Consider the following 72,089-nt stretch of genomic DNA (forward strand, 5'->3'; position numbering starts at 1 on the left):
AAAAATACAAGTTAGACGGTTGGAAATAAGTCCGTGGGACTCTGTAATCCTAACGTTTAATATGATTTTCCTTCTTTTCCAGTGACAGGTTGAGACCTATTGCCTGAACATAGGAGAGTTTTGTAGGGAGTCCAAGTAAATGATACGAGAATTGAACCTTAAGAGATCAGTAGCACTGATTTATTGTGCCAAAATTGAGGAAGTCACAACTTTGTCGTGTTATATGTGTCATAGATTTTGCATTCAGATGTGATCTATGCTCAAGATTGGCAGTTGGCAGAAGTAATTCTGTAGATGCAAGTAGGGAACAGTGTTACGTTTTGCAATTCCAATTAGTGCTGCGAGATGCACTTAGATTCTGCTGTTGAGGCAGTTGACTGTCAGGTGTAACACTGTAGGTGTTAGGGGAGTTGTAGCTGTGATATGCAGATGGCAATCTGTATTCACACTCTGAGTTCCAAAAGAGACAGAACTGCAATGTATATATGCAATGTGCCACAAGGTCCAGTTAATATTTAAATGCCGAGCAGTCAGCAGTCTGTATTCACACTGTGGGAGCTGAGAAGGACGCGATGATTCCTTCGTTCGCCGGGTAGTAGGGGGGGACGGGACGGGGGAGTATGTACTAGCCTGTACTATGTCTCCGCTGATCCGGTGTCCTCTTCGCTCCCTCCGTGCAGTCCGCGCTGTCCTCCTCACCGTGGTGCTGGATCTTCTCCTCCGTGCCTTCCTGTGTGGGACCTCGGTCGGCCTTTTCGTGATCCAAGGGTGTCAGGAAGGATGTGGGTTTGTGATGAGGCACAGCTTGTTAATGGTGCCTGAGGTGCTGTCGCCTTCCCTCTTCTCCCTTGGGAACTTGAGCTGTGCTTCTGATGGTGGGAAAGTGCAGCCGCCGGCTTCAAGTAGCTGGAACAACTTCAATTTTGGTGCGATTTCTTCAGGGAAGGTCTCAAAATACTCCTGAGACGTTCCCCAGACGGATTTTGTAGGAGCATTTGGGATTTCCTCATTTAAATTGCTTTGAGGTAGCTTTGATTTGGTTGCCTGTACGGAGCTCAGCTCTTCTGCAACCTACATCAGCCAAGCCCAGGCCACGTCCCCCACTTCTACTTTTTAAACCATTTTCACTATGCAGCATTTTTCCACACCTGCCTGTCTAGTTGATTGGAGGGGTTTTGGTCCTGAGGAAAGGTCTTGGGAGCCTGCCGACAGCATCGTTCTCCCCCCTGTGATTTTTGAGCAGTTTCTCTGTCGGGTTGGCCTAAAGAACAGTGGGGCGTAAGGGGGGTGCTGTCACAGCAGTAACTCACGTGCCTCCTCAGCGTCGTCCTACTCTCCATCGTCAGCGTTCGGCGTCTCCTCCCATCAGGTCGGCTCGCTGAGGTTTGCCTCTTGCCGCTCTCCTCTGCACAGCTGCAACAGCATGGTGTTTTCCCTTTGGCCTTTGGGGGCGTGGCCGGTCTCTGCAGGAATTTAACCCTGCTTTGTCCTGCAGAGATCAGGAGTGGTACCTGGCGACTACCTGCGGCCAAGACTATCCTCGCCACCAGAGGCTCAAGTGAAAACCAGTTAGTTGCTTAGTCACGCCACTCCAGGGTAAGCCTGGCCCCAGGAGCAGTGGGTCCACACCCAGCCGTGTTACCGGAAGTTTCAGCAGTTTTTATTTTAAGGACATTAAGACAACTTTTTCTGTTGAACAACTTCCTTTGTAGAGAAGCTGTCACTTGACATAAATGTGTAATTTTTTCCGTTCTCATGAATCTGCGTCATTTTGTTTTTCTTTCCTGTGCCCCTTCGTTTCTAAAATATGGCACTTTACGCCTTGTGTAAAGTAGTCTTTTTAGCCAACTCGGAGTGGTCTTTAACCCCTTACTGGCCAGGGGCGTATTAGTACGCCCCAGGCCATCACCCCCGGTTCAGCACTGGCTCCGGCGCTGAGCCCGCACTGAACCAGGCACATGTCAGCTGATTCTTACAGCTGACATGTGGCTGCAACAGCCGTTGGTGGAATTGCGATCCACCCGCAGCTGTTAACCACTTAAATGCTGCTGTCAATCTCCGACAGCGGCATTAGCCCCGCCCATCGGTGACCTGTCACTTGATCGCAGGTTACCGATGCGTGGGCATGGCAACCCGGGGTCTGCAACAGACCCCTGTGGTTGTCATGTCTTGCTTGCTATGAGCGCCACCTAGTGGTTGGCGCTCATAGCACATGAGCATTTCTGCTACATAGAGGCAATCTGCTCATCGCCTTTCTGAAGCCGAGCCGATCAGGTAACTGCAGCTTCTGGTCTCCTGTGGAGACTATTGAAGAGGCAGAAAGTGGAAAAAAATGTTTTAAAAAATATGAAAAAGGTAAAACAATCTATAAAAGTTTAATTGCCCTCCTTTCGCCCCATTCAAAATAAAATAATAATAAAGAAAAAACACATACACATATTAGGTATTGCTGCATTCAGAATCGCCCATTCTATCAATATAAAAAAAAGAATTAATCCGATCAGTAAACGGCGTAACGAGAAAATTCTAAACGCCAGAATTATGTTTTTTGGTCGGCACAACATTGAAATAAAATGAAATAACGGGCGATCAGCTCGACACGCAAAAAATAAACCCTCACTTGGCCCCAGATCCCGAAAAATGGAGACTCTACGGGTCTCGGAAAATGGCGCCATTTTTAGCAAACTTTAGGTTCTTTTTTATTTAAGTGGTGAAAAAAAAATCCATACATGTTTGGTGTCTACAAACTCGTAATGACCTGGAGAATCATAATTGCAGGTCAGTTATAGCATTCAGTGAACGTGGTAAAAAAAAAACAACCGTGGAATTGCATTTCTTTTGCAATTTCACCGCGCTTGGAATTTTTGTCCCCATTTTCCAGTACATGATATGGTAAAACCAGTGATGGCGTTTAAAAGTACAACTTGTCCCGCAAAAAATAAGCCCTCACATGGCAATATTGACCTAAAAATAAAAAGGCTATGGGTCTGGGAAGAAGGGGAGCAAAAAATGAAAATGCAAAAATGGAAAATGCTCCGGTCATTAAGGGGTTAAAAAGACCCCCATGTAGAGGAGTTTTGTATCATTACCACTTAGCTAAAGGGACAAGATGAATATATAAGTAAGAGGAGTGGAGTGGCAGATGGAAAAGGGAATAAAACCAATCCCAGATCCAGAAGAACAGCGGCATTTACACCAAATAAATGTTCTAGATTTATGACAAGTGACAGATCCTATTTAATGTGATTGTTTCTGTGACAAAACAGACATTTTCTGCTATTCTATAACTCCTTTCCTTATAAATGTATTGTGGGCTCTAGATGGTACCGTGTCTGCGATCATTGTAATCTCCATTACTGGATAGAATTAGAGAAGAAAGACTAAGGCTCGAAGCTGTGACCAAAAATGATCAAAAGTGACTGCAGATTTTATTTGTATCTTTTTTAGGCAAAAGGAGTTAATAACAGCGATCACCTGACCGGGGTCTTACATCTTCAAGCAACTATTCCCAATCATCTGGGAATCTACAAGAAGAAATGTCTTGTTTGCAGCCACTGATTTCTCTGCCTCCATTCAGTCCACAGTTGTGGATTTGTCCGGCTGAATCTTCCATGAGGCTTTTCCTCCATCACTGACTGCGAGGATCCATCACATAACTGCCATAGATTCAGCTTATGTGCTCAGACATCACTGGGAGCCCCCCAGCAATGTATACATGACATTGCCAGAACAGACCACCCCACTGTATCCAGAGCTGATCCCTCCGTACTAGGACCCTGGAATAGAAGTGGACGGCCCCCACACACAGGGGGCAGCTGTGGACGTGGTCCTGTGCCGGCTTCATTAGGGCAAGGTATATAGAGGATCTCATCTGTACCGAGAAGCCGGACGAGCAGTCCTGCAGCAGAAGTGACCGAACACTGCGAGGGTCAGGACCTAGGACCACCTCTTGGGAGGAGGAGGATGTTTTAATGAAGTATAAAAACTTAGGACACTATAGTCCTGATTGATCAATGCAATTATGCCAGAATTCTGGTGTAAATCACTTTGAAAAGTCACAATTTTTGTGCATTGTTGAGTTGATCAAAAATGTTGTGACGTTTGGTGTTTTCATGTCAGTTTTGCCCAGCTTCACCAAAATGGGCAGAGTTGGGGCAGGATGGAAGTGTGGCACCACAGCTTGTCTAATTCATAGCGAACTGTGGCTTCCCTTACACCAGAAATCTTACTCCAGTCCGTGACTGGAGTAAGATTTGTGGCAAGATGCACACACCACTTGTCAGAAGTGCATAATTCATGCGCCACTTAATGAATCTGGACCGTCTGACTCCAGCACGCTCCCTCATCAAGAGCAGCTTGAATATGGCCAGTCTTAATGAATCCGTGTCCTAAGTGCTTTATTAGTTAAAGAATAACCGTTATTTTAATGTGTAATATTAATTTACAAAACAAAAATTAAAACAAGTAATTTTATAATCTTATCAGAGAAGTCTTCTTTTTCCTGCTGGATTGATCTTTCAGTCTCAATTCGCGGTAACATCTGTAAAATCTGTATTCAGTGAAGACAAACTTTCCTATTAGTGAGATAGATGACAGTTAGTGCTATTAATACTCTTTACAGAAGGAAGGGGAGGAGCTAGCGGAAGGGGGAGGAGCTAGCGGAAGGCACAGACCTTCTGCTGCAAGTTCTCCTGAAGCCACAGTTACTTCTCCATGGAAGATTGCAGCTGGTGTTTATACATAGAATCCTAGAACATTAGAATTGGAGGAACCTCCAGGGTCCTAGTGTCCAACCCCTGCTCAATGCAGGATTCACTAAACCATCTCAGACAAATGTCTGTCCAGCCTCTGTTTGAAGACTTTCATTGAAGGAGAATTCACCACCTCTCGTGGCAGCCTGTTCCATTGAAAAACGCACCAAATCTGCAGCGTGTGCACACAGCCTTGTTGTTCTTTTGGTCACAGGCAGGTCTTTGCACAGTCCTGAATGATAAGTACAGCACATACACGCTAAGGCTATGTGCCCACATAGCAGATTTGATGCAGAGCGTTTTTGCCTCTCTCTGGCAGAAAAAAACATATGCAGATTTACATGCAGATTTACATGCATTTTTTCTGCCAGAGAGAAGTGTTTTTTCAGCATTTTTTCAAGCACTTTTCCAAGTGATTTTGAGCATCACCTGGAAAGTGCTTGACAAGTTGGTCACACAATATAAATCCATGCAACCGGCAACCGGCATGGATTTATATTGTGTGACCAACTTAGATGCTTTAAATGCTGCATCTATAGTAAAAAAAAAAAGAATTAAAAAGTTAAAAATAAAAAAAACCCTGTATACTCACCTCTCCAGTCTCCTCCCGGCAGCGTTCTCTCTCTTCAGCGTCCCGCGGTATACTGGCAGGACCTGCGGTGACGTCATCTAGTCAGCTGATGGTCACGCGACCATCACCTGACCTCTGACGTCAGCGGTCGAGTGACCATCAGCTGACTAGATGACGTCACCGCAGGTCCTGCCAGTACACCGCTGGACGCCGAGGAGAGAGAACGTTGCCGGGAGCAGACCGGAGAGGGGAGTATACAGGGTTTTTTTATTTTTAACTTATTTATTTCTTTTTTTCACCGCTTGGTAGCCGGGATGAAGAGGAGTTGTAGTCTCTTCTTCATCCTGGGTGCCACATGCACCCCAATTACGCTGCAAATTCTCGGCCATTGAATTTAATTGAAACGCAGTAAATCCACATATACCTGCGGGTTTGCTGCTTTTCAATGGCCGCGTAATCGCGGTAGAAATGGTCATGCTGCGTTTTGCAGCGCAATGTGAATTCGGCGCGCTAATTAGCGCATCATGTGCACAGCACATCCCAATTCACATTGCTTGGCATGGCAGACGGTTTTACATGGGCACATAGCCTAAGAGCGGGGAGCGGCTCTAGTGTCACCGGCTGGGATGGCACAATCACTGTCAGCAGGATACAGGGGACATTATCAGAAAGGAGGAGATGAAGTCTCTTCCCTCTCGCCTATCAGAGAATAGATTGCTGTATACGGGGGGCCTTATCCTCCTCTATTACACAGCACTCAGCTCCTAAAGGGAATGATTTGACCATAATACAATATATTTGAGTGGGGCCAGTGCTCCAGTTTTACGTTCATAATGTTGAATGGAGATTGATCAGTGCCAGTGTGTCTGAACAGGGTCCGAGCCCACATCTCCTGAGCTCAGGCTTTACACTGAGCATCACTGTCACGGACGTCAGATTAGAAGGGCATGGAGCACGATGTGGATGGTTGCCTCCGTATCCGCCATTACCTGGACTGCTAGCTTTCCCTGGACACTCTGGATCAGCTCCTCCGTCTTGTCGAGACCTCTAAGGGCCTGTTCACACAAGCAGATAAAATATCATTCAGCGTTTCATCCAGAAAAGTGGGAGAATTCTTTTCTCACTTGTCGTCCATGTGCAGTCCAGATCTAATCTGGCTTTTTAACCATTTACAGTTTCCAGGGCTACAGGATTGCAATGTATCTGTATAAAGCAGATTTTTTTCTGTACCCATAGACTTGAATGGGTGAATCTTGTCTGACGGATGAAACGAGGACATGCTGACATTTTCTTTCTTTATTTTTTGCTCACACACAGATTCGATCAGTGACAAAAAAAAAAAATTCCTCCTCTGCACTTTCCCATTGAATCCCATTGGTTTGAGTGCCGTCCATTTGTTCCACAGACAACTTTCCTACTGAAAATACATTCGTGTGAACGAGTCCTAAGAAAGACATTGGAATTGGTTATTAGATGTTGACTGAAGTTTGGCTCTGAAAATGCAGGGCTCTTAAAGACGTTCTCTAATACTTTAATGCAGATGATTTATGCATAAAATAGGTGGTCTATATCAGATCGTTGTAGGTCCGACTCTTGGCTCCCCACCAATAAGCTGTTTATAGCTCTGGCAACGGCCGGATGTAACTTGTGAACAGAGCGCACCCCAGTGGCCACTGCCTGGTGCTGCAGATCACCTCCGGTACTCCTCAATAGCTGGTCTGCACCCGGCAGCGGCCGCAGTGTACGGAGCGGTTTTGTTCCACTTTGAACATTGCCTGCATCTTGCCAGAGGTGATGACAGCTGATCATCGGGGGGCCGATGGTTGGACCCCCACCTATCTTATATTAATGACCTATCCAGTGGAGTATAAAAGGGTTTGATAACTCCTTTTAAAATCTTGTTTCCATCCCATTGTCTTATACAGCGTGTATCTGTGTTCTTTCTGTAACCAGATGGGCCTGACCTCTGATGGTTCTTCTAGGCTTCTATTACTGCTCTTACAGCCCCAGCATGCATCATTTGTGCTGGAGAGGAATATGAAGACGCAGGAGCAAATAGAAGAACAATTAGGAAAGCTTGGATTATTAGAAGAGCAAAAAATGCTCATAGTGGAGGTGAGACTATTATTTTTTTTTTTTTCTTAACTTTCATTTTTATATTTTTTTATTTTTAGGACATTTGTTTCCTCTCTTCAGAAAATAACAGTAGATAAGATTGATTAAAGCTTCTGGAAAGGTGTTCAATAACGTCTGATCAGGTGGCTGGTTTGTAATGGTTGTCCCATCTTACCAATCCCTCTCTTCTACCATGAATGTGACATTGTGGGATGAATATATATATATGTATATGTGTATGTGTGAAAAGTTGTTTGCCCCTTCCTGATTTCTCATTCTTTTGCATGTTTGTCATACTTAAATATTTCAGATGTCAAAACAAATTTTAATATTAGACAAAGATAACACAAGTAACCACAAAATGCAGTTTTTAAATGAAGATCCTAATTATTAAGGGAAAAAGAAATCCAAACCTACAGGGCCCTGTGTGAAAAAGTGATTGCCCTCTAAACCTAATAACTGGTTGAAGCACCCTCAGCAACAACAACTACAATCAAGTGTTTGGGATAATTGGCAATGAGTCTTTTACAACACTCTGGAGGAATTTTTGCCCACTCATCTTTGCAAAATTGTTGTAATGTAGCCACATTGGAGGGTTTCCGAGCATGAACCTCTTTCTTAAGGTCAGGACTTTGACTAAGCCACTGCAAAGTCTTAATTTTGTTTTCCTTAAGCCATTCAGAGGTGGACTTAATGGTGTGTTTTGGATCATTGTCCTGCTGCATAACCCAAGTGCACTTCAACTTGAGGTCATGAACAGAAGGCCAGACATTCTCTTTCAAGATTTTTTGGTTAACCAGCAGAATTCTTGGTTCCATTTCCACAGCAAGTCTTCCAGGTCCTGAAGCAGCATAACAGTCCCAGACCATCACGCTACCGCCACCATATTTTACTGTTGGTATGATGTTCCTTTTTTAAAATGCAGTGCTACTTCTACGCCAGATGTAATGGGACATACAGCTTCCAAAAAGTTCAACTTTTGTCTTGTCAGTCCACAGAGTATTCTCCCAAAAGTCTTGGCGATCATCAAGATGTTTTCTGACAAAACTGAGATGAGCCTTTGTTCTTATTGCTCAGCAATGGTTTTCGTCTTGGAACTCTGCTATGCGTGTCATTTTTGCCCAGTCTCTTTCTTTTGGTGTAGTCATGAACACTGTCCTTAACTGAGGCAAGTGAGACCTGCAGTTCTCTGGATGTTGTTGTGGGGTCTTTTGTGACCTCTTGGATGAGTCGTTGCTGCGCTCTTGGGGTAATTTTGATCAGCCGGCCACGCCTAGGAAAGTTCACCATTGTTCCATATTTTTGCCTATTGTGGATAATGACTTCCACTGTGATTCGCTGGAGTCCCAAATCTTTAGAAATGGGTTTAGAACTTTTTCCAGACTGATAGATCTCAATTACTTTGTTTCTCATTTGGTCCTGAATTTCTTTGGATCGCAGCATGATGTCTAGCTTTAGAGGATCTTTTGTTCTACTTCACTTTGTCAGGCATGTCCTATTTAAGTGATTTCTTGATTGAGAACACGTGTGGCAGTAAACAGGGCTGTGTGGGGCTACGGAAATTGAACTCAGCTTCCCAAAGATGTGACAAATCACAGTTAATTTATGTTTTAAGGAGGGAGGGGCATCACTTTTTCACACAGGGCCCTTTAGGTTTGGATTTCCTTTTCCCTTAATCATAAAAACCTTCCTTTTAAAAACTGCATTTTGTGTATACTTGTGCTATCTTTGTCTAATAGGAGTCTGCTGCTGACATTGGTATTGGGGTAATGTCCCCCAATTCTGTTACTATCCTCCATCCTGGTATGTATGGTCCCTCCTTCCTGGTATATGTGGCCCCCATCACATCTTGGTATACGTGACCCTCATCCCCATCCTGGAATGCATGGCACCCCTTGAGCCCCCGGTATTCATGGCACCCCTTTGATCAACCATCCTGGTATACATGGCACCCCCTGATCCCCATCCTAGTTTTCATGGCACCCCTTGATCCCCCATCCTGGTATGCATGGCATCCCTTGATCACCCATCCTGGTATGCATGACACCCCTTGATCTCCCATTCTGGTATGTATGGCACCCCGTGATCACACATCCTGGATATATACAGTAACAGACCAAAAGTTTGGACACACCTTCTCATTTAAAGATTTTTCTGTATTTTCAATGACAACGAAAATTGTACATTCACACTGAAGGCATCAAAACTATGAATTAACACATGTGGAATTATATACTTAACAAAAAAGTGTGAAACAACTGAAAATATGTCTTATATTCTAGGTTCTTCAAAGTAGCCACCTTTTGCTTTGATGACCGCTATGCACACTCTTGACATTCTCTTGATGAGCTTCAAGAGGTAGTCACCGGAAATGGTTTTCACTTCACAGGTGTGCCCTGTCAGGTTTAATAAGAGGGATTTCTGGCCTTATAAATGGGGTTGGGACCATCAGTTGGGTTGTGCAGAAGTCTGGTGGATACACAGCTGATAGTCCTACTGAATAGAATTTGTACTATGGCAAGAAAAAAAGCAGAAAAACATGTCCCCAGCATGAGACACCCATTCAGGGCCGGCGTAATGGCAAGCAGACTAGGCATCTGCCTAGGGCCTCCAGCCCGTGGCGTGCCGCTATATGGCCCGTGAGTTCGTCCCCCCGCATTGCGCATTGAACTGTATTGGTAGCGGGGAAATGACTGTGCCTGCAGAGTGGAGCTGCTGAGACGCTCTGCAGAGCATGGAGCAGCTGGAGAACGAGGAGAGGTGAGTATTGTATGTATTTGTTTTTTATACGTGGTGACCATAATACTGCAGAACTGGGGGGCTGCATTATACTGTATGGAGTGGCTGAATTATACTCTATGGTTGGGGCCAAATTATACTTTGAGGACTATGGGTTGCATTATATTATATGTACTATATGTTTGGCTGCATTATACTATAGGGAGGCTGCATTATACTCTATTAAGGACTGAGGAGAATGCATTATACTATATGAAGGACTATGGGGAGTGCATTATACACTATGAAGGACTATGGAGAGTGCATTATACTATAGGGAGGGCTATGGGGAGTTCATTATACTATAGGGAGGATTATAGGGAGTACATTATACTATATGAAGGGCTATAGAGAGTGCATTATACTATAGGGAGGGCTATGGGGAGTGCATTATACTATAGGGAGGGCTATAGGGAGTGCATTATACTATATGGAGGGCTATAGGGAGTGCATTATACTATATGGAGGACTATGAGGTGCATTCCATTATATGGAGGACTATGGGGAGTATATTATACTATATGGAGGGCTATGGGGAGTGTATTATACTATATGGAGGACTATGAGGTGCATTATACTATATGGAGGGCTATGGGGAGTGTATTATACTATATGGAGGACTATGAGGTGCATTATACTATATGGAGGGCTATGGGGAGTGTATTATACTATATGGAGGGCTATGGGGAGTGCATTATACTATATGGAGGGCTATGGGGAGTGTACTATACTATATGGAGGACTATGAGGTGCATTATACTATATGGAGGGCTATGGGGAATGTATTTACTATATTGAGGAAAATGGGCCACATTATACAATATGGAGGGCTGTGGGGCACATTATACAATATGAAAGACTATGGGGAGTGCATTATGCTATATGAAGGACTATGGGGAGTATATTATACTATATGGAGGGCTATGAGGTGCATTATACTATATGGAGGGCTATGAGGTGCATTATACTATATGGAGGACTATGAGGTGCATTATACTATATGGAGAACTATGAGGTGCATTAAACTATATAGAGAGCTATGGGGAGTGTATTATACTATTTGGAGGAATATGGGCCACATTATACAATATGGAGGGCTATGGGGAGTGCATTATACAATATGGAGGACTATGGGGAGTGCATTATACAATATGGAGGGCTGTGGGGCACATTATACAATATGGAGGACTATGGGGAGTATATTATACTATATAGAGGGTTATGGGGAGTGCATTATACAATATGGAGGACTATGGGAAGTATATTATACTATATAGAGGGTTATGGGGAGTGCATTATACTATATGGAGGGCTATCGGGAGTGTATTATACTATATGGAGGACTATGGGGAGTGCATTATACAATATTGAGGGCTATGGGGAGTGCATTATACAATATGGAGGGCTGTGGGGCACATTATACAATATGGAGGACTATGTGGAGTATATTATACTATATAGAGGGTTATGGGGAGTGCATTATACTATATGGAGGGCTATCGGGAGTGTATTATACTATATGGAGGACTGTGGGCCTCATTATACAATATGGGGGGCTGTGGGGCACATTATAAAATATGGAGGACTATGGCATGTATTATACTAAACAAGCAAAATGCTGCCTATTCATCGAGTAATTGGATTGTTTATGCCAGAACAAAAATCCTTGTTCTCAGCAGCACATCGGCCGGTGTAACCTGCAGATGTGCTGCTGATAACATGATGCTGTATGGGGACAGATTGATCTATTAGTGATTGTTCTGTATCCATCATTCTTCCTCAGCTGGTGTAAAGAGGTCGGGAAACAAGCGTTGAACGGCTTCAGTATTGTGGATTGCGCTCGTTTAGCGGCCTGATCTCAGCGCATGTAAATACAAGCTAAATGTTTGTGTGGTGCTGTATGTCAGCATTTGGGACCCCACTTTAAACTTTTCCCCAGGGCCCCACTTTATCTAAAATCGGCCCTGCACCCATTTAAATGGTTCCCGTCCGCTGCACAGACTGGGAGAGAGAGGGGAGACTATTTGTGGCTTATGTAGTGGCGCTCAGTTTTGTGGACATCGGAGGGAAAGTTTTCTTTTAATTTATGAAATTCAATTCATGTCCTAAATTTACAAAAATATTAGTAACAATTCAACTTTATTTTAATGCTTAGGTTATGGGTGAGGATCTTTTGGCAGAAAGAACAGAGGAAGGACAAATGGAGACAAAAACCACTCAGACATTGGCCTCTTACATAATGGCGTCTGACGCCGAGTTCAGAGTCAAATGGTTTCAGAAAGCGACCACTTTCCTAATGAGCAGCGAGTAAAGATGATCAGCTCTCCGCCATCACTGACTGTCTGCAGACTGGAGCTTGTCCATCTCTAATCATTCCTGCTCAATGGGGGCCACAATATTTTCACTTCACAGTAATCACTGACATCTTTTCGGAGTATATTGTATACATAGTGATCTCTATACGGCTGGAGCACTTACAGTAGCCAATCAGATGGCATGCAGGTAGCGTTGTGCGAGATCCAGTATGCCGTCCTGCTTCTATCATTAGAGGGTCCTGCTAGAGAACAGCGGCCACACTATTATACTGTGTCCAGAGTTACAGGACTCTGTCAGATGTGGACTGCTACGTTGCAAAAAATGCTTAATGAGTTATTTTTTTTCAAACTGGATTGATATGCAAAATATTTTTAATAAAATCATTTTCTTATACTTGCAGGGTTTCTGCTTATTCAGTAATGTTGTAGCTGTTTTCTCTCACGCTGTGGATGATTGTAAATGAATACAGTTTCCTACATAATCATTGCAGCGGATCAGTTAAAAACGGGTGCCGTATGTGTTGTACCCAGGGCCGGCATCACCACCCGGGCAAGTGCCTGGGCCCTGAGCGAGCAGGGGGCCCACTCACCCTCTGGGACACCAGCGCGCTATGGGGCCCATGAGTCAGCGGGGCCTGATGCCAGCGAATGGGCACCTGCACTGGGCCTTCCCCAGTGCTTTAAACTGTTTGCAATACTTACCTCTCCCTGTTCCTCTGCTGCTCCTCTGTCTTCTGCGTCTTCTTACTCTGTGACATCTCAGGGCAGAGGGCGCAATGACGTCACTACAGAGCGCCCTCTGCTGAGCAGTCCCAGTGCAGAGAATCAGAAGACGCTGATGAGACAGGCCTGCTTCCAGCAAGGAGCGGTGAGTATTTGATTTTTTTTTTTTATGTTATGAGTATTATATGGGGCTCATTATCTATTGAACAATATATGGGGCCCATTATGTATGGAGTATTATATAGGGCTTATTATCTATTGAACAATATATGGGGCTCATTATGTATGTAGTATTATATGGGGCTCATTATCTATTGAACAATATATGGGGCCCATTATGTATGGAGTATTATATAGGGCCCATTATCTATGGAGCATTATATGGGGCCTATTCTTTATGGAGCAATATATTGGTCCCACTATTTATGGAGCAATATATAGGGCCCATACTGTATGGAGCAATATTTGGGCTCCATTATTCTGTATGGAGCATTATATGGTACCCATTATGTATGGAGCAATATATGGGGCTCATTTTACTTTATGGAGCAATATATGGGATCCATTATACTGAATGGAGCAATATATGGGGATCATACTGTATGGAGCATTATATACGGTCTGTTATTCTGTATGGAGCAATATATGGTGCCCATAGTACTGGATGCAGGACCATGTGCTGCCCATAATACTGGATGGAGGACCATGTGGTGTCCATAATACTGTATGGAGGACCACGTGGTGTCCATAATACTGTATATGGAGGACTACGTGGGGCCCATAATACTGTATAGAGGACTATATTGTCTGGTCTGAACTGTGCGCTGGGAGGACTCGCCGGTTTCTGAGCTGTTGTAGACTTTACAATAGATATCACTCATGTAATGTGAGAAGTGAAATCTTTAGCATTGTACTATACCTATATTTCTGTGCATCATGAATCGTGGTAGGTGTGAAAGGAGCCCACTGAGACTTTTGCCCGGGGCCCATGAAATCCTGGAGCGGCCCTGGTTGTGGCATCTATTTCTTTTTGTACTGTATGCATGAGTTTTAATGGCGAATTTCTTTAAAAAAAACAGTGGGATAAACCGTCATCTGAACTTGTCCCTTAACTTACATTGGTCTGTGAGGTGATCTGAAAGAAGAAAATCCAATGCTGACTTCTAGAACATTTGGGGTAACTTCCCCGCATTGGTCTCTACATAATCTGTGAATTCAGGGAACTGCTAGATCTGCAGCAGATAAAAGAGGGATTATATCAAAATGCCATCATGCAGACCAGCAAGTGACACATCGCTGGCATAAGGTCCTCTGCCCCGACTTGTTGCTTTTAGATTACATAGCATAAACCTGATGACAGTTTCCCTGTAATAAAATCCCAGAGCTTCTCACATGGGAGATACAGCGGGTGGCAGATACTGGCCTGGAATCCTGCAGATACACAGCACTGCCGTCACCTATACACTGCATTGTGAAAGGATTTGGCCCCCTTGAACTTTTCTACCTTTTGCCACATTTCTGGCTTTAAACATAAAGATATAAAATTCTATTTTTTGGGGGAAGAATCAACAACAAGTGGGACACAATCGTGAAGTGGAATGAAATTTATTTGCTATTTTAAACTTTTTTAACAAATTAAAAACTGAAAAGTGGGGCGTGCAATATTATTCGGCCCCCTTGAGTTAATACTTTGTAGCGCCACCTTTTGTTGCGAATATAGCTGCAATCGCTTGGGGTATGTCTTTATCAGTTTTGCACATCAAGTGGCTGAAATTCTTGCCCATACTTCCTTGCAAAACAGCTGGAGCTCAGTGAGGTTGGATGGAGGGCGTTTGTGAACAGCAGTTTTCAGCTCTTTCCAAGATTCTCGTTTGGATTCAGGTCTGGACTTTGACTTGGCCATTCTAACACCTGCATATGTTTATTTTTGAACCATTCCATTGTAGATTTTGCTTTATGTTTGGGATCATTGTCTTGTTGGAAGATAAATTTCCGTCCCAGTCTCAGGTCTTTTGCAGACTCCAACAGGTTTTCTTCCAGAATGGTCCTGTATTTGGCTCCATCCATCTTCCCATCAATTTTAACCATCTTCTCTGTCCCTGCTGAAGAAAAGCAGGCCCAAACCATGATGCTGCCACCACCATGTTCGACAGTGGGGATGGTGTTTTGAGGGTGATGAGCTGTGTTGCTTTTACGCCAAACATATCGTTTTGCATTGTGGCCAAAAAGTTTGATTTTGGTTTCATCTGACCAGAGCACCTTATTCCACATGTTTGGTGTGTCTCCCAGATGGCTTGTGGCAAACTTCAAACGAGACTTTTTATAGATATCTTTGAGAAATGGCTTTCTTCTTGCCATTCTTCCATAAAGCCCAGATTTGTGCAGTGTATAACTGATTGTTGTCCTATGGACAGACTAACCCACCTCAGCTCTAGATCTCTGCAGTTCATCCAGAGTGATCATGGGCCTTTTGGCGGCATCTCTGATCAGTCTTCTCCTTGTTCGAGATGAAAGTTTAGAGCAGTGTTTCCCATACTCCAGTCCTCACAGACCCCACAGGTCATGTTTTCAGGATTTCCATAGTATTGCACAGGTGAGAAAATTCCTGATGCCTTGATGATACTTCCATCACCTATGCAATACTAAGGAAATCCTGAAAACATGACCTGTGGTGGTCCGTGAGGACTGGAGTTTGGGAAACACTGGTTTAGAGGGACGGCCGGGTCTTGGTAGATTAGCATTGGTCTGATACTCCTTCCATTTCAATATGGTCGCTTGCACAGTGCTCCTTGAGATGTTTAAAACTTGGGAAATCTTTTTGTATCCAAATCCGGCTTTGAACTTCGCCACAACAGTATCTCGGACCTGCCTGGTGTGTTCCTTGGTCTTCATGATGCTCTCTGCACTTGAAACAGAACCCTGAGACTATCACACAGCAGGTGCATTTATACAGAGACTTGATTACACACAGGTGGATTCTAGTTATCATTACCAGTCATTTAGGACAACATTGGATCAGTGGATTCTAGTTATCGTTACCAGTCATTTAGGACAACATTGGATCATTCAGAGATCCTCACTGAACTTCTGGAGTGAGTTTGCTGCACTGAAAGTAAAGGGGCCGAATAATATTGCACGCCCCACTTTTCATTTTTTATTTTTAAGTTTAAAATATCCAATAAATTTCATTCCCACTTGTTGATTCTTCCCCAAAAAATGTGAATTTTATATCTTTATGTTTGAAGCCAGAAATGTGGCAAAAGGTGGAAAAGTTCAAGGGGGCCAAATCCTTTCACAATGCACTGTATCTACCACTCGCTGACCTCCCTCTGTGAGAAGCTGATGGTTATTAATGATGGAATACAATGTTTTATTATAGCGGTGAGTGCCGCATTCACTTCTTACACTCATTCATGTGGATTTGTCTGATTAGTGACCTGCACCAGCTTATATCATGGGGCTGCTCAGAGTATAAAAATTTACCAAAAAGGTGTGTTCTGTTTATTTTCTTTTGGTTTCCATTTTTTTTTACTTTTCTTCTTTTTTTTCTTTACGTGGATCTGTAAAAAATAAATAAATAAAAAATAAAATATAGTCAACCTCTGGTATGCTCTACTACCATGAGATCCCCATAATAAAGGCAGAATTTAATAAAGGGTTACACATTTATCCAAGACATTGAAAGTTATGGTTAAAAAGGTAAAAAGACTTTTCTTTTTTTGCAGCAAAATTGGCTACAATTGCCCAGACAGGTTATATTTGCCCACAGCGTCGGACTGGGGAGACTGGGGCCCACCCTACAGCTAGATGCAGATACCTGTTAGCCGTTATCCCCGTTATAGTGGGACCTCGACTGTAAAACACAGGCGGCTCCTGCACATCTACTGTGCGCACAGCACAACTGGGATGGACAATTACGGTAGTTTGCATTAAAGGGCTTCTTTGGTGAAAACAAGTTATCACCGATCCATGGGCTCCTCAGGATTGGTGATAACTTAATGATCGTTTGGGTCCGACCATTGGAAACTGCACTGATCAGAATTGGGAAGTTTTATCCCTGACAGGACACTTTTATCCCCATTTTAAAATGCAGCGGCAGGTGGGATGTCTGACCGCAGATTCATTCATTCTCTTTGGGGCTTCCAGAAAAAAACAAGAGCAGCGCTCGCAGCCATTGAGGAAATCAATGGATCAGTGGTGAAGTCGTACATGCTGCTCCAGTCTAATGGGGAGAAAAGCTCCACATTCTACTAATCGGTGTGGGTCCCAGCAGTCAGACCCCCACCAATCAATACCTTATCACTTATCCTTTGGAAAGGTGATTACTTGTTTTCACAGTAGAATTCCTGTAAGTGCATCTTGTTCCAAGTATTTAATCACAAATCTAAATAAAGATTATTCTCCTAATATCAGAGAGAACAATTGACTGCTGTACACAACACACTCCACTTTTTCAAGACCAATAATACCACATTCAAGGGAGAACTAAAGTGACACTGTGACCAGACCACATATTACCAGCATAAAGCGACCGAATAATCCCACGTAGAAGGGAGAAATACAGCCACACCGTGACCAGACCACATATTACCACCACATAGTGACCGAATAATACCACATATTGTATAAGGGACAAATATTGCCACACCATGATCAGACCAGATTTTAGCAGCATATAGCGACCAAATTATTCCACATAGAAGGGAGAACTACCGTCACACCGTGAGCAGACCACATATGACCACCACATAGTGACCGAACAATACCACATATTGTATAAGGGACAAATATCGCCACACCATGACCAGACCAGATTTTAGCAGCATATAGCGACCAAATTATTCCACATAGAAGGGAGAACTACCGTCACACCGTGAGCAGACCACATATGACCACCACATAGTGACCGAACAATACCTCATACTGTAAAAGGGAGAAATATCGCCACACCATGACCAGACCAGATATTACCAACATATAGCGACCAAATAATTCCACATACAAAGGAGAAATACCACCACACCATGTCCACACCACATAGTGACCAAATAATAACACATACAGGGATAAATACCACACCATGACCGGACCAGATATTACAACATAGTGACCGAATATTACAATACTGATCATTAATGAAATGTCCTCGGATGCACATTCAGTTGAAACCAGTGGGCCCCCTCTACGTACTGCTCAGGGTCCTGCCAAGGACCCTGGCCCACCGGATAATCGTCCAGTGTCCCGGTGCTCCAGTCAGACCCTGTTTGCCCACCAAACTCATCCATTTAAATGTCTGATTTTAGAGTTTGCATTGTGTTCCTTTTCTTTGCTTATAAAAACATAATAATTATAGTCTATGGACCTTTTCTGATGCTGATGGTTCACAAAAGAAATTTGAGACATGTTTGATTGTAATCTGATTTGCAGATAAAACTGGCCATTCAAATGATTGGATTGCCAAAAAAAGATCCATTTGCATCCTTGTTCTGTATGTTTTTCACTGACTAATGTTAGAAGTTTGTAAATCTTCATCACTTTTTTTCTCTCATCAATAGGTGGCAGAAAATGTCATTTTACAACATGAGGAGAGAAAACTTCATTCCATCACTTTACCTGATGGGCCCATGCAGGTTCGGACTGGCCTGGTGTGATAAATTCCCGGTGGGCCCCGATGAGAGAGTGAGAGAATTGGTAACGGGGGCTCTTAAAAAGTGCGGGCCCTTTAAAAGCGCAGCCGAAGGAAATGTAGCGTCGCGTGCGGCGCTCATACTATTCAGTGGTGACAGCGGGTGACGCGCATAGTCACATGACAGGAGGACGTGTTCTTGGTGGGCGGTGACACGCACCGCGCTCTGCTTTCCCGCTGGTGGCTGGCAGTTGTGTGGTGTCAGGTGACACGCTGACGTCACGCTCTCCTCTCCCTGCTCCCCTGCCGGTTTTTGATACGCCGACGCCGCGCTCTGCTCTCCAGTCCCGGCTCCTGCTCCCTTGGAATTGGCCTTGTAACACCGGCTCCCGTCCGGGTATGTAACACCGCACCAGCACCGCGCACCGCCCTCTTCTCTCCTGCTCTCTTGGCCTTTTAAGCCGGCTCCTGGGCTGAGTATGCGGTGACCTGCACTCTGCTCTCTCACCATCACCCTGGAAACAAGGCTGCCGGCCCCGGCTACAGCTCTCCCTGCTTCAACTTCAAGTCAAGTGCAATAGCCACATTTTTCTGGGTGAGTGTTCCCAGCATTGGTCATCATCCATATATGGAGGGGTCGCAGGCTGGTCACATGGGGACATGGATGGAGACATGGGGCTGAAGGGGGGGCTGGATGGACCCGTGGGGACATGTATGGAGACATGGGGCTAAAGGGGGGGGTCTGGCTGGACCCGTGGCGACATGGATGGAGACATGGGGCTGAAGGGGGGGCTGGTTGGACCCGTGGGGACATGGATGGAGACATGGGGCTGAAGGGGGGGCTGGTTGCACCCGTGGGGACATGGATGGAGACATGGGGCTGAAGGGGGGGCTGGCTGGACCCATGGGGACATGGGGCTGAAGGGGGGGCTGGCTGGACCCATGGGGACATGGGGCTGAAGGGGGGGCTGGCTGGACACATGGGGCTGAAGGGGGGGCTGGCTGGACCCATGGGGACATGGGGCTGAAGGGGAGGCTGGCTGGACCCATGGGGACATGGGGCTGAAGGGGGGGCTGGCTGGACCCATGGGGACATGGGGCTGAAGGGGGGGCTGGCTGGACCCATGGGGACATGGGGCTGAAGGGGGGGCTGGCTGGACCCATGGGGACAGACATGGGGCTGAAGGGGGGGCTGGCTGGACCCATGGGGACATGGATGGAGACATGGGGCTGAAGGGGGGGCTGGCTGGACCCATGGGGACATGGATGGAGACATGGGGCTGAAGGGGGGGCTGGCTGGACACATGGGGACATGGATGGAGACATGGGGCTGAAGGGGGGGCTGGCTGGACCCATGGGGACATGGATGGAGACATGGGGCTGAAGGGGGGGCTGGCTGGAACCATGGGGACATGGATGGAGACATGGGGCTGAAGGGGGGGCTGGCTGGACCCATGGGGACATGGATGGAGACATGGGGCTGAAGGGGGGGCTGGCTGGACCCATGGGGACATGGATGGAGACATGGGGCTGAAGGGGGGGCTGGCTGGACCCATGGGGACATGGATGGAGACATGGGGCTGAAGGGGGGGCTGGCTGGACCCATGGGGACATGGATGGAGACATGGGGCTGAAGGGGGGGCTGGCTGGACCCATGGGGACATGGATGGAGACATGGGGCTGAAGGGGGGGCTGGCTGGACCCATGGGGACATGGATGGAGACATGGGGCTGAAGGGGGGGCTGGCTGGACCCATGGGGACATGGATGGAGACATGGGGCTGAAGGGGGGGCTGGCTGGACCCATGGGGCCATGGATGGAGACATGGGGCTGAAGGGGGGGCTGGCTGGACCCATGGGGCCATGGATGGAGACATGGGGCTGAAGGGGGGGCTGGCTGGACCCATGGGGCCATGGATGGAGACATGGGGCTGAAGGGGGGGCTGGCTGGACCCATGGGGCCATGGATGGAGACATGGGGCTGAAGGGGGGGCTGGCTGGACCCATGGGGCCATGGATGGAGACATGGGGCTGAAGGGGGGGCTGGCTGGACCCATGGGGCCATGGATGGAGACATGGGGCTGAAGGGGGGGCTGGCTGGACCCATGGGGCCATGGATGGAGACATGGGGCTGAAGGGGGGGCTGGCTGGACCCATGGGGCCATGGATGGAGACATGGGGCTGAAGGGGGGGCTGGCTGGACCCATGGGGCCATGGATGGAGACATGGGGCTGAAGGGGGGGCTGGCTGGACCCGTGGGGCCATGGATGGAGACATGGGGCTGAAGGGGGGGCTGGCTGGACCCGTGGGGCCATGGATGGAGACATGGGGCTGAAGGGGGGGCTGGCTGGACCCGTGGGGCCATGGATGGAGACATGGGGCTGAAGGGGGGGCTGGCTGGACCCGTGGGGACATGGATGGAGACATGGGGCTGAAGGGGGGGCTGGCTGGACGCGTGGGGACATGGATGGAGACATGGGGCTGAAGGGGGGGCTGGCTGGACGCGTGGGGACATGGATGGAGGCACGGGGCTGAAGGGGGGGCTGGCTGGACGCATGGGGGGACTTATGGATGGAGGCACGGGGCTGAAGAGGGGGCTGGCTGGACGCATGGGGAGACACATGGAGGTGAAGGTGGCCAAGTTGGGGACCTGGATGGACACATGGAGGTGAAGGGCGGCAAGCTGGACACATGGGGACCTGGATAGATATATGGGGTGGGGTGGGATGCATATATGGGGGGGACAGGGTGGACACATGGAGGCCCGGATGGATATATGGGAGGGGCAGGCTGGACACATGGAGACCAGAATGGATATATGGGTGGGGGGGGGTCAGGATGGATAGATGGGTGGCCTCGCTGGACAAGGGACTTTATTACTGTTTAGTGGCCAGATTGAGGAACTTTATTAGTTTATGATGGCGAGTGGGGAACATTATTACTTTAAAGTCCAATTAGGGACATTATTACTTCTGTAATATAATTTACTTTTTAGGAAACTGTTTTCCATAAGAGGGGACAAAAGGGGGGTCCTGTTACTGTGCAGGGCGCCACTATGTCGCTTTATTTCTTCAACTGGTGTAGTGTAGAAGCCTGGGGAAAAGTGGGAATGTGCTCTAAAAGAGATCAGTTATTGATAACTGTGTGTTATTTTCTGCAGAGATGATTCCTCGCTGGAAGAAGTGATGGCGGACTGTGCCAGATGAAGAAAAGCGAAGATGAAGAACTTCACCTAGAGACATCACTGGTGAGTCAGTGTATTACTGTACACTTACACTATATAGTATATTCAGAGCTCCTGTGTATGTCACTGGTGACCAGTGTATTACCTATACACTATATACAGAGCTCCTGTGTATAATGTCATCGGTAATCACTGTATTACCTGTACACTATATACAGAGCTCCTGTGTATAATGTCACCGGTGATCACTGTATTACCTGTACACTATATACAGAGCTCCTGTGTATAATGTCACCGGTGATCACTGTATTACCTGTACACTGACACTATATACAGAGCTCATATGTATAGTGACAGTGTTGTTAGTATTGTGGTTTGTATTCCTGATCAGTATTGTAGTATTTGGTCACTATGTGGTGGTAATATGTGGTCTGGTCATGGTGTGGCGATATTTGTCCCTTTTGTATGTGGTATTATTGGTGTTGTTACAGTGGATTATGTTGTGTATGGCGGTCATTTGTTCTCGCTGAGATTAACTAGGAAAAGATTTTTTTCCATGAGGCCACGGCTTCACTATCAGTATTTGGTCAGTATTGTTTCTCAGTAGTGAGAGGCAAAAGCAGGAGTGGGTGATAAATCCAGAATTGGTGACTTGTTTCTATTATTCTCTTTCTCTGATTGTTCCTCACCTGGTTTTGGCTCCCACTCCTGAGAATAATCCTGACTGAATACTGATAGTGGGGCTGTGGCCTTAGAGATGAAATACTTGGAGCAGAGCGTCAGAGATGCACTTACAGGGGTTCTCCGGTGAAAACAAGTCATCATCTCTCCACAGGATAAGTGATAACTTATTGATTGGTGGAGGTCTGACTACTGGGACCTGCACCGATCGGCAGAATGTGGAGCTTTTCTCCCCATTAGACTGGAGCTCATGTGCGACTCGACCACTGATCCATTCATTCCCTCAGAGGCTGCGAGCGCTGCTCTTGTTTTTTTCTGGAAGCCCCAAAGAGAATGAATGAATCTGCGGTCAGACATCCCACCTGCCGCTGCATTTTAAAATGGGGATAAAAGTGTCCTGTCAGGGATAAAACTTCCCAATTCTGATCAGTGCAGTTTCCAATGGTCGGACCCAAACGATCATTAAGTTATCACCAATCCTGAGGAGCCCATGGATCGGTGATAACTTGTTTTCACCAAAGAAGCCCTTTTTTGGAAGCCCCCAAGAGAACGAATGAGGCTGTGGTCATACGTCCCACCTGTCGCTGCATTGTAAAATGGGGATAAGTGTCCTGTCAGGGATAAAACTTCCCCATTCTTCCAATCAATAAGTGATCACCTATCCTGTGTAGCCCATGAATCTGTGATCACTTGTTTTAACCACAGAAGCTCTTTCATGCAAACTCCAGAAATTGTCCATCCCTGTTCTAGTCTGTGCACAGTAGATGTGAGGAGCCGCCGGTCACTGCTCCACTATAACAGGGAGAGCAGAGAAAAGACATCTGCATATTGCTGTAGGTGGCCCCTAGAGTCAATGTCCCCTGTGGCCCCAGACGCCCCAGTCCGACCCTGCTGACATCTGATTAAGGCCTAAGGCCCCGTTCACATGTCAGGTTTTAATCAGTGTTTTTTTTCTCATTTTCATCTGATTTTGGTCAGTGTGGCAGTTTTTCTCCTCAGTGGGGCATATTTTTTTATATGTAAAGTAAAAAGCTAAAGGTTTCCTAGCCTCGCTTGCCCGGCCTATAGACCCTGGAAAACAAGCAGTACAGGCAACATGGTTGGTTCTGGCCATTTTTCTGACAGACTCATTGACTTCAATAGATGATCTTTATCTACAAATCGGATGAAAATCGGACCGGTCTCAGTTCTGATTTACAGATCAATCGTCCACAAAAAATAGAGCTGTAAACCTGTCCCCGGTCTATAACGGAGCATATTCTACCTGTTAGAGAAATAACCAGATGTGAAAAGAGCCATGTGTTATTCTTACAGGGAAGGGGCCACCATTTTATGTTTTGTATTAATAATTATTGATTATGTAATCAATTATTTTTAATACAAAATTAAATGTCCGACTTTATTAGTTTTTTAGTTATTTATGCTGACATTGGCCACTGGGGGCTGCCATTTTTATTTGGGGGGGGGTGTAAAAAGTGCTCTTACACACCTCATTTACAGCAGCCCTGGCCATAAGAGACAGTAGTCTGTCACCGACCCCATCTCTAACATTAGAGGCCGCTCCTCCTGCCTCTAGCTGTGACCTGGGCACGCCCCCTTGGCTGTTCAGGTCGCAGCCGTGGGAGGAGATTGCAGCCATCTTTGTGGAGCCTGCAGTGTAAGCTGTACATTCCCCCTGTCGTCGCACGCACTGCTCAGTCAGAGCGTGCCATGACAGGAGCTGCCGGGGAGGAAATGCCTGGGAGTGGAGGCCCCGAGTGAGTATCTGCGGCGGCGCCGTGCGGTGATCTCAGCTTCTCTGCTGTTATCACTGCCGACATCTTCAGGCAACACAGACACAGCGCTGCGTGGGAACGTGGAAGGTGAGTAGAAGCGTTTATTGTTTTTTTTTTTTCTCCTTTGCATTGAATATATGGGGGCATAAACCCACCAGGATGGAGGAGGAGTCATAAACCCACCAGGATGGAGGAGGAGTCATAAACCCACCAGGATGGAGGAGGAATCATATACCCACCAGGATGGAGGGGGGGCATATATCCACCAGGATGGATGGAGGGGGGACATATACCCACCATGATGGATGTAGGGGGGGGGCACATACCCACTAGGATGGATGGAGGGGGGGCATATACCCACCAGTATGGAGGGGGGGATATACCCACCAGGATGGATGGATGGAGGGGGGCATATACTGACCGGGATGGATGGAGGGGCATATACACTTACCCAGGATGGATGGATGGAGGGGTATATACACCTACCCAGGATGGATGGATGGAGGGGCATATACACCTACCCAGGATGGATGGATGGAAGGGTATATACACCTACCCAGGATGGATGGATGGAGGGGCATTTACACCTACCCAGGATGGATGGATGGATGGAAAGGCATTTACACCTACCCAGGATGGATGGATGGGCATTTACACCTACCCAGGATGGATGGAGGGGCATATACACTTACCCAGGAAAGATGGAGGGGCAGATACTCCTACCCAGGATGGATGGAGGGGCATATACACCTATCCAGGATGGATGGATGGAGGGGCATTTACACCTACCCAGGATGGATGGAAGGAGGGGCATTTACACCTACCCAGGATGGATGGATGGAGGGGCATTTACACCTACCATGGATGGAAGGATGGAGGGGCATTTACACCTACCCAGGATGGATAGATGGATGGAGGGGCATTTACACCTACCCAGGAGGGATGGATGGATGGAGGGGCATTTACACCTAGCCAGGATGGATGGATGGAGGGGCATATACAGTATAGACCAAAAGTTTGGACACACCTTCTCATTTAAAGATTTTTCTGTATTTTCATGACTATGAAAATTGTACATTCACACTGAAGGCATCAAAACTATGAATTAACACATGTGGAATTATATACTTTACAAAAAAGTGTGAAACAACTGAAAATATGTCTTATATTCTAGGTTCTTCAAAGTAGCCACCTTTTGCTTTGATGACTGCTTTGCACACTCTTGGCATTCTCTTGATGAACTTCAAGAGGTAGTCACCAGAAATGGTCTTCACTTCACAGGTGTGCCCTGTCAGGTTTAATAAGTGGGATTTCCTGCCTTATAAATGGGGTTGGGACCATCAGTTGTGTTGTGCAGAAGTCAGGTGGATACACAGCTGACAGTCCTACTGAATAGACTGTTAGAATTTGTATTATGGCAAGAAAAAAGCAGCTATGTAAAGAAAAACGAGTGGCCATCATTACTTTAAGAACTGAAGGTCAGTCAGTCCAAAAAATTGGGCAAACTTTGAAAGTGTCCCCAAGTGGAGTTGCAAAAACCATCAAGCGCTACAAAGAAACTGGCTCACATGAGGACCGCCCAAGGAAAGGAAGACCAAGAGTCACCTCTGCTTCTGAGGATAAGTTTATCCCAGTCACCAGCCTCAGAAATCGCAGTTTAACAGCAGCTCAGATTAGAGACCAGGTCAATGCCACACAGAGTTCTAGCAGCAGACACATCTCTTCAACAACTGTTAAAAGGATACTTTGTGCAGCAGGCCTTCATGGTAAAATAGCTGCTAGGAAACCACTGCTAAGGACAGGAAACAAGCAGAAGAGACTTGTTTGGGCTAAAGAACACAAGGAATGGACATTAGACCAGTGGAAATCTGTGCTTTGGTCTGATGAGTCCAAATTTGAGATCTTTGGTTCCAACCACCGTGTCTTTGTGCGTCGCAGAAAAGGTGAACGGATGGACTCTACATGCCTGGTTCCCACCGTGAAGCATGGAAGAGGAGGTGTGATGGTGTGGGGGTGCTTTGCTGGTGAGACTGTTGGGCATTTATTCAAAATTGAAGGCATACTGAACCAGCATGGCTACCACAGCATCTGGCAGTGGCATGCTATTCCATCCGGTTTGCGTTTAGTTGGACCATCATTTATTTTTCAACAGGACAACAGGCTGTGTTAGGGCTATTTGACCAAGAAGGAGAGTGATGGGGTGCTACGCCAGATGACCTGGCCTCCACAGTCATCAGACCTGAACCCAATCCAGATTGTTTGGGGTGAGCTGGACCGCAGAGTGAAGGCAAAAGGGCCAACAAGTGCTAAGCATCTCTGGGAACTCCTTCAAGATTGTTGGAAGACCATTTCCGGTGACTACCTCTTGAAGCTCATCAATAGAATGCCAAGAGTGTGCAAAGCAGTCATCAAAGCAAAAGGTGGCTACTTTGAAGAACCTAGAATATAAGACATATTTTCAGTTGTTTCACACTTTTTTGTAAAGTATATAATTCCACATGTGTTAATTCATAGTTTTGATGCCTTCAGTATGAATGTACAATTTTCATAGTCATGAAAATACAGAAAAATCTTTAAATGAGAAGGTGTGTCCAAACTTTTGGTCTGTACTGTACACCTACCCAGGATTGATGGAGGGGCATCTACACCTGCCCAGGATGGATGGATGGAGAGGCATCTACGCCTACTCAGAATGGATGGATGGATGTAGGGGCATATACATCTACCCAGGATGGATGGATGGAGGGGCATATACATCTACCCAGGATGGATGGATGGAGGGGCATTTACACCTACCCAGGATGGATGGATGGAGGGGCATTTACACCTACCCAGGATGGATGGATGGAGGGGCATTTACACCTACCCAGGATGGATGGATGGAGGGGCATTTACACCTACCCAGGATGGATGGATGGAGGGGCATTTACAACTACCCAGGATGGATGGATGGGCATTTACACCTAGCCAGGATGGATGGATGAAGGGGCATATACATTTACCCAGGATGGATGGATGGAGGGGCATATACACCTACCCAGGATTGATGGAGGGGCATCTACACCTGCCCAGGATGGATGGATGGAGGGGCATCTACGCCTACTCAGAATGGATGGATCGATGGAGGGGCATATACATCTACCCAGGATGGATGGATGGGGGGGCATATAAACCTACCCAGCATGGATGGATGGAGGGGCATTTACACCTACCCAGGATGGATGGATGGAGGTGCATACACACCTACCCAGGAAAGATGGAGGGGCAGATACTCCTACCCAGGATGGATGGATGGAGGGGCATATACACCTACCCAGGATGGATGGCGGGGCACATACACCTACCCAGGATGAATGGAGGGGCATATACACCTACCCAGGATGGATGGATGGAGGGGCATATACTTCTGCCCGGCATGGATGGAGGGGCATCAACACCTACCCAGGATAAATGGAGGGGCATATACACCTACCCACAATGGATGGAGAGGCATCTACACCTACCCAGGATGGATGGAGGGGCATCTACACCTGCCCAGGATGGATGGAGGGGCATCTACGCCTACCTAGAATGGATGGATCGATGGAGGGGCTTATACATCTACCCAGGATGGATGGATTGGGGGGCATATAAACCTACCCAGCATGCATGGATGGATGGAGGGGCATATACACCTACCCAGGATGGATGGAGGGGCATATACACCTACCCAGGATGGATGGATGGAGGGGCATACACACCTACCCAGGAAAGATGGAGGGGCAGATACTCCTACCCAGGATGGATGGATGGAGGGGCATATACACCTACCCATGATGGATGACGGGGCACATACACCTATCCAGGATGAATGGAGGGGCATATACACCTACCCAGGATAGATGGAGGGGCATATACTTCTGCCCTGGATGGATGGAGGGGCATTAACAGTTACCCAGGATGAATGGAGGGGCATATACACCTACCCAGAATGGATGGAGAGGCATCTACACCTACCTAGGATGGATGAATGGAGGGGCATCTACACCTGCCCAGGATGGATGGATGGAGGGGCATCTACGCCTACCCAGAATGGATGGATCGATGGAGGGGCATATACATCTAGCCTGGATGGGTGGGCATATAAACCTACCCAGCATGGATGGATGGATGGAGGGGCATATACACCTACCCAGGATGGATGGATGGAAGGGCATATATACCTACCCAGAATGGATGGATGGAGGGGCATATACACCTAACCAGGATGGGGACCATATACCATATACGAAGATGTGGCCATATACAAGTATGGGGAGGGCATATACTGTGGGGCATATATGGGACCATTACGCTGTAGAGCACTATATGGGGCCATTACGCCTTTGGCTCACCATATGCGGCCATTACGCCTTTGGCTCACCATATGTGGCCATTACGCCTTTGGCTCACCATATGTGGCCATTACGCTGTGGCTCACCATATGGGGCCATTACGCTGTGGCTCACCATATAGGTCCATTACGCTGTGGGGCACCATATGGGGCCACTGAAGTTCTCCACCGAGGGGGTTAAAAACTCCTATTACAGTTACTGATGATTACTGCATGGCTCCTGTCACACAATTATGTTATAGCCTATTGACTTTGTACTTATATATAAAGATGATAATCATAGTGTCTTTTCAGCAGGGACAGATGTTACAGACTTTGCAGTAACTAATAAAAATGATGCCTTAAAACATTCTCTCATTATTCTGGCATTTAGCAAATATTAAAAATTATGGTAATCCTAATTGACCTAAAACGGGAAAGATTTATTCTGATTTCATGTCAGATATTGAGAAAAACATGCAGATGTGTCTATTTATACAGTGTATGGAAACTTCTGATTTCAACTCTGTGTGTGTGTGTGTGTATATATATATATATATATATATATATATATATATATATATATATATATATATATATATATACATACTAGCTATTGAACCCGTTCTACGCCCGGGTGGTGAGCATTTTTATTGGTATATCGTCTCCCATGCTGGTATGTGCTGCCCCCATCCTGTACCCACCATCCAATCCCGGTATGCGTGGCACCCCTCACCCCCAATCCTGGTATGCATGGCACCCCTCACCCCCAATCCTGGTATGCGTGGCACCCCTCACCCCCAATCCTGGTATGTGTGGCACCCCTCATCCCTATCCTGGTGTGTATGATATCCCTCATCCTGGTATGCCTGGCACCCTATCCCTCACTCCCAATCCCGGTATGCGTGGCACCCCTCACCCCCAATCCCGGTATGCATGGCACCCCTCATCCCGGTATGCGTGGCACCCCTCACCCCCAATCCCGGTATGCGTGGCACCCTCACCCCCAATCCCGGTATGCGTGGCACCCCTCATCCTTATCCTGGTGTGTGTGGTATCCCTCATCCTGGTATGCATGGTACCCCATCCCTCATCCCTATCCCGGTGTGTATGGTATCCCTCATCCTGGTATGCATGGCACCCCATCCCTCATCCCCAATCCCGGTATGCGTGGCACCCCTCATCCCCAATCCCGGTATGCGTGGCACCCCTCACCCCCAGTCCCGGTATGCGTGGCACTCCTCACCCCCAGTCCCGGTATGCGTGGCACCCCTCATCCCCAATCCCATTAAGCTTGGCACCCCTCATCCCGGTATGCATGGCACCCCTCATCCCTATCCTGGTATGTTTGGCACCCCTCATCACTATCCTGGTGTGTATGGTATCCCTCATCCTGGTATGCATGGTGCCCCATCCCTCATCCCGGTATGCATGGCACTCCATCCCTCATCCCCAATCCCGGTATGCGTGGCACCCCTCATCCCCAATCCCGGTATGTGTGGTACCCCTCACCCCCAATCCCGGCATGCGTGGCACCCCTCACCCCCAATCCCGGTATGCGTGGCACTCCTCACCCCCAATCCCGGTATGCTTGGCACCCCTCACCATCAATCCTGGTATGCGTGTTACCCCTAACCCCCCAATCCTGGTATGCGTGTTACCCCTAACCCCCCAATCCTGGTATGCGTGTTACCCCTAACCCCCCAATCCTGTTATGCGTGGTACCCCTCACCCCCAATCCCGGTATGCGTGGCACTCCTCACCCCCAATCCCGGTATGCGTGACACTCCTCACCCCCAATCCCGGTATGCGTGGCACCCCTCACCCCCAATCCCGGTATGCGTGGCACCCCTCACCCCCAATCCCGTTATGCTTGGCACCCCTCATCCCGGTATGTGTGGCACCCCTCATCCCTATCCTGGTATGTATGGCACCCATCATCACTATCCTGGTGTGTATGGTATCCCTCATCCTGGTATGCATGGTACCCCATCCCTCATCCCGGTATGCATGGCATTCCATCCCTCATCCCCAATCCCGGTATGCGTGGCACCCCTCATCCCCAATCCCGGTATGCGTGGCACCCCTCATCCCCAATCCCGGCATGCGTGGCACCCCTCACCCCCAATACCGGCATGCGTGGCACCCCTCATCCCCAATCCTTGTATGCGTGGCAACCCTCATCCCCAATCCCGGTATGCGTGGCACCCCTCATCCCCAATCCCGGTATGCATGGCACCCCTCAATCCCGGTATGGGTGGCACCCCTCACCCTCAATCCTGGTATGCATGGTCCCCTCACCCCCCAATCCTGGTATGCGTGTTACCCCTCACCCCCCCCAATCCTGGTATGCGTGGTACCCCTCACCCGCCAATCCTGGTATGCGTGGTACCCCTCACCCCCCAATCCTGGTATGCGTGGTACCCCTCACCCCCCAATCCTGGTATGCGTGGTACCCCTCACCCCCCAATCCTGATATATACATGGTCCCCTCACCCCACAATCCTTTTATGTGTGGCCCCCTCATCCCTTTCACACTGTACACAAAAAAAAACAAAAAAAAAAAAGTTACACTCACCTTTGTAATAAAGGTAACCAAAAAATTAGAGAAATATTACAAAAATACTGGTACATACTGAGACAAGATCCCCTTCTACGGGATGTACTACCAGAGAGACCAGGCATCACCTTTAGAAGGGGTAAAACACTCAGAAACATTATAGCACCTAGTCGCTTGAAAAAATCTGTAGTGAAAAGCTCTGGAAAAAAACAAACGTCTCTCCAATCTAAAACTACTAATCCTATAATAAAAAAGACAACCAATACACTCAATGGCACTTTTAAATGCAACCAGAAAAAGTGCCAATGCTGCCAAACAATAACCCATGGCCATCAATCTATCACCTCCAATAGTACAGGAGAAACCTTTCCCATAAAACATCACCTGACTTGCACTAGCAGCTATGTTATATATGTAATTACATGTAGTTGCGGAATGCAATATGGTGGCCGGACGACACAGATGGTCAGATCACGTTTAAACGCACACCGACATAATGCAAAAATTGGGCTACTATCACATAGCCTATCGAGACATCTCTTACTAAATCATAATAAGAGCTTTGAGATAAGTTTGACTCCTGTCGAAGAAATTCCGCAGAATATATCAAACAGAATCCATCTACTGAACAAGAAAGAGGCTTTCTGGATGTACAGATTGCGCTCTCTACATCCGGACGGCCTCAATGATAGACTGGAGAACATATAGAACATCGAATTAGATCAGGACAGCGATGCTGACCAATAGAAATATATAGAAAGAATGGAATATATGGTAACCCAGGCTAGATATTTTTTATGATATATTCTTGGGTTTGCCCATAAACCCCTGACTAGTGAAGCCAGCATCATGAGGACATCCACAGCATAGAAGTAAATACCAATGAGAGAAACACAATAGACCCTGGAGTGTGGACTACACGAGTTCAATCCCAATAGAAAAAACTAACTTATCTAAAAAGTTCCCACAGCAATTAAAGATATAGAACTCACAATATGATTAGATTAATGTAATATGATTATTCTTTTTATTTTTTAATTATTTTTTTTTTGTGTTGTGTTTTCTCTCATAAGAAAAGTTTTTCTAGTAAAAGAAGTATAATATAATAGTCCTAATATGATCATTGAATATATGCTGTATGTGTGGATAATGCCATAGATTTACATTTTTTTATACATCCACTCATGCTGTACACTAGTGTTGAGCCACCCCCGTAGTGTTCGAGTTCGGTTCGGTTCGTCGAACACCCGTGTGTTCGTCGAACTGTTCGTCGAACACCTTCGAACACCGTTAAAACCAATGGCAGGCAAACAAAAACACATAGAAACACATAGAAAACACCTTCAAAGGTGTCCAAAAGCTGACAAACTGCTCAGAAGACACAACTAACACATGGAAAAGTGACAAGTACATATAGTCATGTGAAAAGAAAAGAGGTGGAGGAGTAAAAGGAGGGGGAGACACAGATATAGGCATGTCATGCCCTTCTAAAATCCAAAAAGTGAGAAGCCGACACGGCCAGTCCGTTCCTGCCTGTGCCACCTCCGTGTCGCCGGGTTTGTGCCAGAGCCGCGGTGGACCCTGACGGCCAGCCCCCCTATCCCAATACTGGTGCCTGTCCGCCGGTGGGTCGAGGCCCCCCACGGTGGGGGGGGAGTAACATCTGCAGAAGAAAGACCATCTTCCAGCCAAACTAAGATGTCGACTTCTTTTCGTGGACAATGTGATACGATCCCATTCTTACGGACACGCCCATCGCTACAAATTCTAGATGAGGCACAAAAACAGCAGGTGCTTCAACGGATATCAAGTGCTCCTTCAAGTGGGCTCTCCATCACCTCAATTTCAACATCACAAATACTCCAGTCCTCAGAGGTGTCACCCCAATCGCACTTGCTTCCTCACAGCTCCCAAGTCTCCAGCTGCCCGTCTGAGTATGGGATAACACAGATGGCTGAGTCTGCCCAGCTGTTTACTCATACTATAGCCTGGGAAACGGAGGTCTGCTCCAGAGCTTCTGTTAATCCAGATGAGGAAATGATCTGATCCGATGCCCAGAATCTTTATAAGTTGGATCCAGGACCAGATGAAGAAGGTTCTGAGCATAATGTAGACCCTTGTTCCCAAACTGTAACTCCTGTTGGTGGAGACAATGATGAAGACGATGATGAGACTCAAATACCTGATTGGAGCGACAACTTGACTTTTCGGTCAGGGCAGGAAGAGGTTGGCTCTGAGGGCGACGGGTGTGATAACACACAGGGTGATGATGACGAGGTTGGAGATCCCACTTACTGTCAACCCACAGTCAGACAGTCGATGAGGTCAGCAGAGGAGGTGGAGGAGGATGTGACTAGCCCTGGGGATGGGGATGACTCGGTACCCGGACATTTGCCTGGCCTTGGGGATGTCGCGGTGGTCGGCACCCTGGCCCGTACCCTGGGGTCTCTCTTTAAAAGGGTGGATAATTGTTAATTTTATAAGAGTTCATGACGCCACCTGTGGTATCTGGTGACAAGCACCAGCGCTGCAGCAGTCCACTGAGGCCGGTGATAAGGCAGCTCGATGGTATAGCTCCCCACAGGTGGAGCTAGGTCTCAGGGCAGCGTATGCAGGGGGAATGCAGGACAGGCGAGACCCAGCTGGATCAGAGCAAGAACGGGAACGGACACGGTAGTCACTTCAGTACCTTTTACTGGTGGAAATTCAGGCACATCCCGGAGCACTGTAGGGTGAAGGGTGCATATCAGGATCCTCCCCAATGAGCGGGTGTAGGGCCTCCTGTTTCTTGCCTCTGCGCAGTAAGTTTCTGACCTGCCTGGAGCTAGGCCTAACTTTGTCTCTGTCCTGCGCTGGCTGACCTTGTGGTAGGGCCTTCTCTTGGAGTTCACGCTCCCAGTATGCGGGGCCTAAGCGTCTCCTGGCTCTGTTACATATCAGCACCTTAGCGATCCTGGGACTTGTAGTTCTCCAGGGATTCCGGTTATGCCTTACTGGGTCATAGAGATACCGGTAAGCTCGGATCCTGTGTCCGGTAAATGCTTCGGGGTGAGCTGGTTAAGCTCCTCTGCCCCTTATGTACTAACTCGCCACTCGCCTTCGGCCTACTCGGGCCCTCACTAGGCTATACACACTAACGGCAGCTTGCCGCGCTTCATTGATCTTACGGCACCGGCACACCTTAAGCTCTATCTGGGCTCGCTGAATCTAGCAAGCAGGAGCTTCGTGCTCCACTGCTGAACTATTAACTGCGTTCTCTAGACTAGACTGAGCTCCACTGCAGACTGACCTCTCTTAGGCTTCTCTACTGCAGGAACTCTTCAGAGGAACTGAACTGCCTAGCTCCACCTTCCCTATTTATATCCCTAACGGGCTCCCTCTGCTGGACTGAGGTGGAAGGTGGAGATGTGTGAATGTGACTCGCCCCCTGGGCCGTGGGGCACGCGGATCCGGGCGATAGGGAGATGCTGGGAGTAGTAGTGGCGGCCCGGTCCCGCGGCTCAGGGTGGTCAGACCAATGGTAGTCTGCTACTGTACTTTAGATAATGTCCGACTACGCCACCCGTGGATTGCGGTTATTAGGAACCGCCGCTGCAAGGCAGTCCGCTGGGGCTGATGATGGGTGCAGCTGAGGTGATGTGACTCCCCACGGGAAGAGTGCAGCCCCAGGGCAGTGTAGTGGATGGTGGGAGTGATGGTAGTGCGAGTCCCGGTGCTGATAGTGCTGGAGGCGCGAAGGAGCACACAGACAACAAGTTAAAGTCCAGGGTCTTTACTCACAGTTCGTTTGTTCCGGGTCACTTCTGTCAGCAGTGACCGCCCGAGCCGTGCTGCGTCCACCAGGTGAGGGGCTCGGTCAACTCCCAGGCAGCTCAGGAGCATGGCACAGGACCCCCTTTAATCCTTTCTCTGGCCTGCCTTACCAGTGACCCACTTTTGTCCAGCTGCCGCGGACTTGTGCGGTTAAACGTGGGCCCCGTCCTCCGCTGTCCTATATGGTGCCTTCCTAGCAGGTTTGATGAGGTGTCGCACCAATAGATGATCACGACGACCGGTCTTTGGCTGAGGGTTGTTTCTCCTCCACCAACTTGGGATCCGGTACCCTTAATCTGCCTGACCCTGCACCCTGGATTCTCGTGGGTTCTTAGGGTCCCTTCCACCTTCTTGTTCCTGAGCCCTTCTGTTTCTCTGTCTCTCCTTCTTTGCAGTTCCTGTTCTGTTCCTTTCTGTTCCTTTCTCTTGGAGCTGAGATGAGCCAGAATCTCAGCTCCCCTTCACCTCCTCCTCGGCCTCTCACTAGGCCCTCCTGGAGTAGAGCTCCTACAGAGCCTCTACTCCCTGTCTTCTCCTCTGGCTGAACTGACCCAGAACTAAGATGGTGCCCACCTTTTATACCTCCCTCTAGCCATGAGCCCAGGTGACCAGCAACCAATGGGCTCCTTCCTACACTCAGGAACCGCCCCCTATCTGCCCCTACAGTACTGGGTGTTCCACCCCTCCCTCCCCACTCCAGCAGGGACATGGTCGGTCGTGCCTGCACTTATGTCTAGTGGGAGCACCGTTGAGCTGTCCCTCGGAAATGGGGTGTGTGTGCTGCATGCAGCTAACTGAGCCCTGGTCCACACTCCATCCTTACCCGGGAGTGGAATACCACACCTCTGGCAGAGGTGCAATACCCCTGTAGCGGCCGAGCCCTCGGGGCGCTACATTCCCCCCCGGTAAACCACAGCACGTCCTCGGGCTGGAAAAGAGCAAAAACAGATAATTACAGGACATGCAAAAACTTTTTCAATAACTTTTCACATCAGAAAACAGGTAACATGGTTCAATTCCCTTTATGGGAAACACTCCTCTTCTCTTGCCACTACCACAAAACACTTTGCTAATGCCTCTGGAACTCTTTTGTCACTTATCATATAAAACGGTCTCAAAATTATGTAAAACATTTTCTAGCAGCATATAAAACTTTCTCATGTAACACATTTTTAAGTAAAGCACATTCTTGGATTCTTGGCTGCGGTGCAACTTGCAACCAGGTAAAGGTGCAACAGTCCAGTAAATCTTGAGGTAGACGTTGCGGTTTTTGTATAAAACCAGTAGGGGGCGCTTTAGGAAGCGCAACTATATACAAAGGGTTGACCGCTCTCAGTCCTCGGCCAGTTTTGGGAAGGGAATGGCTGCTCACAGTCCTCAGCCTGATAGGGGATGAGGGGCACACAGGTAGCAGTTCAATATTTGTCCCAACGGGGACCACACTTTCAAGACGGGAACAGTCCCAAAAACAGTTCTGATACCCTGACGGGTAACTATGTACACGGGTACTTTGCTACTTACTAGTAGCGGTGTCCTCCATATGCTCCTTCTTCCTCCTCATATGGTTCTTCAGACCCGTCCGGGTCCTCTTGGCTCTCCTCATAGCCGCGGTATTGTAGCTCCTCCTCGGTGAGCCGATGAACATGTAGGGCGTATGGTCCTTTTGCACCCACGTGGCGGGTAAAGGCGACCACATCACCAGGGTACAGGTCACGGCCACGATGCCCCTCAGGTAGATGACTCTCCATGTCCCTGCGGGTCACAAAGACCATCGCCTGCGGTTTCTGGGCCCCTGATGAAGCCCCAGCCGTTCTCCATGTGGAACTTGACTACGGTCCCGGTGATTCGGGGACCACGGGCTGCTTGGGGGTCTTGGCGGGCCTTGCGCTTTTGTTCAGCACTCTGGACTTGGAGCCGTTCCTCCCTGACGCGCCTCTCTCGTTGCTCCCGCTCAAAGGTCGCCAGTTGCTGGTGACAGGCCTCCAGACGACGGACCGCGTCTGTCCGGGTCTCTTGAGAGAACCCCATCAAGTTCTCGCCGGTGGAGTCCCACGCAAATTGGACGTCTTCTAGTGGGGGTAGGGTGACCTCGACGGGTTCAGGAGCCGGTATCAGAGGCTCGCGCGGGGGCTGGGCCTTCCATGGATGATTGCCGGTCACTTCAGCCGGCCACTCCAGCGGCAGTCCATCCGGACCGGTGTGATGGGCAAACAGGTCCACGCCCAGCGATGGTATAGTGGGGGGACCTGATCTGGGAGCAGCGCCCGGGGGCACTCGGCCTTGCGACCAGGCCGGGGGTCTTGTGGCTGCGCTAGGTGGCAGTCCCATCCGGGACAGGGGCGCAGGCTTGGCGATGGCGCCCGGGTCATAAAATGTGGGCACCACATTTTAAAAAAGACATAGACAAACTGGAGCAAGTTCAGAGAAGAGCGACCAGAATGGTGACTGGTCTGCAAATCATGTCCTATGAGGAACGGTTGCAGGATTTGGGAATGTTTAGCTTGCAAAAAAGAAGACTGAGAGGAGACTTAATAGCTGTCTACAAATATGTCAAGGGCTGTCACATTGTAGAAGGATCATCTTTATTCTCATTTGCACAAGGAAAGACTAGAAGCAATGGGATGAAACTAAATGGGAGGAGACACAGATTAGATATTAGAAAAAACTTTTTGACAGTGAGGGTGATCAATGAGTGGAACAGGCTGCCACGAGAGGTGGTGAGTTCCCCTTCAATGGACGTCTTCAAACAGAGGCTGGACAGACATCTGTTTGAGATGATTTAGTGAATCCTGCTTTGAGCAGGGGGTTGGACCAGATGACCCAGGAGGTCCCTTCCAACTCTACATTCTATGATTCTATGATCCAGGCCTTGCGACTGGGCCGATGATGCTTCCTGCTTTACGGCACCCGGGGTCAAGGGGCATGGCGCTGGGCGGGGCGTGGCCGCGGCGCTCGCCGCTTGAGGCCTAGCCGGGAGCAGTGGCGGCGCGGCAACAGGTGCGGTGAGTGGGGCCTCTGGTGCTGCGACGGGAGGCTGGGGCAGGCTTGCGGGTGCTGGGCTTGGGGTGGTGACGTCCCCTTCACTTGCCTCAGTCCTCGTGGCTCCCTCTGCGGCGTCGCCTCCGGTCCTCTCTCCTCCTGCGCCGTCCTCCGAGGCAGGCAAACCGCGGGGTGCGGCTGAAGCCTGTCGCTGGTGGGTCTCGGCCTGCCGGGCCAGTTCCTCTCTCCACTCGGTGAGTGCACTCCGCTGCGCCCGGACCATCCTCCGCTCTAGGTCCTCCAGTGCAGCTTGCGCACGCTCCGGATCTCTGGGGAGCTGCGCCAGGACTTCTGCTAGGCTGCAGAACGGTTCGGCCTGCAGCAGGCTTCGGGCCAGGAGGCTGGTGCTGCTCAGGGCGTCCATTCCCGGGTGCGGTCTGTCTGGACTGATCCAGACCACTCCCTGCCCCGCAGTTTTCTTTCCTATCCGCCCCCATGGGGGGTGGTCCTGGGGCATTCTGCTGACAATCACTCTCAGGGGCAGCCCCCCCACGTTGACGGACATTTCCACAGCAGTGCTCATGGTTGTTGGGGGCGGGCTTCCTCTTTGGCGCCATTCTGGGACCCGGCCCACGATGGGAGGCGGCCTCCTGTGGTCTTTTGGCGCGCACATTATGGCGCTCGTTCTTCTGGGGCGGGCGCCATCTTTAGTACCGTGAAACAGTCTCTTTTCAGGCGCGCAGTACCCGTGGTTAGCGGGCACGAAATCCTGCCGACTACGCCAAAGCTGACTCGCCCCCTGGGCCGTGGGGCACGCGGATCCGGGCGATAGGGAGATGCTGGGAGTAGTAGTGGCGGCCCGGTCCCGCGGCTCAGGGTGGTCAGACCAATGGTAGTCTGCTACTGTACTTTAGATAATGTCCGACTACGCCACCCGTGGATTGCGGTTATTAGGAACCGCCACTGCAAGGCAGTCCGCTGGGGCTGATGATGGGTGCAGCTGAGGTGATGTGACTCCCCACGGGAAGAGTGCAGCCCCAGGGCAGTGTAGTGGATGGTGGGAGTGATGGTAGTGCGAGTCCCGGTGCTGATAGTGCTGGAGGCGCGAAGGAGCACACAGACAACAAGTTACAGTCCAGGGTCTTTACTCACAGTTCGTTTGTTCCGGGTCACTTCTGTCAGCAGTGACCGCCCGAGCCGTGCTGCGTCCACCAGGTGAGGGGCTTGGTCAACTCCCAGGCAGCTCAGGAGCATGGCACAGGACCCCCTTTAATCCTTTCTCTGGCCTGCCTCACCAGTGACCCACTTTTGTCCAGCTGCCGCGGACTTGTGCGGTTAAACGTGGGCCCCGTCCTCCGCTGTCCTATATGGTGCCTTCCTAGCAGGTTTGATGAGGTGTCGCACCAATAGATGATCACGACGACCGGTCTTTGGCTGAGGGTTGTTTCTCCTCCACCAACTTGGGATCCGGTACCCTTAATCTGCCTGACCCTGCACCCTGGATTCTCGTGGGTTCTTAGGGTCCCTTCCACCTTCTTGTTCCTGAGCCCTTCTGTTTCTCTGTCTCTCCTTCTTTGCAGTTCCTGTTCTGTTCCTTTCTGTTCCTTTCTCTTGGAGCTGAGATGAGCCAGAATCTCAGCTCCCCTTCACCTCCTCCTCGGCCTCTCACTAGGCCCTCCTGGAGTAGAGCTCCTACAGAGCCTCTACTCCCTGTCTTCTCTGGCTGAACTGACCCAGAACTAAGATGGTGCCCACCTTTTATACCTCCCTCTAGCCATGAGCCCAGGTGACCAGCAACCAATGGGCTCCTTCCTACACTCAGGAACCGCCTACTATCTGCCCCTACAGCACTGGGTGTTCCACCCCTCCCTCCCCACTCCAGCAGGGACATGGTCGGTCGTGCCTGCACTTATGTCTAGTGGGAGCACCGTTGAGCTGTCCCTCGGAAATGGGGTGTGTGTGCTGCATGCAGCTAACTGAGCCCTGGTCCACACTCCATCCTTACCCGGGAGTGGAATACCACACCTCTGGCAGAGGTGCAATACCCCTGTAGCGGCCGAGCCCTCGGGGCTCTACAAATGTTTATGGGGGCCTCATGTGGAGGATTCCATCAATGCACTCTTGTAGGATCTGTGATACCAAGCGCAGCGGGGCATCACAGATGCTATTGACGACGAGGTTAGGTTGCGCCTTCCTGAACAGAGACGGAGTACTGGAAGCACGTCAACAACTGCATCCTCAACCACAACTCTGCCTCTGACCACAAGTCGTAGTGGCTCTTCAGGTCACATGGGCTCTAAGCCTTGCATAGCCTGGGCATTTATTCAGATCGATAAGGATGACCCAACTCGTGTTATCTGTAATATTTGTCAGCAAAAGCTAAGTAGAGGCCAAAAAATCCATAGTTTGAGTACTTCATGCATGTACCGTCACATGGATATGAAGCATAAGTTGCAGTGGGAAGCTCACTGTGCTACAATGCGGCCTAGCCGGCTGGGCCAACCACCGTCTGCCCCATCTTGTGCATCCGCAGCCTCTTCATCCTCTGTGACTGGGGGGACAGCAGTCACACATGTTTTTGGACGCAGACCTGCCACCTCTTTACCCGCAACAGCCAGTGTGATTGGCAGGTCGTCAGTTCATTGGGAAGTGGAAACACCTGCTAGTGTTGAGCGCTCTCCGACATCGAGAGCACCACCTTTGGATCAAGGCAACCTAACATGTCCGCCTGCATCTTCCTCACAGATCGGCAGTTGCCGGGGACACCCTACTCAACACCGTCTAAGCACAACAGCCAGCCCTCGGTCCCTCAGATGTGGAAAAGTAAAAGACCATTTCCTCCTAGCCATGAGAAAGCTAAGAGGTTGAATTTCACCATCTGCAAGCTGTTGGCTACAGAAATGCTGCCTTTCCACCTGGAGGACACAGAGGATTTTCAAGACCTTATGTCCGTCACAGTGCCCCAGTACCAGATGCCCAGTCGGCACTACTTCTCAAAGAAAGGTGTGCCTGCACTCCACTAGCATGTCGCACACAACATCACCGCTTCTTTGAGAAACTCTGTGTGTGACAGGGTGCACTTCACCACAGACACTTGGACGAGAAGGCATGGACAGGGGCGTTACATGTCGCTGACTGGGCACTGGGTAACTATGGTGACAGCAGGACAAGGGGCTGCTGTCCAAGTCTTACCGTCCCCACGAGTTGTGTGTTAATCCTCTTTATCTCGAACTTCCTCCACTGCTTCTGCCTCCTCAACCTCCTCTCGGTCCTCCACCTGCACCCAAAGCCTGTCTGGTAATGCCACCTGCTTTCTAACTGCGCAGAAGGAATCCTGCACACCTCCTTACTATGCTGGCAGCTGGGCTCAACGCATCAGTGTTTACTTTGAAATGTCTGGGAAATGTGAGTCACACAGCTGAGGAGTTTTGGTCAGCTCTGGAGACCCAGTTTCATGAAAGGTTGTCTCCACTGGACCTGCAACCAGGGAAGGCCATGTGCGACAATGCTGCAAACCTGGGTGCGGCCCTTCGCAGGGGCAATGTCACACACGTGCCTTGTATGGCTCACGTGTTGAACCTGGTTGTCCAGCAATTTTTAGCCCATTATCCCGGACTAGATGGCCTTCTGCAGAGTGCACGGTCGCTGTGTGCTCACTTCCGCCGTTCGCATCCCGCAGTTCAACGACTTACATCTCTACAGAAGTCGTTGGGCCTGCCAGTTCACCGGCTGAAATGCGATGTGCCGACACGGTGGAATTCAACTCTGCACATGTTGCAGCGACTGTGGCAGCACCGACAAGCCCTGGTGCAATACGTTCTGACGTATAGCCTGGGCCAACGAGATCCAGAGGTGGGGCAAATCACGCTGGAGGAGTGGTCTCAGATCAGGGACCTATGCACCCTTCTGCACAGTCTTGAAATGGCGACGAAGATGTTTAGTGCTGACGATGCCATTATCAGCATGACTATTACGGTGATTTACATGCTGGAGCACATGTTAAACAGAATTCGGAGTCAGGTGGTGGGACAAGAGGAGGTGGAGGAAGTAGAGGAGGAGTCGTATGCGGAAGGGATAACATCTCCAAGGTCCAGACGGTTGGCAGCACCAAGGCGGCAGGCATGGGAGGGTGGGGGAGAGGGATTAACCAGGGCGCATGGTAGCAGCCAAACTGTTGAGGAAGGTGCAGGAGCCGAGGAAGAAGTGGAGGACGAACTGGCAATGGGCATGGAAGACTCATCAGATGAGGGAGACCTTGATCACATTTCTGTTGTGCGAGGTTGGAGGGAGAGGGCAGAGGAAGGAAGCATGATTCTTACCTCGCTACCAACACAACAAGGACTTGGTCCTTCTGGATGCGCAAGACACATGAGTGCCTTCTTGCTGCACTACCTGCAACATGACCCCCGGATTGTCAGAATTCGAAGTAATCCCGACTACTGGGTTGCCACACTCTTAGATCCCCGGTACAAAAGTATATTTGCCGAAATAATTCCTGCCATAAAAAGGTATTGACGAATGCAGAAGTATCTGTTGCAGAATCTTACATGTGCTTTTCCACAAAACACCAGTGGTGCACGTAGTGAATCTCACAGTTCTAACTTGCCAACGGTGGGACTGTCGAGTCTTCATCACTCAAACAGTAACAGTAACACAGTATCTGCTGGTAACAGCAATTTTGTGGAATCGTTTCACCACTTTTTTAGACCATCCTTTGCAAGGCCACAGGAGACAAGAAGTCTGACACATAGTCAATGCCTAGAGAGGATGGTACAGGAGAATCTCCAAGTGAACATCGAAGCCATGACTGTGTCACTGGACCCTTGCTCATTTTGGTATTCCAATCTTGAAAAATCGCCGGAGCTCGCCACTCACGCCTTGGAGATCTTGTCATGCCATGCAGCCAGCGTTCTCTCTGAACGTGTGTTCAGCGCTGCTGGTGGTGTGCTGACAGATAAGCGCACGCGGCTGTCCACTGAGAATGTAGACAGACTCACGTTCATAAAGATGATCAAATCATGGATTCGCAAGGACATTTCTACCCCTGTGTCATCCTTGGGAGACTAAAAGCTTGGGGATTTGGTAAAATCACCTCACCAACCGTTTTAAGCAACAGTGGGGCAATTGATGCCACTTAACCCTAGAACGCATGACCATAAAAATCTACACTTTCACATACCTGGGGCCCTTTAGGCCCGTGTGCAAATAACATGGAATAACTCAAACTCAAATGACAAACAACTATATACATGAAGAATACCTAGAGTTTCAAAATTCTAACTAAAGCAATCTTGCAGAAAATAGAAAACAATTAACTGGGCGGGCCTGCAAGGCCACAGGTATGCGTTCTAGGGTTAAGTGGTGTCTGTGCCACAATTTTGGGAGTCCCCTTGCTGTGTCTTACGTGACGTTGGCATCGTCAATTCCAGGTGGGTTGGGTCGCACCCCCCCTTTTAACTGTAAGAAACTACATACACTATGGCTTGGGGTAACACAGATGGTTGAGTCTGAAGAGCTGTTTACTCAGAGGTCTGCTCCAAATCTTCAGTGTCTGCTAGTCAGCGTAGAATTTTTAACTGTATCTAGCCTAGGCAATACTTTGGGCATAGTAGCCCAGCTGCGAAGCAAGCTGCACCGCCTGTGTATCTAATAAGAATTTTTAAATTAATCTAGCCTAGGCAGACTGTGGGGACCCCCAACCAAACCCAGATGCTCAGCCCCCCTACCGCCCCCCTTTTATGGACAACCCAATAATGTAACTCTTACAACTGGATAGGTGAGGATCGGTCACAGCTTTATTAACTCTTTATACTCATTCCATTAGAAAGGCATTTTATTTCTAAAATAATTCAGCTTGTTGCAGCATGCCCTGGGTCCCCACTCCGGCAAGTTGGCCAACAAGTGTAACTCTCCAACATGTCCTTTCTATTTCCAGGCCACGGAGGATCCAGCGTACTCGTATGCAGGACTCTGACCCCCACCCATCACTCTTAACGCTTGTTCCACTCTGTCCTGGAGTCCTGACAGGAATATGTCCAGTCCAATATCTATTAAGTGAACACCGTCGGGCCGTATGAGGCCTGCTTTATCTCCTTCCAGTTGTCGGTGTCGTATCACTACACCGCCTCTGTCTCTTCTAAATTTTGCCATCCGAATATTTATTACCCGCCTTGTCCATTCGATGGCCGTGATGTCTCGCGCACCTTGCCATACCGCTATCGGCACAATCTCTGACCATACTATAGCTAATTTTGTGAAAAATTCTCTGAAGCGCTCAGTGTCTAGTTTCATTATTGCCATTAGTTATGCGCTCTTGTGATGACCTAGGTTGTTTCCCCCGGCCTGTATAACTAAGATGACCGGACCTCTTGCCTCTCTCCCTACCTTGATTACCTCCATTAGTACCTGTGGCCATAGCAGGCCTCTAATACCTCTCCAGTTGAAATATGTGTTATGAAACTCTAATTTCCTCCCGCCTGGGCGGACTTTCGCCCTTTTTTGTGCCCAATATATATACGAGTGGCCTATCACTCACACTGTTGGCTTATCGTCACCTGTAAAAGAAACAAACCACGTTAGGATAACAAGTCCGGTCTTATGTATCTCGCCAAACACGTGGATCGCCATCTCCCTATCCTCTGAACTTCCGTTTCTGACAGTCCTGCTCTTGCTGCTTCCGTGGCCGCACCTATGCGGAATGAGTGTGTCCCGTAATCTTTGGGGTGGTTCCCTGCCGATGTTATGCATTTATTAAATATAGCTTGGAACAGGTATCTTGATAATGGCGTTCCATCAATGTGTGATACGAAGAAATTACTTTGTGATCTGATGGTTAGATATGTTTTTACTATTGTTACCCGACTCAGTGTACCGTTTGTGGGTTGTAGAAGTACCCAAGTACCCCTGCCCGCTGGAACCGTTTTCGATTGGTGTATGCGTACACGTATTGCATTATTGGCTATGACTACTTCCTGGTGTAATAAGCGTCCACTGGTGGTAATTTTGGATTGAGGGACTAATTCGCTTATACATAGCGCCCCGAAGAAGGCGATCACAAATGCAGTAGACATTAGTGTTGCTTCAAATTGTGAGTGTCATGTTAATGGTGTTAGGGATAAGATGTGAGAAATCAGTTTTAGTGACACGGGACGGGACGTCTACATTCCTGACTTGGCTGACCCCTTTTCCACCCTTTTATGGATTGTCTGATGATGAATCTTTGTCACATCTCCCCAATTCAGTAGTTGGAAGTGAAATGCTACTCCGGTCCGCCACCGCTGCGCTGACGCCCCTGATATGCCCCTCATCATTAGCTGGTGGAGAAATTCTATGGTGACTTGTGATCTGGCTTGTTCACATTGGTCAACCCGTCTGCCTGCTACTAGTCGTGTCCACTCTTCCCATGCCTTACCGTATGCTTGCCACGTTGACGGGGCAACTGACGCTCTGATTAATGGCTCTGTGAAAATCTGCCAATTGAATTGTTATAAAGCGTTAGCAGCAGCTTTATACCCCTCAACATAGTGGCTAGCGCGGACCCATACATTGTGTTTTAGGCACAGGAATACTAGCCTGCATAGTAGGCCTAGCACTGGGAGAGACATTGATGCCAACTTATTAATGCAGTGCGCTAGGCTGGTGTTTTGTGTTATTAAGCGTATATTTTTGTTAGCCAGGCGCGCGCCCCATATTTCTATTGCTACCACTATTGGGAAAAATTATTTTCAGGGCTAGATGCAGCTAAAAATTATTATTAATTTCAAAGCTGGTGGAGCTTGGTATAGATGGCCTAATACAATGAGACCCACACACTGCTAGAAGGCCAAATATTTTTTCAGAGGTAGATGCAGATAAAAATTATTTTTAATTTGCAACCTGATGGAGGTCAGTATAGATGGACTAATAGAACAAGTCCCACACACTGCTAGAAGGCCAAATATTTTTTCAGAGCTAGATGCAGATAAAAATTATATTCAATTTGCAACCTGATGGAGGTCAGTATAGATGGACTAATAGAACAAGTCCCACACACAGCTAGAAGCCCAAATATTTTTTCAGAGCTAGATGCAGATAAAAATTATATTCAATTTGCAACCTGATGGAGGTCAGTATAGATGGACTAATAGAACAAGTCCCACACACAGCTAGAAGCCCAAATATTTTTTCAGAGGTAGATGCAGATAAAAATTATTTTTAATTTGCAACCTGATGGAGGTCAGTATAGATGGACTAATAGAATGATGCTATGCCCAAAAGATTTTACTTCACTAGGTGCAGTAAAAAAATTGGTATTCTATACACAGGTGGTATATCTTGCAACACAGATAGGCTACTCCACTGACTAACACACTCTGCAATAGGCCAAAAAGGATTAGCTTTGCTAGATTCAGCCAAATGCTGTGAAAAAAACTTGCACAGCACTGGCACAGACCTGCCTGGCAAAAACTGATAGGAACTGATGTAACCTAGTCCTGAAAAGGACTGCAATTACAATTAGTCTTTACTCCCACAATCTATCTATTTAAGAGCACAGACCTGCCTGATAAAAGTCGTAGGAAATGCTGTAACCTAGTCCTTAAAAGGACTGCAATCACAACTATTCCCTACTCCCAAGCTATCTGTATATTTGTGCGAAAATTGGCTTGAAATTAACAAGGTATAGCGCACACAGCAACAGCGGTGCCGTCTAACACGCAGCTGCAGCAGTGAGAAAATGGTGGCGACGGGGAAAATGGCTTGGTCTTATAGGGCAAGGACATGTGACATACACTGCCAATCACACATGCCCTTGCTTGTGTGAAAAAAAGCACTTCGCTCCGTGTGTGCGCTGCTGATAGGCTGACAGATTGCACCTCCCCACTGCAAATGCGGGAAAGAGAAAAAAAAATGGAGATCTTCATTATTCCTGCAGAGATCCATCCCCTGCCCCTCCCCCCACCCCGCTGTACACTCAAACTGCGTATTAACATTAATTTTCATCATTACTGAGAAAAAATCCAGTTATGATTTTGGTGCACGAACAGTTATCGAACATAACCTCGAACAGCCGAATTTTTCTCAAATTGTTCGTGTTCGCCGAACGGCTCGAACACCGCCCAAAACAGCTCGAATTTGAGATTGGCGAACAGTTCGAGTAGAACACCGCTCATCTCTACTGTACACACGCAAATCAATGTTTGTAATGTTTTTCATGTGTGTGTGTTTTTCACCATATATTTTATCATGTACTGCAAATATACCTGTAACAACAAAAGAAACAAGGATAAGCTAAAGCTGCATACTGAAAACCACCAAGCAGCAATTAAGCTAATGAAGAACCACCAGGTCTTGACCATTTAACCTAATTAATTTATTCAAGTGAACCTATATAGACTATATAACTCTAACAGACTGTAAAGCAATATCTTACCTGAGGAAGGCTATTCTGTACCAATATATAGCCGAAACGCGTTGTTCTATGTATCGTTTTTTTATGATGATTTTTATCTAAGTAAATTTCTGAAGACTTTTAATACCTCCGCCTGGTGCCTGTCTCCTGGGAGCGCTGAACAGACTAGATGAATCCTTTCATTTTCTCCTGACCTTCTCAAGAACAGAGGAATTTTAATTTCATATTTTTTTTAATCAAATCATTCTGAACTTCAATTCCCATAACCCACCCTAAACCCAAATCCCAACACTCCAGAGAACCATTTTCAGAGCAGTTCTAGAATAACGGACTATAGCATTCGTAGAAGGAGAAGAAGATTAAAAAGTGACTAACAAAGGGGTAGCAGCGTTTTAATGTTATCATTTACTGCTTGATGCCTGAGTCGGGGAGTGCACACTGAAAACTGTTGCAGGCTGCTGTAATCACAGGACACAAGCAAACAGCATGGCATTTCCTATCAGCAGGGAGGAAGTAAAGGGCGACAGCAATGAAAGTCTCCTCCTACTCCGCTCCATATTGAAATGAATAGTGTGCATCCTACAAATGAGATGCATACAGCAAACAATTGATTTTCCATACATAGGTTTTGAGTTGACCACTGGATATACACATGTGTATCACTAATTACCAGAACTGGAAATCGAAAAAAAAGACGAGCAAGTTTGGGGTGAATCCTGCCTTCATTACTGCACAGCCGCTCATAGAGGGATCGGTGCTAGGAACAGCAGGAGTGCCGGCGATGTTCACAGATTTACCTGCTGCGGGACTGAAGGAGTCTGATCACGCTCGGCTCGAAGCTTTTTACCTGGTTTACGATAGGAATAATTGAAAGCTGTGCTTCAAAGGCGAGGAAGAAGTTTGCCACAGTCTGCGCTTGAATACCCTTAAGGGGGGAAAAAAAAGATATATACAAATACTGAAACATCTAAATGCATTAGAACATCAAACCTGGTGAAGCGGTAAATGACTTGTCCTCCAGGGATACAGGCTACTGTCATTCAGTAATTATTTAATAGGAATTTTACATTTTATGTGATCACCACGCTAGAATGTAAATGGAGAAAAACACAACACAACTCCTCATCATATGAAGATATTTTGTGTTATAGAACAGGATTTCTGTGGCACAACAAGACTGATTTACTATGTATGTGTGTCACCCTGGCCTGGATGCCACAAGTGTAATTAAAGCTGTGTCTGAGAGCAAGGGGGAGGTTCTCTAGTCAGGGGAACATTAGCATGCAATGCCTCCTGTCTCAGGCCAGTAGGGGGAGCTGGCTGCCCCTATAAAAGCTGGTACTGGGGGCAGGGTTAGAGAGAATGGATGGCCTGTCTCAGCACTGAGACGTGTCCCAGAGTGGAGCAGGGACAGAAAGTTGATTGCACCTAAGAGGAAGTGTGGCAGTAGGAGAGCCACCAGCCAGAGACGAGAGGCGAAGAGAGCCTGTCTTGGCAAATCAGAGACTGACCTTACCAGACTTTGGTGTCTGAGGCTGGAAGGATTCCACATCCCCCAGCAGAGAACCAGTCCGCAAGGGACTGTATATTCCTTGGCCTAAGAAGCCTGGAGGCCCTGCCACAACCGAAGGGACCAGTAAAGCCGTACAAGGCTGGGAGCAGAAAGGAACCCACGTCGCAGGCCATACAGGCGAGAATACACGGAAAGCTCGGAAACGTGGGCTGTTACCCTATCAGGAGGAGATAGCCAGAAGGAGCGCAGAAAGCACGGTAGGCCTACACCCTCACCCTGACCAGGGCCAATTTCCCCGTTGCTCTCAGACATCCAGGTCCCCCTCCTAGCCGGGACTGTTTATGGGTCAATTTACCTGTTCTAGTAAAGACCCTGGACTGCAACCTGTTGTCTGTGTGCTCCTTGCTTCTCCAGCACTATCAGCACTGGGACCCTCACTACCATCACTCCCACCATCCACTATACTGCCCTGGGGCCGCACTCTTCCCGTGGGGAGTCACACTACCCTAGCTGCACACCTCATCAGCCCCAGCGGTCTGCATGCAGCGGCGGTTCCTAATAACCGCAAATCCACGGGTGGCGTAGTCGGACATAAACATCAGCACATAACGGACTACCACTGGCCTGACCACCCTGAGCCACGGAACCGAGTTGCCACTACTACTCCCATCGTTCCCCTACTGCCCGGATCCGAGTGCCCCACGGCCCAGGGGGCGAGTCATATGCACCATAGCCTTCATTTGATGTCACTTACTTAGCACCAACACCTTGCCCCAACTCTGCAATCCCCAATATCAGTCCATGACCTCAATGGGGTCACTATAAAATTATAAAGAGGACTGGTCATGTCTTTATTAGAAAATAGACAAACTTAGGATAGAAACAATATGAACATATACCCTGCTATAAGTAAGTAAAAAGCAATAGGAAATATATATAATATAGGGTACTTAGTAAACATGTTGTTTGATTAAAAAAAAAGCCATCCCACCAGCACCAAGGTGTACCCAGTCAGTTATGTGAAGTATATAATAAAATACACTTTAGTACAATATTAGTATCTTGTCCCTTTAAATCTGCAGCTACTTCTGTCACCATGGTAACTGCATTCATACTCAGCCAATAGGATTGCTCGGTTTGAATTTGAAGAAAAAAAAAAAGTCCTATATCGTCAGTTTGTTCCATCTCATCTGAGTGTGAAGACAGACACCTGCGATCAGCGAGATTATAGGTATAAGACGTGATATAATATAACGGACGGAGCCACATCCCATCACACGCACTCAGCGACCACAACTGACAGGAATCAGCACATTTATCAGAGGAGAAGTCATTATTCCCCAACACATGATAAGTGACAACTTCTAGATCTGCTGGGAACCCAACTAATCCCTGCTAGTACCTCCCCGGACCACCGCTCCATTCATTCTCTATGCAGGAGAAAGCTGAGTACAGCGCCCCCCATAGAGAATGAACGGACCGGCGGCTGAACATTTGCACTTCGCTCACTTCTATCTATAAGTGCTGTTCTGCTGATTGGGTCATAGCGGCCAAACCCACCGATCTAAGAGTCATCACCTATCCAGAGATCAGTGAGAACTTGTTCCAACTAGACATCCCCTTTAATTGAAGAGATCACATATCTAACAGCCAATCCTATTCATTCCCAATCTTCCCTGTGCCCAGTAATGCCCCTGGGTATATCGCCAATATGAGCCAATCACCAAACCCTCTGCTGACTGTTCCCCATGTTTTATAGATTTTGGATACGTTTCTACAAGAGAAGATCTCAGCGGCCACCATGGGGATGGGTTACTCTGCCAGCGATGGAGCAGGTAGTATCCACCAGCCGGTGATATCTCACCTTCCTCCATATTCTGCTCTTACATGCGTTTCTTCAGCTTTACCTCTTCCCAACAGAACCAATTGATGGTTTTTTCTGTTTTTTCCTTGGCTTTTTCCAAGGGCTATAACTTTTTCATGTCTGTCCACATAGTGTGAGGTCTTGTTATTTTGTAGGATGAGCGGTACTTATAAATCCCACCATTCATTTACCACATAGTACTAGAAAACGGGAAAAACATTCCAAGTGCAGTAAAAGTGCGAAAAAAAAAGCCTGACCTTGTTTTTCTGGGAAGGGTTTTAACGGCGCACATAGTGTGGTAAAAATGACCTGGTAATAGGATCCTACTCCTCAGTGTGATTACAGCAACACCAAACTTCTCCAAGAGTTTTTCTGAGACCCGTAACATTTTCGTTTTTCGGGTTGATGGAGCTGTGTGGGGGCTTATTTTTTGAAGGGCAAGAGGACTTTATTGATAACATTTTGGGACACATATGACATGGTCATCGCTTCTTACAGGATTTTCTGTAGTATTGTGCCGAACGAAAAAAATGTAATTTTGTCTTTTTGAATTTTTTTCTGTGTTCTCTGATCGTTTGTTTTTTATATTTGGATAGATTGTATTTCTCTGAAAGAGACCATACCACAAATGTGTATATTTTTATTATCTTTATTTTTAGTGGGAGGTGAGTTGAACGTGTGGGGTTTTAATATTTTAGACTTTTTTTTTTTTTTTTAATTTTCACTGCATTTGTATACATTATCTGATTGCTTGTGCTATATACAGCGATACCACAGTAATGCTCCATATAGCAAAATCACTTTCTTCTTTACAGCCCAAATGAAGCTTTATGATGACAGGCATGGAGGCTTCAGCAGACCCCCGGATGTCATAGCAGTCCGTGTGTGCCCTGTGATCGCGTCACAGGAGCGCCGGTGGGCGCATGGAACGATGCATCCCAATGCCGGCGCGCTGTTAATGCTGCTGTTAGAGATTGACAGCAGCACTGAACAGGTTAACAGTGGTGGGCAGATCTTCGCTCCACTCGCAGCTCTTAGAGGCAGGTCCTGGTTGTTTGTCACAGCCATTATCTGCCATGTACGGGGCGAGCTGACTCTGCTCCATACACCCGCTACTGACTTATACCAGACATGTACGGCAGATGTTGGTAAGGAGTTAAAGCGGTTGTCCTGCTTTGCGGCCATTTGTTTTTTTTACTTTAATGCAAGTATTTGGGGCTAAAATTGATTTCCGTTATTGAGTTTCATTAAAAATGTTGCGTTCTGTAGCATCTGTGCTGCACTGTCTATTCCTGGCTGCAAAATTAGCTAACTGAGAATCTATCAGTGAGCTCCTTCTGACAGTCTTAAGGGAGAGTTTGTAGATCTTTCATCTGTTTTTTTTTCCTGAGTGCCTTTTAGCTGATCTATGCCCAAAGAAAACATGAAACTTGAATGTGCAGGGAAGCAATAAGTCTGTAATAACCAGTGAAAAATGAAATCTAAATGTAAAAAATTACTTTTAGTAGTAAATACATGGACATAAGAAAATACACACTGCAATGTCCTGCATTAGGAGGAACTCAGGGCCCACTGCACCAGCATATTGTCTCACAAGGGGCCTGAGGATCTCATCTCGGTACCTAATGGCAGTCAGGCTACCTCTGGCGAGCACATGGAGGACTGTGCGGCCCTTCAAAGAAATGCCACCCCACACCATTACTGACCCACTGCCAAACCGGTCGTGCTGAAGGATGTTGCAGGCAGCAGATCGCTCTCCACGGCGTCTCCAGACTCTGTCACGTCTGTCACATGTGCTCAGTGTGAACCTGCTTTCATCTGTGAAGAGCACAGGGAGCCAGTGGCGAGTTTGCCAATCCTGGTGTTCTGTGGCAAATGCCAAGCGTCCTGCACAGTGTTGGGCTGTGAGCACAACCCCCATGTGTGGACGTCGGGCCCTCATACCACCCTCATGGAGTCAGTTCTAACAGTTTGTGCAGACACATGCACATTTGTGGCCTGCTGGAGGTCATTTTGCAGGGCTCTGGAAGTGCTCCTCCTGTTGCTTCTTGCACAAAGGCGGAGGTAGCGGTCCTGCTGCTGGGTTGTTTCCCTCCTACGGCCCCCTCCACGTCTCCTGGTGTACTGGCCTGTCTCCTGGTAGTGTCTCCAGCCTCTGGACACTACGCTGACAGATGCAGCAAACCTTCTTGCCACAGCTCTCACTGATGTGCCATCCTGGATGAGCTGCACTACCTGAGCAACTTCTGTGGGTTGTAGAGTCCGTCTCATGCTACCACGTGTGTGAAAGCACAACCAACATTGAAAAGTGACCAAAACATCAGCCAGAAAGCACTGGTACTGAGATGTGGTCTGTGGTCCCCACCTGCAGAACCACTCCTTTATTGAGGGTGTCTTGATAATTGCCAATAATTTCCATCTATTGTCTATTCCATTTGCACAACAGCATGTGAATCATAGAATCATAGAATAGTAGAGTTGGAAGGGACCTCCTGGGTCATCTGGTCCAACCCCCTGCTCAAAGCAGGATTCACTAGATCATCTCAGACAGATGTCTGTCCAGCCTCTGTTTGAAGACGTCCATTGAAGGGGAACTCACCACCTCTCGTGGCAGCCTGTTCCACTCATTGATCACCCTCACTGTCAAAAAGTTTTTTCTAATATCTAATCTGTGTCTCCTCCCATTTAGTTTCATCCCATTGCTTCTAGTCTTTCCTTGTGCAAATGAGAATAAAGATGATCCTTCTACAATGTGACAGCCCTTGACATATTTGTAGACAGCTATTAAGTCTCCTCTCAGTCTTCTTTTTTGCAAGCTAAACATTCCCAAATCCTGCAACCGTTCCTCATAGGACATGGTTTGCAGACCAGTCACCATTCTGGTCGCTCTTCTCTGAACTTGCTCCAGTTTGTCGATGTCTTTTTTAAAATGTGGTGCCCAAAACTGTACACAGTATTCCAGATGAGGTCTGACCAAAGAGGAGTAAAGACCGATAATGACTTCACGTGATCTAGACTGTATGCTTCTGTTAAGAACACCAGAATTGGCACCGAAGAGGAGACCCCACCGAAGAGGAGACCCACCGAAGAGGAGACCCAAGAGGAGACCCACCAAAGAGGAGACCCCACCGAAGAGGAGACCCCACCGAAGAGGAGACCCCACCGAAGAGGAGACCCCACCGAAGAGGAGACCCACCGAAGAGGAGACCGAAGAGGAGACCCACCGAAGAGGAGACCCACCAAAGAGGAGACCCCACCAAAGAGGAGACCCCACCGAAGAGGAGACCCAAGAGGAGGCCCACCAAAGAGGAGACCGAAGAGGAGACCCCACCGAAGAGGAGACCCCACCGAAGAGGGGTCTTATTAAACATTGACCTGTCTTTAGATGAAAAGGGAGCTTTTTTTTTTCTTTCTTTCTTTTATTGTATTCCTACTTCTTCCCTGAACATGATTTTTTATTTTTTTTTAAATCTGCCATACTGTTCCAGAGATATGGGCCTTTTTACTTACTGCTAAATTTTATGATCTATATCAAAGGGGGCGTGGCTCACAGGATCCTCAGGGGTGTGTCTTTAGGCTGCTCTGCATAATTATCCTGTGGGCCACGCCCCCTTATAAAGATTACACACAATCAACACTAAATAAAAAGGCCCATATCTCTGCAACCGTATGGTGGATTTAAAAAAATGAAAAAGTGTAATACTCGGGGGAGCAGCGGGAATAAAGTAAGGGCAAACACTGGTCACTTCTGACTTGGTGACATGTCCTCTTTAAAGTAGAATTTTTGTTCTTCAATTCTGGTTATTGTATGTGATAAATTGGGAACATGTCATTTACTTACAGGATTGTGCTGGCGTTATCCTTTACTCTGCTGAATCTGCTACCCAAGTGGCCCTCGATGGTATTCAGTGTCTAGGTAAGGAGAGTCTAACCTGTGCCTTTTGGCCAACACCTAAATCCACCAGCACTACTGATACATATTTATTCTTCAGTTTTGCCCTCGATGTTTCCAGCAGTCCACAACACAAAGCGATCACCATTACGGCTGTGGGGGTTTTTTTTGGTTTTTTTTTGCCTAATGTTTTCAGCCGATTCATCAATTGAGCAAACTCTGTGCCCGAAAAATATAACCTCCATAATTGATTTTATATGATACATTTCTCGCACAAAATTTTGCGCTGTGTTAGAGGAGCATCCAATTTTTTTTTCATTAAAGTCACAAAAAAAAAAAGATTAAAGACGAAAATAAAGAATTCATTGTACTGTGTGCGCCATTTTGAAGAATTATTTTGGTGCAAAAAAAACCCCATCAAGTAATGATCCAAGATGTAAAAAAAAAAAAAAAATGAGAAAATGACTTTAAATTTTAACTGCAAATGAAACTTGCCCTATGTGTCTTCACCTGTATGAAAAGACTGGGATGGCTCTGGGAGCAAGCGCACCACCACCGCTGTGTTTTCATATATAGGCATCTCCAATGTTTAGGAATTCAGTGTTGACAAGCGTTGCGATTTGTGCAAGTAAAGGTGTCAGGTTTAGATTGTTGCCTGTATTCACTTTAAGGGAATCTTTAAGTAGGTTTTTGTTATATAATCGGAGAGCAGCATGGTGGAGGGGCAGAGACCCTGATTCCAGCGATGTGTCATTTTTGATACAAAAACAGTTTTCTCTGCTGCAGAGCTCTAAATGCTTAGCCCTGTATAACCCCTCCCACAACACTGATTGGCAGCTGTGTATAACACCCGCCCACACTACTGATTGGCAGCTGTGTATAACCCCCGCCCACACTACTGATTGGCAGCTGTGTATAACCCCCGCCCACACTACTGATTGGCAGCTGTGTATAACCCCCGCCCACACTACTGATTGGCAGCTGTGTATAACCCCCGCCCACACTACTGATTGGCAGCTGTGTATAACCCCCGCCCACACCACTGATTGGCAGCTGTGTATAACCCCCGCCCACACCACTGATTGGCAGCTGTGTATAACACCCGCCCACACTACTGATTGGCAGCTGTGTATAACCCCCGCCCACACTACTGATTGGCAGCTGTGTATAACCCCCGCCCACACCACTGATTGGCAGCTGTGTATAATCCCCGCCCACACCACTGATTGGCAGCTGTGTATAACCCCCGCCCACACCACTGATTGGCAGCAATGTATAACCCCCGCCCACACCACTGATTGGCAGCTGTGTATAACCCCCGCCCACACCACTGATTGGCAGCTGTGTATAACCCCACCCACACTACTGATTGGCAGCTGTGTATAACCCCCGCCCACACCACTGATTGGCAGCTGTGTATAACCCCTGCCCACACCACTGATTGGCAGCTGTGTATAACCCCTGCCCACACCACTGATTGGCAGCTGTGTATAACCCCCGCCCACACCACTGATTGGCAGCTGTGTATAACCCCCGCCCACACCACTGATTGGCAGCTGTGTATAACCCCCGCCCACACCACTGATTGGCAGCTGTGTATAACCCCTGCCCACACCACTGATTGGCAGCTGTGTATAACCCCCGCCCACACCACTGATTGGCAGCTGTGTATAACCCCCGCCCACACTACTGATTGGCAGCTGTGTATAACCCCTGCCCACACCACTGATTGGCAGCTGTGTATAACCCCCGCCCACACCACTGATTGGCAGCTGTGTATAACCCCTGCCCACACCACTGATTGGCAGCTGTGTATAACCCCCGCCCACACCACTGATTGGCAGCTGTGTATAACCCCCGCCCACACCACTGATTGGCAGCTGTGTATAACCCCCGCCCACACCACTGATTGGCAGCTGTGTATAACCCCCGCCCACAACACTGATTGGCAGCTGTGTATAACCCCTGCCCACACCACTGATTGGCAGCTGTGTATAACCCCTGCCCACACCACTGATTGGCAGCTGTGTATAACCCCCGCCCACACCACTGATTGGCAGCTGTGTATAACCCCCGCCCACACCACTGATTGGCAGCTGTGTATAACCCCCGCCCACACCACTGATTGGCAGCTGTGTATAACCCCCGCCCACACCACTGATTGGCAGCTGTGTATAACCCCCGCCCACACCACTGATTGGCAGCTGTGTATAACCCCCGCCCACACCACTGATTGGCAGCTGTGTATAACCCCCGCCCACACCACTGATTGGCAGCTGTGTATAACCCCTGCCCACACCACTGATTGGCAGCTGTGTATAACCCCCGCCCACACCACTGATTGGCAGCTGTGTATAACCCCCGCCCACACCACTGATTGGCAGCTGTGTATAACCCCCGCCCACACCACTGATTGGCAGCTGTGTATAACCCCCGCCCACACCACTGATTGGCAGCTGTGTATAACCCCCGCCCACACCACTGATTGGCAGCTGTGTATAACCCCCGCCCACACCACTGATTGGCAGCTGTGTATAACCCCCGCCCACACCACTGATTGGCAGCTGTGTATAACCCCGCCCACACCACTGATTGGCAGCTGTGTATAACCCCCGCCCACACCACTGATTGGCAGCTGTGTATAACCCCTGCCCACACCACTGATTGGCAGCTGTGTATAACCCCCGCCCACACCACTGATTGGCAGCTGTGTATAACCCCCGCCCACACCACTGATTGGCAGCTGTGTATAACCCCTGCCCACACCACTGATTGGCAGCTGTGTATAACCCCTGCCCACACCACTGATTGGCAGCTGTGTATAACCCCCGCCCACACCACTGATTGGCAGCTGTGTATAACCCCTGCCCACACCACTGATTGGCAGCTGTGTATAACCCCCGCCCACACCACTGATTGGCAGCTGTGTATAACCCCCGCCCACACCACTGATTGGCAGCTGTGTATAACCCCTGCCCACACCACTGATTGGCAGCTGTGTATAACCCCCGCCCACACCACTGATTGGCAGCTGTGTATAACCCCTGCCCACACCACTGATTGGCAGCTGTGTATAACCCCTGCCCACACCACTGATTGGCAGCTGTGTATAACCCCCGCCCACACCACTGATTGGCAGCTGTGTATAACCCCCGCCCACACCACTGATTGGCAGCTGTGTATAACCCCCGCCCACACCACTGATTGGCAGCTGTGTATAACCCCTGCCCACACCACTGATTGGCAGCTGTGTATAACCCCTGCCCACACTACTGATTGGCAGCTGTGTATAACCCCGCCCACACTACTGATTGGCAGCTGTGTATAACCCCGCCCACACTACTGATTGGCAGCTGTGTATAACCCCCGCCCACACCACTGATTGGCAGCTGTGTATAACCCCCGCCCACACCACTGATTGGCAGCTGTGTATAACCCCCGCCCACACCACTGATTGGCAGCTGTGTATAACCCCCGCCCACACCACTGATTGGCAGCTGTGTATAACCCCCGCCCACACCACTGATTGGCAGCTGTGTATAACCCCCGCCCACACCACTGATTGGCAGCTGTGTATAACCCCCGCCCACACCACTGATTGGCAGCTGTGTATAACCCCCGCCCACACCACTGATTGGCAGCTGTGTATAACCCCTGCCCACACCACTGATTGGCAGCTGTGTATAACCCCTGCCCACACCACTGATTGGCAGCTGTGTATAACCCCCGCCCACACCACTGATTGGCAGCTGTGTATAACCCCCGCCCACACCACTGATTGGCAGCTGTGTATAACCCCTGCCCACACCACTGATTGGCAGCTGTGTATAACCCCCGCCCACACCACTGATTGGCAGCTGTGTATAACCCCCGCCCACACCACTGATTGGCAGCTGTGTATAACCCCTGCCCACACCACTGATTGGCAGCTGTGTATAACCCCCGCCCACACCACTGATTGGCAGCTGTGTATAACCCCTGCCCACACCACTGATTGGCAGCTGTGTATAACCCCTGCCCACACCACTGATTGGCAGCTGTGTATAACCCCCGCCCACACCACTGATTGGCAGCTGTGTATAACCCCCGCCCACAGCACTGATTGGCAGCTGTGTATAACCCCCGCCCACACTACTGATTGGCACCTTCCTGTGTATAACCCCTGCCCACACCACTGATTGGCAGCTGTGTATAACCCCCGCCCACACCACTGATTGGCAGCTGTGTATAACCCCCGCCCACAGCACTGATTGGCAGCTGTGTATAACCCCACCCACACTACTGATTGGCACCTTCCTGTGTATAACCCCCGCCCACAGCACTGATTGGCAGCTGTGTATAACCCCCGCCCACAGCACTGATTGGCAGCTGTGTATAACCCCCGCCCACAGCACTGATTGGCAGCTGTGTATAACCCCACCCACACTACTGATTGGCACCTTCCTGTGTACACTATATATTGATAGAAAGCTGCTGATCAGACACCTAGTGCTGTAATGATAATATCCTGCTGATTTAAGACTGATTTTATTGATACAGCAGCACACAGCCCTGTAGTAACACATTGCTGGAATCTGGCCGGACATTATTCTGATCTCAGATTACATAGACAATCCTGCTGACAGATTCCCATTAAAAGGTTCTTCCCGTCCTCTGCTCCCCATCCTCTGGCTTCCTGCTTGCTCCTGATGATTGACAGTTCGGACCAGAGGTGCCACCCGTCCTGTGCGCTCTCCAGTGCTGCAATCAGAAGCAGCCTTCCCTCCTGGAGAATCAGAGGACAGAGGCATAATGAAGCCGGCCGGATCCAGAGCGGACAGCACTCCTTCCCTAGGAGACCGACCACCTCTGACAGACTGGCAGAGGTGGCTGGTGACCTAAAAATATCTCTCTTCTCTAGGTCTGAGAGGATTTTTAATAAGAAGTAAATTGAAAAGTTTTTACCGTATTTTGCAATTTTACCCATGAAGACTGAGACCACCCCATGTTCACTGTTCTTTTATAAATGTTTATTTCTCCACAGGGGGCAATGGCTATATAAACGACTACCCGATGGGCCGCTTCCTTCGTGATGCCAAGCTTTATGAAATAGGGGCTGGTACTACCGAGGTTCGGAGACTGGTCATAGGAAGAGCCTTCAATGCTCTGTACAAGTAACCTGCCGACCTTGGAGATCACCGATCATGGCTCTAACTCCGAACTCAATCCGCAAAAATCTCTCTGCACCCGGGTGGATGAGGAGCGATGGGCACTCACTGCCTAAAACACTTACCTCGTAGCTGCGAGCCTCGTGGCCGCACAGACTGGACTGTTAGGAGACCGGACCGGTCCAGTGCTCTGTCTACCGACTCTTTATCAAGTGAATGTGAAGATTCTTATACCGGGGACATGAAACCATGAACCGTATAGTTATATCCAAGAGATGGGGGGCTCTGATCACCCCCACTGATCACTGTTTATGGAGTCTGTGTATTGCTCCAGGAACAAATAAAGCATACGTCAATCATCTGTCATTATTTTCCCCAGTGCTGTCTATAGTGATATCTACAGCCTGTTAAAGGAGTTGTCTGGGACTTAAACATTTAACATTGATGACTTATCCTTAGTATAGGTCATCAATGTCTGATCGGTGGGGGTGCGACACTCTGCACCCCCGCCAATCTGCTGTTCCTGGTGTCAGCGGCCAGGACTGATCAGTTACAGAGCTGCACAGTGGGTGCGACCGGGCACTGCACTCCACCGGGCACTGCACTCCACCTGCTATTGATTTGAATAGGGGGCGGATGTGCAGTACCGGCCGCGGCCACTATACAGGCGCTGTGCAGATCCATAACTGAGCAGTTTTGTGACGCCGCCGACATCAGGAACAGCTGACTGGTGGGAGTCCCGGGTGTCTCACCCCCACCAATCATACATTAGTGACCTGTCACCAATGTAAGTCTTAAAGGGGTTGTCTAAGTGTAACCCACCCTGTAAGAGCAGAGATGCATTACAGAAAGTGGATGCTTCATCTCTTCATTCCTGTCCTGTCTGTCATCCTGCATAGTCCAGTGAAGGCAATGGCAGGAGAAATGCATGCTGGGAGGTGAAAGGAAGTCAGTTCCAGCTCCTATAGTGCTGATGAAATACTGCACATTCAGAGTATGAGAGTTTTTGGACATATTAGACTATATCAGCACCAGTGGCGGTTTTAGCTTATTGTGGTGTATGTGGTCGGCTTCACTCTGCTTTTCTACAGGATTTATGTGAAGGGCTTTAAGAAAATATAAGCTCTTAAGAAAAATTATAGAAAATTTCAGTTAAATTACTTGTAAAAATCACTGATTCTTCTGTGGCAGAATCAGGGGGAGATCTGGAATTTTTACAAAGAATATAACTCAATTTTTTGTTTTTAAGCAAGCGACAGGTTCTCTTTAGCAGTAGTCCTAAATAAAATACACATGGAATAAATGGGGAAAGAGTTGATACGAGGAGTAAAATAATAGAAATATATCCCCCCGGTGGAGGTTTAGTAGATTGCAGGCAGGTGTCACAATGTACTTTAGTGACCCCTGCTGGTAGTGGTGGGGATTTGTTTTCAATTGTATTTTAATTCTATTCTTGCTGCATCTCACAATAAATACTAAGGAGGGAAATTTCCTAAGACAGGCGAGTCACAGTCCAGTCTGATTTGTGCTGGATTTATGAAGAGGGGAACACCATGTAATAAATAAGGTAAAGATTTAGCCGTTCTTGAAGCAAATTGAAATCTCCATCTGCTGTGAGCAGCCATAGAGCTGCTTTATGTGCTGAATTCTGGTATATTATAGAAAGTCTATCAGATGTATAGGCCGCCCCTCAGGCCTAATCACAGACACTTTATAAAAAGAAACAATTGCAAGTTTTAGCACAAGACAGATTTCTAAATAAAACATTTAATAGATCGCCCCTATGGGCATATTATTAAAATCTAAAAGAAAGTTATTCTGTCCATTAGCACATATGCTCCTAACATGGGAAATAATCACCACAGAATTGTTTAATATGCAGTAAATGAATAACCTGCCAGACACCCGACGGACTGACCGCGGCAGGGGCAGAAATCACACTTAGGCCACGGCCCCACTATCAGTATTCGGTTAGTATCTTTCCTCTGGAGTGGGAGCCAAAACCAGATGAGGAACAATCAGAGAAAAGGTATAATAGAAACAAGTCACCAATTCTGGATTTATCACCCACTCCTGGTTTTGTCTCCCACTCCTGAGAAAAAATACTGACTGAATACTGATAGTGGGGTCGTGGCCTTAAAAGGGTTATTCCCAAATGGGTATTGTTGGATAGTTCTTGTAAATACAAGTGATTTTTGCAATTTACTGCTTATTAAAATTGTCAGTCGTTCTTGAAATATTAACACTTTATTCTTTTAGTTACAGCTCATTGCTTTGGAGACCGACCACTGCTGCTGGACAGCAGAACATAAGCAGTGCTTACATGCTCTTTTCCATTGAGCTTGTAAGCGCTGTATTGAACCTGTCCCGAAACGCTGAAGCGCACCACAACTTCCTAACCAGTTTCAGCACAAGGTAGACCACAGCGGTGGTCGGTCTCCAAGGCAACAAGCTGTAAACAAAAGAAAAGCGTTAACTCAAGAACGACTGAAAAGTTTAATAAGCAATGAAATGCAAAAGTGCTTGTTTTTACCAACACTATCTGACAGTGCCCATCTATGAAGATGAGGAAAAACCCTTTTAAAGGCCACTGACAAAGGAACAATATTTGCAGCCTGTTTTAATATTTCTCATCTGGAGCCTCCCTCACAGCAGTATATGCCGAATTTGGGGGTCTGTACGTCCATTTCACTGTTGCCTTCACTAGCTCGCAGGTATCTGCACCGAGGTCTCTTCTATAGCGGCCATGTAGTGGTAGATACCAGTTATTTTTCCCTATTACTGTACGTGCTCCTCTCCGTGAGTCACATAGTATTCATGTCCCCGTTGTGCCCTATAGTTGGTAAAATTGCCTTCTAGAAACATGAATGCTACCTGTGGATTCATTGGAAAGTTATCATACCCTGAGTGTCCCTATAGTGTAATAATGCCCTTTAGGTGTCCACTGAACTGCTAATAATGCCCCCCTGAGGATTCCTTTTACAGTTATATTGACACTGTCGCCCACAAAAAATAGGGCCCAAAAATGTAAAATAATTATATATTCACCATAAACCGGATCCTGAGTGATCTGCGTCCTACAACGCAGGCTGCCGTGAGCACTTCTGCCTATCAATGGGTACTGATTGTACAGAAACTCCTCCGTACTCCAGTAGATGTATGTAACATCAAAATCAGATTTAGGCTATGTGCCCACGATGCAGAATAGATGCAGATTTTTCCTGAGCGTTTCTGCCTCTCCCTGGCAGAAAAAAAAACACATGCAGATTTTACATGCGTTTTTTTCTGCCAGGGAGAAGCATTTTTTAAGCATTTTTGCATGCATTTCCGCATGTAAAAAACGGGTCATGCAACCGCCGACATCAGCGGTCGTGTGACCATCACATGACTAAATGACGTCAGCGCAGGTCCTTTTAGAACACGGCAGGACGCCAATTACAGAGGACACCGCGGAAGAGGTAAGTATAATGTTTTTTTTTTTTTTTACGTTTTAATTCTTTTTTTTTTTACTAATGGTACCCGGGTCGGATGAGAGTCTCCTCTGCTCCAGACCCGGGTACCATCCACGCATTGAACCGCATAACATTCGCATGCATACATGCGGATGTTATGCAGTTCAATGCAAGTCAATGGCGGCAATTACGCACAAGAAATGGACGTGCTGTCGATTTTTCCGCAATGATAATACGCAGCAGAAATTTCTGCAGCATGTGCACAGCACATGCAGATTACCAAGCGTTTTTAATGCACTTTCGTGGTGGAAATGCATTAAATCCGCATCGTGGGCACGCAGCCTAAAACACTTTATGCAATAAAATGAAATTGAATTAAAAAAATAGTTTACTACCTGTTTGCAAATGACAAACTGCACTTTTACTATTTCTAGACGATTTATGAAAAAAATCACGGCCAGACGATATTTATTACGGACACATTGGAAAACCATAATAAATGCTTGTGATTATAAGTGATAAATGTCCACAGCCCATAATCCTGATGTGTAACGTCAGCTGCAGTCACTGTAATCTGTAACATGATGAGAATTACTCACAATAATCTGCAGAAGTTTCTTCAGCTTCAGAAAATGTAATTGTTTCTCCAGAGCGGGCGATAAAGTGCCGTATTGTTCTGTGCTGGAGTTTGTGGTGGGCCGGCGACCCTGGTGCTGGTTATAAGCCCGGTCTATGGACCTCAGCGTTACAGGTCACCTAAACACCTCTACATGGAGCCTGTAACCTGTATTCTCAGGCCGTGTAAGGGACGCCATAATGATAAGGCGCCTGCCTGGTAACAAGTGCAGATTAATGGCCGCTACAGTGAAGAGAATGGCCTGTGGTGAAAGGGTTAATACTGGGGCCCTGCATCAGTAATAGCCCCTGTAGTCACCATGACAACTGTTATGAGGTCATAAACACATGTCATAAAGAAGATTCCGTGAGAGAAGGCCGCGCTGCCACGATCAGCGCCATTACTGATGGACCGAGGACCTGGAGCGCGGCCCCCCACGTAATGTACCCACCTGGGTGTAATATGGAGGTTCTAGCAGGGGGAGGGGTTGTCCGCTTTAGACGCCCCCAGGGTGTATGAAGATAATAGATGGGGGTCCGCAGCAGAGGATAGAGAGACCCTCTACATACAGCCCCTCTCCTCAGGGTGAACATGGATAGACCTATGAATTTCATGGGTGCTGTGGGGAGATGGGTAGAGGGGAGGGGGGATTTATCCTATTAGGGGTCATCCATAACCAACAACCCCTGTAACCGAGTGTCCAACTTCTTGTGACTTGGACCTGGATCTGTAAGGGAGAGTTATAATAATTTCTGTAATGAGTATATCATGTCATCCATGTTGTATATATATATTCACTGTGTCCATTAGTGGAGATTTGAATCCTTAGTTATGTTCTCTATAGTCAGCAGCAAGAATTAATTGTAACTGACTATTATCTGATTCTGCATTGTCTGTATAACCTTGATCACAATGTATTAGGGTCAGACAGCCGCTCAGCTTGTTTGTCTCCTTGTTAACAGGTAAACAGAGTTTTACTTCAGAATTCAGGTGTCGTCTTATCCTCTTGGTAAAAGGTGAAATTCTCCTGTCATCTTGGTCCTTCGAGCCGGAATTCATCATCTCCTCCAACATGAGGTAAGTGCTGATACCGCGCACGAGGAGGGATGGAAATACCCTCTGTGGAACAAGTCCTCCGCCTGAATTGGCGTCAAAAGAGGCCAAGGAGAATTGAGAGTCGACCACATCTGAATTTGGGTAAGAAAAATGGTATTATTATTATTAATTAGGTAATATTATTAGTCCAGTATTAATGGTATTTATAAGTTGCTGCAATTGGGGTTCGTGTGACCCCTGGAAATTGCTGCAATTGGGGTTTGTTTGACCCCTGTAATTGTTGCTATTGGGGTTGTGTGACCCCTGTAAGTTGCTGCAATTGGGGTTTGTGTGACCCCTGGAAGTTTGACCCCTGGAAGTTGCTGCAATTGGGGTTTGTGTGACCCATGTAAGTTGCTGCAATTGGGGTTTCTGTGACCCCTGTAAGTTGCTGCAATTGGGGTTTCTGTGACCCCTGTAAATTGCTGCAATTGGGGTTTGTTTGACCCCCTGGAAGTTGCAAATAGTCCATAGTCTATGTGAGAAGACTACAGGAATAAATAACTCTGTGTGCCCATTAAACGATCTACATGGTGAGGGTCTAGGACCAGGGGGCATTGTTAATAATCCGCTGGGCTAACTTGCAATAATACTGATGGTTGTGTGTGTGTATGTATGTATGTATATATATATATATATATATATATATATATATATATATATATATACACATATATATATATATATATACATATACACATATATATATATACACACATATACATATATATATATATATATATATATATATATATATATATATATATATAATATAGAAAAAAAGAAAAGAAAAAGAGCAGCACAAGCAAACAACCAACTTGTAAATGGGTGGGTGCCCATCCTCCAGGTAAATAGCAAACCTCCTTACATATAAAAAAAAAAAAATAGCTCCACAGTCACCATCAGGGCGGCGTCAGCACCCGACGCACCCGGGCAAATGCCGGGGCCCTGAGCAGGTAGAGGGGCCCACTGGCGGTCGCGCACCCCGCCGGGCTATGGGCGGAGGAGAGCTGTGCCAGCGCCCGCCCTTCTCCGCCGCTTGCTCAGCGCCCCGGCAGCCGGATACTTACCTCTCCCCGTGCCTCCGCAGATCTGCTGTCTTCCTGCTCTATGCTCTCTGTGACGTCTCAGGTCAGAGGGTGCGGTGACGTCTTTACACCGTGCCCTCCCCTGAGCCGTCACAGGCCGCGCAGAGCGGGAATATACCGGCGAGTCGGCGACGCTGGAGTCCGGAGCTGAGGCATGGGACATTATATGGGGGGGGGGTGACATCCTGCATGGAGCATTATAAAGAGAGGGGGGGGGTGACATCCTGCATGGGGCATTATAAAGAGTGGGGGGTGACATCTTGCATGGGGCATTATACAGAGGGGGGGTGACATCCTGCATGGGGCATTATACAGAGGGGGGGTGACATCCTGCATGGGGCATTATACAGAGGGGGGGTGACATCCTGCATGGGGCATTATAAAGAGGGGAGTGACATCCTGCATGGGACATTATAAAGAGGGGGGTGACATCCTGCATGGGGCATTATAAAGAGAGGGGGGTGACATCCGGCATGGAACATTATAAAGAGAGGGGGGTGACATCTTGTATGGGGCATTATACAGAGGGGGGGTGACATCCTGCATGGGGCATTATACAGAGGGGGGGGTGACATCCTGCATGGGGCATTATACAGAGGGGGGGGTGACATCCTGCATGGGGCATTATAAAGAGGGGGTGACATCCTGCATGGGGCATTATAAAGAGGGGGGTGACATCCTGCATGGGGCATTATAAAGAGAGGGGGGGACAGCCTGCATGGGGCATTATACAGAGGGGGGGGGTGACATCCTGCATGGGGCATTATAAAGAGAGGGGGTGACATCCTGCATGGGGCCTTATACAGAGGGGGGGTGACATCCTGCATGGGGCCTTATAAAGAGGGGGGTACATCCTGCATGGGGCATTATAAAGAGGAGGGGTGACAGCCTGCATGGGGCATTATAAGGGGGGGGGGAACAGCCTGCATGGGGCATTATAAGGGGGGGGGGACAGCCTGCATAGTGCATTATGTGGGGGGAACTGCCTGCATGGAGCATTATAAGGGGGGGGACAGCCTGCATGGAGCATTATTTGGGGGTCAGTATCTTGTATGGAGCGTTATAAGGGGACCAGTATCCTGTATGGAGCGTTTTATGGGGGCCAGTATCCTGTATGGAGCGTTATATGGGGGCCCGTATCCTGTATGGAGCTTTATAAGGGGACCAGTATCCTGTATGGAGCGTTATAAGGGGACCAGTATCCTGTATGGAGCGTTATATGGGGGCCAGTATTCCGTATGAAGCGTTATATGGGGGCCAGTATTCCGTATGGAGCGTTATATGGGGGCCAGTATTCCGTATGGAGCGTTATATGGGGGCCAGTATTCTGTATGGAGCCTTATATGGGGGCCAGTATTCCGTATGGAGCCTTATATGGGGGCCAGTATTCCGTATGGAGCCTTATATGGGGGCCAGTATTCCGTATGGAGCCTTATATGGGGGCCAGTATTCCGTATGGAGCCTTATATGGGGGCCAGTATTCCGTATGGAGCCTTATATGGGGGCCAGTATTCCGTATGGAGCCTTATATGGGGGCCAGTATTCTGTATGGAGCCTTATATGGGGGCCAGTATTCCGTATGGAGCCTTATATGGGGGTCAGTATTCCGTATGGAGCCTTATATGGGGGCCAGTATCCCGTATGGAGCGTTATATGGGCGCCAGTATTCTGTATGGAGCGTTATATGGGGGCCAGTATCCTGTATGGGGCATTTTATGGCGGCCAGTATTCTGTATGGAGCGTTATATGGGGGCCAGTATTCCGTATGGAGCGTTATATGGGGGCCAGTATTCCATATGGGGCCTTATATGGGGGCCAGTATTCCGTATGGAGCCTTATATGGGGGCCAGTATTCCATATGGAGCCTTATATGGGGGCCAGTATTCCGTATGAAGCGTTATATGGGGGCCAGTATTCCGTATGGAGCCTTATATGGGGGCCAGTATTCCGTATGGAGCCTTATATGGGGGCCAGTATTCCGTATGGAGCCTTATATGGGGGCCAGTATTCCGTATGGGGCCTTATATGGGGGCCAGTATTCCGTATGGGGCCTTATATGGGGGCCAGTATTCTGTATGGAGCGTTATATGGGGGCCAGTATTCCGTATGGGGCCTTATATGGGGGCCAGTATTCTGTGTGGAGCGTTATATGGGGGCCAGTATTCCGTATGGGGCCTTATATGGGGGCCAGTATTCTGTATGGAGCGTTATATGGGGGCCAGTATTCCGTATGGGGCCTTATATGGGGGCCAGTATTCCGTATGGGGCCTTATATGGGGGCCAGTATTCTGTATGGAGCGTTATATGGGGGCCAGTATTCCGTATGGGGCCTTATATGGGGGACAGTATTCTGTGTGGAGCGATTCGCCGGTTTCTGAGCTATTGTGGAATTTACAATAGATATCGCTCATGTAATGTAAGAAGTGAAATCTTTGCATTGTACTATATCTATATTTCTCTGCTGTATCTCTGCATCATGAATCGTGGTATGTGTTAAAGGGGCCACTGAGACTCTTTCGCCCGGGGCCCAGAAAAACATATATATATGCCGGTATTTTGTTGTTATATATTTATGTATTTATGTATACGCCGGTATTTTGTTGTTATATATTTATGTATATATGTATACGCTGGTATTTTGTTGTTATATATTTATGTATATATGTATACGCCGGTATTTTGTTGTTATATATTTATGTATATATGTATACGCCGGTATTTTGTTGTTATATATTTATGTATATATGTATACGCCGGTATTTTGTTGTTATATATTTATGTATATATGTATACGCCGGTATTTTGTTGTTATATATTTATGTATTTATGTATACGCCGGTATTTTGTTGTTATATATTTATGTATATATGTATACGCCGGTATTTTGTTGTTATATATTTATGTATATATGCATACGCCGGTATTTTGTTGTTATATATTTATGTATATATGTATACGCCGGTATTTTGTTGTTATATATTTATGTATACGCCGGTATTTTGTTGTTATATATTTATGTATATATGTATATGCCGGTATTTTGTTGTTATATATTTATGTATACGCCGGTATTTTGTTGTTATATATTTATGTATATATGTATATGCCGGTATTTTGTTGTTATATATTTATGTATATATGCATACGCCGGTATTTTGTTGTTATATATTTATGTATATATGTATACGCCGGTATTTTGTTGTTATATATTTATGTATACGCCGGTATTTTGTTGTTATATATTTATGTATATATATATATGCCGGTATTTTGTTGTTATATATTTATGTATATATGCATACGCCGGTATTTTGTTGTTATATATTTATGTATATATGTATATGCCGGTATTTTGTTGTTATATATTTATGTATATATGTATATGCCGGTATTTTGTTGTTATATATTTATGTATATATGTATACGCCGGTATTTTGTTGTTATATATTTATGTATACGCCGGTATTTTGTTGTTATATATTTATGTATATATGTATATGCCGGTATTTTGTTGTTATATATTTATGTATATATGCATACGCCGGTATTTTGTTGTTATATATTTATGTATACGCCGGTATTTTGTTGTTATATATTTATGTATATATGTATATGCCGGTATTTTGTTGTTATATATTTATGTATATATGTATATGCCGGTATTTTGTTGTTATATATTTATGTATACGCCGGTATTTTGTTGTTATATATTTATGTATATATGTATACGCCGGTATTTTGTTGTTATATATATATGTATATATGTATACGCCAGTATTTTGTTGTTATATATTTATGTTTATATGATATGCCAGTATGTTGTTGTTATATATTTATGTATATATGTATACGCCGGTATTTTGTTGTTATATATTTATGTATATATGTATACGCCGGTATTTTGTTGTTATATATTTATGTATATATGTATACGCCGGTATTTTGTTGTTATATATTTATGTATATATGTATACGCCGGTATTTTGTTGTTATATATTTATGTATATATGTATACGCCGGTATTTTGTTGTTATATATTTATGTATATATGTATATGCCGGTATTTTGTTGTTATATATTTATGTACATATGTATATGCCGGTATTTTGTTGTTATATATTTATGTATATATGTATACGCCGGTATTTTGTTGTTATATATTTATGTATATATGTATACGCTGGTATTTTGTTGTTATATATTTATGTATATATGTATACGCCGGTATTTTGTTGTTATATATTTATGTATATATGTATACGCCGGTATTTTGTTGTTATATATTTATGTATATATGTATATGCCGGTATTTTGTTGTTATATATTTATGTATATGCCGGTATTTTGTTGAATTTTGTCTTTTGTCAATCGTGTCATTGTCATTTGTCTTTTAATATCGTAAAATCAAAGACATAAAATGTATGTTTTCTGTAGACACATGAGGCTCCTTGAATGATCTCTAGAGTGAATGTATGAGGATTAGATATAAAATCCTGAGTGTATAAGGGAGTCCAGTTAGGTGCGGTTGACGGTCATTTGTGGACTGAAGACAATTGATAGGTTATTATAACTGTGTAAACACCAAGGTACACGGCACCTGATCCCATGGATGATATTTCTTGTCGTCTTACAGAATACAATCTGTATTGTTCTATGTATACTTCTTATAATAACACAGAGTGACTGAAACCTCCACGTTTCAAAAGTGAACGCAGGGTTAAACCTGTGGCGGTTGAGCGAGACCTCGTCACGATCACTGTGGAGTTAGTAGAGTCCGCGACGGTGGTGTTCTGAATACCTGATTTTAAGAACGGGAACGTCTCTGGATATAAAGAGACGGTGTCGATAGACTTTATCTCAGCACTTCAGGTCTAGGAATACGAGGGAACTTTTGTCTATTGTCTTATCGTTTCTCTTGTCTTAATTCTGTGGGTCACATGTCTTCATGTGCGTGGTTGTCCAAACGCTGATTGTGAAAGTTGTTGTGAATTGTGTGTTTGTATTGTTATCCTCGTCAATTACACTGTGCTGCCATATTCCTCCTTTACAGGCCTTCATTGGACAAAGGTGGGAACACATAGAATATCCAGTAAATAAGCAGAGATCTCCTTCCTGGATTCAGGTGTTGTCCGATCTCACTTGTAGGTGAAATTCTCCTGTCAGAGAGATGGTCGATCCACCTGCGCAATCAGATCAACCAAATTCGTTCTAGCAATCAATATGGTGGAAGATATCGCAGCTGGATCTCTCCAACATCCACTTTATCACATTTATCATCTACATTTGTTATGTCGTTCTCTGTAAATCTGGATAAATGTACAAATTGTAAAACTCTGCAGTTCCACCTGTTATATATCGGCACTAACTCTCTAAGCCCAAGGGAAGGGCAGCCCTCCAGCCATGGTTCCCTAGAGGTTTCCTCCACAGGGGGTTTTCCTCTCCTGAGTGCTGGAGGGTGACTCTTCGTGAGTCGGGGGTTGTGCCATTTTCGGTGTCATGTAAATTTAAATAAAATTCTGACTATTTGACACCTAATTGCAATGCTTTGTGTATTTATTTTGTGTGCTTCTGTCTGATTCATTTTATTTGGGGGTTGGGGTCCATCACATACGGCTGGACATCTGCCGGCCGCACAGGACGTAGTAAGCATATTATGCCCCGGGGGTCGCCCCTGCTCTGATGATGATGATGGAGAAGAGGAGACAAGCATTACAGCACAACTCCTGAACGTGTGCTCTCATCATTGGAATAAAGAATTGTATTACAACATTATTAAAAAGCAGATTACTTGTCTATTCCTGTAGCTCACATTG

At 47.3% G+C, this 72,089-nt stretch overlaps 1 protein-coding gene across 2 annotated transcripts; it reads left to right on the forward strand.

Annotated features, from left to right (window-relative positions):
- The first annotated feature begins 19,172 nt into the window (after positions 1–19,172).
- Positions 19,173–60,391, forward strand: LOC141197778 (isovaleryl-CoA dehydrogenase, mitochondrial-like). 2 transcript variants are annotated; one of them, XM_073662865.1, is made up of 4 exons: positions 19,173–19,474; positions 22,039–22,125; positions 54,830–54,902; positions 59,902–60,391. In XM_073662865.1, exons 2-4 carry the CDS (start codon positions 22,081–22,083, stop codon positions 60,033–60,035), a joined length of 252 nt encoding a protein of 83 aa, XP_073518966.1. In that variant the 5' UTR covers positions 19,173–19,474; positions 22,039–22,080; the 3' UTR covers positions 60,036–60,391. The 2 variants fall into 2 exon arrangements, 1 of the variants encoding a protein (XP_073518966.1); XR_012269853.1 differs by lacking the exons at positions 19,173–19,474; positions 22,039–22,125 and adding an exon at positions 52,038–52,134.
- The last annotated feature ends 11,698 nt before the right edge of the window (positions 60,392–72,089 follow it).

This window comes from Phyllobates terribilis, unplaced genomic scaffold (assembly GCF_046119375.1).
Source record: "Phyllobates terribilis strain yellow unplaced genomic scaffold, ASM4611937v1 Scaffold_87__1_contigs__length_6367161, whole genome shotgun sequence".
Classification (NCBI taxonomy): Eukaryota; Metazoa; Chordata; class Amphibia; order Anura; family Dendrobatidae; genus Phyllobates; species Phyllobates terribilis.

Bases quoted from the DNA above. Each gene is read 5' to 3' on its own strand.
- LOC141197778 (XM_073662865.1), top strand. From the start codon at position 22,081: ATGAAGAAAAGCGAAGATGAAGAACTTCACCTAGAGACATCACTG. The intron at 22,126-54,829 runs GTGAGTCAGTGT...ATTTACTTACAG, and splicing joins TTCACCTAGAGACATCACTG to GATTGTGCTGGCGTTATCCT. The intron at 54,903-59,901 runs GTAAGGAGAGTC...ATTTCTCCACAG, and splicing joins CGATGGTATTCAGTGTCTAG to GGGGCAATGGCTATATAAAC.